Here is a 72089-nt window from a genome sequence, read left to right as displayed (position 1 = left end):
ACTCTGACAATAACCAGGTGAAAGAAATAAAGGCCAGCGAAAGATCACAGATTTGATCTATATGCTCGCAGATGTACGGATTAGTCAGCCATCTTGAAGCATCCTTCTTGAGAGAGGTGCTCGTTCCAAGCGTTGATTTGAGTGTCAGCCAATATTTTAAAATGAAAAATGTAAACCTTGTGATAGCCAGGTGTCAGACTGATAGATCAGAGGTTTAACAGGCCTTATTGTGTGAGGTCTGGCGACAGACTCCTAATGAAGATGTCCAGGGATGAGTCCACTGAGACAGAGGCTGTAGAGAAGACATTGATCAAAGCCACCAGACTGAAGAGACAGAGGCTGGGAAAGGTAAAGGGGAGAGAATGGAGGAATGTAATCGGACGGTTCAGTCCAATGACTTCATTCAGTTTGTACAATATCTGTGTGTGTGATCTGTCCCTCCCTTCTCTGTCTGGGTGTGTGCATGTGTGTGTGTGTGTGTGGCAGGAAGGAGGAGGTTATCCTTAAACTTATTAGAGCAGGTGCAGTGCATTGAAAATCCATTCAGTGTTGCTGTCACAGCGATTCTCTTCCATTGAATTAAGAGGGGTCAATCCTACAAATCAAGAGATTACGCTGCAAGGAGATAGAGGACTAGCTGCTCAGTGATGTACATACAACACACACACGCGCGCACGCACACACACACACACACACACACACACACAATGATGCAGGTTTACATGTGTTCAAGGCATAGACATAAATGAATCCTTTGTCAGTATCCAAATAATTTGGTTAATGATCCTTTTATATATATTAAATAGGGAAGACATTTTCAAAAGATACTTGCCTCACTACTTGGTCACACATTCACCCTCATTCTTACACACTAACACACACACACACACACACACACACACACACACTGACACACACACACACAGCCAGTAAACCCTGTCTTGCATGACCGTGCGGTGGCTGCTCGGTAGTTGTGCTGGCAGGAGCAGGAGGAGGAGGACTGCTGCTTGTGATTGTGCTGAGTGGAACAATCTTGAGTTTGGGGACCTTGGCATTCATCACACACTCACACATATACACTGCAGTAGCCCTGCGGCTCAGCCCGCTTTAATTATTACACGGCCAGCTAATCAATAGCAAAGAGGCTAATCCTATTTCATCCCTTCATATTCATTTATGCCCGTGTCAGATTTAAACTACCTGCGCTGTGATTCCATCATATTGTGTATGTGTACGACTGTGTGTGTGTGTATGGGAGTGTGTTTTTGTTTGTGCATATTGCACGTATGCTGCTGCTGCTTTGTAATCAGAATTAAGCAAATTAAATGTTTTTGTTGAACCACTTCATTTTAATATCCATATTTCACCAGTATAAACACTTGAATTCCTCTTTATTAATTGTATAGATTACACAGTTGTAGCCTTTTAACATATAAATACATATTTTAGATCAATATGAGTTGTAGTAGTATGTATGTATTATATTTATGAGACATATTTATCATATATATTTGTAACACCATTATAAGTCCCCTCTCTCCTGTTTAGTAAATGATCTGAATACAATTATGCTTTATAACATTGATGCTCATTACTTAATTTTAAAATGGTCAATGGAAAAGTCATACATAGACCAGAGCGGCATCTTTATGCAAATGAGAGTGACTGAGGCATCCTGGGTAATTTAGGGGCAGTGCCCGGGATCCCTCCATTGAAAAGTTCAGCCTAACTGGCTTAACAAACTAACTAACAAAAAGTTGGCTAGTAACAGGCTATTTACAGACAACACTTAGCCAAAACCTACCTGCTGACTCAACCAAATGCGTGTAGATGTCCGGGTAAGACATTTCTGGCCACTGTGTGGGGTCATTGATCATTGTGGGAGGCTAAATGGGCATATACCGGTAGATTAATTGTAGTTTTTCAAGATAGCATGAACGGTGGGTTTCAAGGAGGGTGTCAAAATAATTATGAGACATAGTGCTACAAAAGAAACAAAAAATAAAACATTAAAATTGATTGTTAGTTAGTTGACGCTCCATCAAAACACAAAAAGCTACTGAGCGCAATTTAAAAATGCCGGGCGCTGCCCCTAAATTACCCAGGATGCCTCAGTCATTCTCATTTGCATAGAGATGCCGCTCTGGTCTATATAAATACTGAGCATTACTTCATTCTTAAAATATCATTATGTAATATTATAATGTTGAATAGGGGACTTACATTCAAGTGGAACCACAGTATTTATTTATACATTATTTATACAGATTCCCAACTGTCTATTGATGAAAGCCATGAGATACAGCTTAAAGCTCAGGGAAGTATACTTTGAGTTAACAGTATTATCCACAGTCTGTTTGATGTTCTGATCATTTCTGTTGTTTTGATGTTTGTTCTGGCTTCATACTGTGTGTTGTCGGGCTGTTTATTTGTTGTCACCGCAAACAACCGTTGACTTTCATGTGGCCATATTATCGGACAAATTAGACTCTTAAAACACTGCCTTGACAGCTTGGGCAAAATAAGCATATTTCCTTCGTATTTATTTAGTCAGACGCCATTGTTTTTTCCGTGTTGATAGATATACACTGTGTGACAAGGATAAGGAGATTTGGATAATATCCACTTTTGGAAATGGCTTTGTCGATTAAAAAACAAATTCAGTTCAATTTGAACACACATCATTCATCATCAATTATCTGCTGGAATAATTGCGGTGAATGCCTCAGTTAATTTTGATTGGCTGATAAAGGCTCTACTTCTGTCACATTGTGAATTTAACACTTGTCTCGAATAAACTGGAATAAGATGAACATTTCTGGGAATTAAACCTTCCCTTTACATAAGTCAAGGACAATTAAACCTGAAGCACAGCATGTCTGTTATTAACAGTTACTCAAGGGTTAACAGTTAACATTGCATGCATAGTAATACCACTTACTGATAGGAAAAGTCAGTAAACATTTTAGAGTTTCCATGGTAAAGTGTATCATTAACTTTATGTGTATGGGTTAGTGGAAGGTGAAGTCAGTGTTGTGTTTTAGTAGCATGTATTTGATTGCTATTAATTTGCCTATATAATCTCGAGATGACCCATCTGCAGATAAGATACAATTATTTATGCTTTGTTATTAAGTATATGGCACATAATAATAATTGATAACTATTAATAGTTCATTATGCTAATTAATTATTGAAGATTTAAGATTAGGCTGCAGCCTGCAGGACAGCTTATAGTGTATGATGGGGGAACTTTAGCTAACTGCACACTGGCTCCTGTGCGGTAGTAGGCCCTGATGTACTGTACATGCTGTATTATATCCTGTCTCCTCCCTCACACCCCCTCAGTTCACTCTGTAATTGAACTCAATTACAGAATGCAGCCGCTCTTCCAGGCTGCAGCATCTCTGAGGACTTCAGCGCTGTCTGCCTCGGCACCACCACGCTTCCCACAATATTCCTGGAGCTACGTCTGATGCAGTCAGGCTTTGCTGCTCACTGTACAGCTCTGACCCCACCACTATACCTGTAATGAAATACAGTGCTCAGCTGTCAACACTGAAATTTTAATCTCATGTATTGTTAGGTAGATTCTCTCTGTGGGTTTTTGGTGTGAAGGCAGGGTGCCAACTACAGAGGGGATAATGAATGTTTATAATATCCTCTTCCCTCCCTCAAAGTATTTATTATCTATATAATGTGATAATAGTGCAATGAAACTATTTCTGAATTTGCAGACCACCTCTGACCCCACTTTCTGAGTGTGCTTATATATTTAATCCTCAGCCTGCTCTCCCTCATAAGTCTGCAAATTCATATTTAGGCTGGTCATGAGTCCCCGCACAGGGACGTCATACTTTGGGATGGCTTGATTAGAAGAACAGACACCATGCCAAACATTCCTGTCCCATGGGGTCTCATTTCTCAGTGGCTTGTCATTTATTACCATGCAGAAATTCATAATAAAGGATCCCATGTTTCTGATATTGGACAAGTTTTGTTTGTGTCAGCTGTGCCAAATTCTTTTCAATAAAACATGTGCGTCACAACATGCATGGCAACGGCATCTGTCACTTCTTCTACAGGAGCGTGTGCACGGGAGACCACATGCTGGTCTTTCCTATCAAAAGACTGATTGAGGAAATGCACCATATCATTTGACCTGCAGTGGAATTGCAAGCAACAGTGTCTTTTCTTGTATTACACACTGTCATACGCTCACACCTCTACACCTTACATGAATTAACTTTCAGAGCGAGTAAACCAGGGAATAACCATACCTTTTGAAAAATGGAGATTGTTCTCTTGTACAAAATAATGTATGAAGACAAGTGAGGCTATAGGCCGTATGTCTAGCAAGTTACGTTATTGGTGGTGACATCCACGATCTTGGTGACATCCACTGTGGTCGTAGTAGATATGACAGGGGCAAAGGGAAAATTGTGGTGACGCAATGTAAAGAGCACCAAAGTCTATGCAGAATGTTGCGGTAGCTGGACACTGTAATGTGACAGAGTATCCACAAGTTTCCGAACGTGATCCCGGAAGCTGGTTTTGGTGGAATTGTATGTTACGCTTCCATGGTTTTCAGTCGTTGTCATAGTTGCGGTAAACGCATGGATCTATTAACACTGGCTTTTAACATGGATGTCAATTTGTGTGATATCTTTTGTTAAAAGCTGGTGTGATGATCCATGTGTTTTACAGATTTTCATTGAAGAAAAAAAAAAATCCATGCATTTACCGCGACTACCAAACCATGGAAACGTAAACATAAAATTCCACCGGAAGAGCAAAACCGGCTTACGTTTTTGACGTTCGGAAAAAGGTGGATACTGTAGCAGAGTGCGATTCCCAGTGAAAATAGCAGTTCATGTTGTTTCTATAATCCATCACCATTCAACAAGTTAACCACATTGTTATTATTGTAACCATGATCATCTTATTTAGATTTTTTATAATACATTTGCAAACAAATCATGATACATTTTTTTATCATCCTATAGGCTACATTCTGTGTGTTCATGATTATAACCATGACAACCAAATTCCACAGGTGTGGGCTATTTGAAGAGACACCCCTATTGGTCAACTCAGACACCAACGTCAGTCAGGTGCCACCTGCGATCAGTGATTAAATCATTAAATCATGTCTGTAACAACATCTATTGCACGTCTGTCCATCCTGGGTGAGGGATCCCTCCTCTGTTGCTGCTATGGTCAAATTTAAATAGCTTCAAATGTACAAAAGAAAAATCGAGAGGTTTTTGCGTGTGTGTGTGTGTGTGTGTGTGTGTGTGTGTGTGTGAGAGAGAGAGAGAGAGAGAGAGAGAGACCTACTTTAGTGTACATTTGTTTGGTGAAACACTCTTCATTTCTCTGCATAGACTTACCTCATTTGCCTGGTGAAGATTGAGGTTTCTTTTTCTGTGATAAACTCGCAACCTATGACACTGAGGATGATTTAGCGGCTGTGAGGAAAGTTATGAAGCCCCATTCACAAATTTACAGAAACCAAATAGATAATGGAGGAGAGTGGGACTGATGAGGGAGTGATGTGGACCACAGCCAAATGGTCTGACTCTTTAAGTGTTTCCAAGATTAGAAACCAGCAACTCAGACTACTCAGTCTCTTCTGGTTCATTTCCCTGTCATCACACACACACACACACACACACCATGCAGTCATATATGTGTGTGTATGTAGGCACCGCCCCTCCTTGTTACCTTGTTGCCACACAATATTAACTGTACACAGAAATCTAGCTAAGACAAACTACTCATTGTCCCTCGAAGACATGCAGATGATTTCACTGTAATTGCTTCTGGGTGCACTTTGCAAATCATGTGAAATATTGAAAACCAAAACGTCTGCTTTGCTGTGATTTATGGAGCCAAACACAGAGGGGCAGTAAATAACGGCTCAGAAAGGCCTTGAATGACTCACTTTGTCTCTTCGTGTGCTTTACAGCAATGCTCCATGCCAAAACACACTTGTTAAATACTTTGTTGAAGACAAAGGGCAGGGGACTAGAGTATATGTAGATTATGTAGACGTTTGTTTGTCTAAAGAGAGCTTCTTCTCTGCTCAGTGGTTCATGGGTAGGTGGAGCGACAGGGAGAGCTGTGGTAGGGGGTGATGACTTTGTCTTTAGAGAAACACTGACAAAAATGAAATCACACAAACAAAGAGAGTAACTCACCAATGCCAGGTTTGTATGTGGCATCTTGACTTTGTCTTTGTCTGTGTGACCTGTTGTCACCTGGTGGTGTGCAGAGCAGATAACGGCCCCAATCGCAGGTTGAGGAATTAAAGATAGTGTCCGACCCTGAGGGCCTTTAAATAGACCACACTCATCACTGACCGTATCTCCACTGGCCTCTTTACACAGCATGACCCCCAGTCTGTAAAATTCAACCCCACACCCAGGCACCCACCATCTTCCTCTTTGTCCACGAGGTGATAAGTGGAGACTGGAGGCTGTGAGTATACCATTAAATACTATGTATTTTATAGCAGAGGTTATTCAACTTTTCAGCCCATGACCCAAATAAGAAAATTATTGTCTGGCCCTAGGTCTCAAGCTCATTAAAATATATTGGTTTTCGTGACATCGAGGGACCGACTGCCAGCTATGGGCCTGTGACCTGTTTTGGTTCCTGATGTAAAGTTTCAGAAATTAAGTTTAACAAGATACTCAACTGGCTATTATTACAGTATATGGAACATTATCATCCTATAGATTTAATTGAACCATCAGCTCAGATCAGAATGAGAATGAAGCACATTAGTCGCTCACAACTGTGTTTTACAGATAGATGTTAGATGTTACTGTTAATGGGGTTTGAAGGGAATAGCAATGATTTTAAGCATGCAGTGGTATAGGTTGAACATCTCTCTTCCCAGCAACATTTTCCATCTCCTCCTGGGGGAACTTGAGGCGTTCCAGATGCTCCCTCCAACATATATTGGGCCTGACCCATCTTCAACCAGTTGAATGACCCCAGAGCACCTTCACTTGAGGGAGGCCAAGAAGCATCAGATGCCAGAACCAACTGGTTCCTTTTGACATTAGGGAGCAGTGGCATTACTTTGAGCTCCTCACACTGTCTGTCAGGCTCATTCTTAACCCCCTACATGGGACACTCATTAGAGTTGTCTTGTGATCAACCGAAAGTACAATACAGTGGAAAACAAAGCAGCACCAAACACCTTTGTCCTGCAAGTTTTTAAAAGGTTCAGGAAGGTAACGGGTCATTAAGTTCTTGTAATGGAAAAGCTGCTGTAAGCTGGAAGTTTTGATTCCCAAGGAAGGGTTTTTTTTGCCACCCTCTAAAATGTACAGCTAACCAAAATCCAGTTGTGGTATTCTCTACACTGCCACCATAAGGCCATGATGTCCTCTTTGGGTATTTTGTCTGGGTCACAGCAGTAGAAAGATATAAAAAATATTTCTTCTGTCTGCAGATGCAGCAGACCAAGGTGCTTTCCAAAGATCCTGTGAACAGGAAGTGCATAAAGTTGTTCCGCAGTGACTTTGAGAATAATGTACTGGCATCATTAGCTTGGTGCTACTACAGAGGGGGCCGGTGCCGAGCTATTGAGCGCTGCATAATTTATTAGATTTCATGAGGGTGATTATTTCAGATTAAAATAGATGTGATCCTGAATTGTTCTGCTCTGTTGCTCGGTGTGAAATGAGTAATGAGTCTGCGGATTGCGGGGTGGAGCAAGCTGGACAGACGGACCATAGACATAAAGCCAATGAGCAATAACAGAGGGAGACACTGGTGCGTTGAATATGTGCGTTAACTTGGCATCAAAAGTGCTGAAAAGTGTGATACTGTCAAGGAAGTTTTCAATCACAAATCGACTTTTGCACAGGCCCATGCTAAATGACTAAACAGCAAGGCGCTCTCAACCCTCAAAATAAAAAGGTTATTGAGAAGGGTCGTGCTTGGAGGTATTTACATTTACAGGCTTTAGTCAGGTCAGATGGAAACTACAACAAAAAGTAAAAAAGTAGAAAAGGTCTTCATCCTCGAGGGTGTACATTTGCTGCATGTGCAAACACACTCTGTAAATGAGTGGATGTGAAACAGGCGGACATGCTGCCTGCTACCGCAGACTTGTCACAGACACACAGGGAGAAGGAGAAAGGGAAACAGGTAAAGTAATGGGCACAGATTCTTCAATTCAACTCCCTATCAATTTCTCTTGTCTCCACCTCACTGGTGTCCCGGACCCTCGGCTGCAACAGACAGCACACAAGCTTTAGCATCGGGACAAAGGAATTAGCAAGAGACAGAAAGTCTGCGTCAGGCAGTGTCTGACTTCAACCTCTTCCACTGGCTAGTGTTTGCACCATACAATAATAAGTTCAAATACCTAAACATTTATTTAAATTCCACATCATGTATAGATATAGTGTCATTTATTCATGTCTCTAACACTAAGTAGCACAAAAATATGCAGTTTAGGGACTTGGTATTGTAGGGATTGCAGGGCTAATTGGCAAGCTCACCATTAACATACTACCATGGTGAGATGCTAATACTTCCCCAGCCTTTTTGTACTGTAACAAAGCAGATATACTGATTATTGCTTGCTAACAGGCTGATACTGTATGTAGTATGTACCAATGACTTTTGACTCATAACAGTCTACAAGCCATCGTCTTTCGTGCAGTTTATGCTCTGAAGGATTGATCTGGAAAAAATACTTCAAGTTCTTACTGATTGTGTTTGTTGTGTTAGCTCACTCTCCACATTTTCTATTAGCCTTTGCATCCAGAACTTTTACAATTATGTTGTATGTGGGGACTCAAACCCTCACTGATTTTGTCCCATAACCAACAAGATTCATTCAAACAAAATGACCATGTCCTAAACATATACTACTAAGAATGGAAGAAGGAAGAAAAGAAGAAAATAGCATAGTACAGTTTATAGTTGATTTTCTGACAGCAGCCAGTTGGGAAATCAAATGGTGGAACTGCTCAAACTGCAAGACAGCTGACCAAAATGTTTGACATGCCAGAAACTGAATCGATTCTCTGACTATCAGATTGCTGATCATGCAGATAATTAATCAGACATCAAACTACACGTCTAATGACAACTGACCTGGCAGAAATTCCAAAAAGAGTCAGAAATAACTAAAAAATTAAAAAGAAAAAGGATGATGCGATAATTATCTGTGATAAATGATTCCATTTTTACTTTTCTGCTCTCTCAAAGGTCAGCACAGAAGTTTGTGTTGATCCACTTCATGAATGTATATGCTGATTGTGGTGGCTCCACTGAGATTCATATGTGGACTGAGAAACACAGAGAAGAGTAAAGTCTCCCTCTCAGATGTGTTGCCAGGTTTGTAGACTGGACATCTCCCTCTGTGTCTTTGTGTTGTGATGCCAGGCCGATTCCTCAAGTGCTGCTGTGGGACAGGTGTTTGGGAAACAGAAGCCACGGTGGGACGTCTTGGCATTGTCCAGCAGACTCACCCTGGGAGCTGGCATCGGGCAAAGACTCATCAAGCTGCACAGCAACATTCTGCCAACAGTGGAATACCTCGTGATCCTTTTTCATTTTGCTCCACCTTGTGCTCTCTAACTCCGTCTATCAGTCACTTTACTTTCACTCTGCGCCAAAGCGAGGTTTGTTAATGTCTGTCCACCTTCTTCTGATGTACTCAAGAATGTACAGCAGTAGTAATTAAGGATGGGTAAAACACTCCATCCTTTTTGTCTTGATAAATAACCATTAGTGTGATATATCTGCAATTTAAAGTCAAAGGTCTGTAACCATTTACAGGCACAAAGTAAGTGTCGCAAATGTCGCAATCATAATACCATCAATTTTGGTGGGGCAGAAAGCCATTCTTGGCACTTGCACCAGTTTGATTACTTCAAAGCTGTGGAGTTGCAGTGTATGGAGTGGTGCAGCTGAAGATCAGGCAGTGTAAAGCAGCTTTAGATTTATACTGCGTGACAGGAACAAACCAAATTTTAATGGTATACAATTACGAAACATAAAGAAACACATTCTCTGAATTACTTGACATTCAGACTGAAAGTAGCAAGAGCGAAACATTCACTCTAGCAGACGTAGACGACGTAGATGAAGCAGAGAGCTGCCAAGTTTATTTTGAAAACTTGGTCTTGCAAGCTGCAAAGCAAATGTTATATTACTCAGTATCTCTGTGCCAATTAAAAACAAGCAGATTTTACATTAACCACATGGTAGCCAAAAAATCATACAGGATAGCAATGTTAGCAACACCTTTTTCTGTATGCTCTGGAGTTAGCATTTTTAGTTGCTCCTATTTTCACAAAGAATAGGCTTAACTTAAACAACAAACTCACCTAGAACACCAACAATTTAATCTACTAACCCCATTTGTGTTGAGGGTAGTTCTGCTCTTTTCAAAATGAAGCAGTAGTCTTTATACCTTGACACTCTCTCAGTCTCGACCACTTCCCACCATCCTCATTGAGGCTTTGCCCACCAATCAGCTCTGTTAATTGCAGTGCAGCAGTTAAGGACCCCGGATGGGTCACATTATCTTTATTTACCGGCCTAATTGTCACACTGATGGCAGCCTTGAATGGAGCTATGCAGCACTGAAGACTGATCACTCACTCAGCTGAAACACTAGACACCAGGGACACACTAATGTATAGAAGGATGTAAAAGAGACAGCATAAAGGAAAAAGGAAAGTGGGAAGAATTATAACGGTAAAGGTTTAATGACTAAGATTAAGAGTTAAGTGAGATGATTTTAAAGAAAATGGAGCAGAAGAAGAGGAAACAAAAGAAAAAGATGGTGGTGACTTTGCTAATGATGCAGTAAAAAAAAAAGAGAAAAAAAAGCTGGAGTCAGTCAGTACAGATGGAGATGTGGTGAGACAGTAAAGCAAACACGAGAAGAAAAAGGAGCGATGGAAAATGAGAGTGGGAGCAGCAGACTGTGAGGGACAGGCAGCTGGCAGCCACCACTAAAGGCTGAAGTATTCATCTTCCCCAGCAGGAGTAGTGAGGTGGCATATGCATATTAGTTGTGTGAAGAGCTGCACCACATGCTTCACATGTCCCTATAGCCCCACATAGACAAACACAAGTTGTTAGACATACAATAAGTACACACTCATGCAGGGTAAGTACCATTGATTCCCATTCTTCTTCCTACTGCTAATTTCGAGACGCTTTGTCCTCCTCTGTGTGTGAGTGTCACTGCATTGGCTAACTTTGAGGACAAATTTAGGACTAAAGACCACAGGATCGCTTGTCCAATGGGGAACAAAAGTTGTGTCCCAAAAAGTGACAGTGTGTATGCATGTATCTGTAGGTCACTGTCAGGCTGAACATACCCAGTTTTTTCTTCAGCATTACCCTTGAACCCTCTGATCTATGTACTGTAGTAGTATGTGTGAATGGTTGTTGCACTTTATGTCTCAAATAATGACATCTCCCATGAGTTGGGCAATGGGGTTGGGTGCGGTCTCCTACTGAAACTGACCTTCACAGCCATGCATTTGTCTCAATTCATTTACACAACAACAAAGATGGTTCTTGCTACTTTGCATTTGTGTTTCCTTCCTCCTCTGCCTCCGTCTCCAATGAGCTCTTATTTCATACACCGGTATATAATGTATACATCTCACCATAAAAATTCATCAGCTAAATTCGTCCCCCTAGCCTTCGAACAATAGACAGCCCCAGAAAGCTCGGTGACGTATGATCACTCAGTGGGCTAATTACTGGAGTGCTGCTGTGGAGCTAAACACTAACACAGCTAGAGCCAATACAATACGAGCCCACACAGTCGCAATAGCTCTCCTGCTGCTAACAGGACAATCGTTTAACACAGCTAATTCAGGATTGCCTCTAAGTCCATTTTTATTTTTTGTAGCATTGACTTTGGTGTCAGAAATATCTAAATCAAGCCGCTTCTGTGGGGCTGCTTATGAAATAAAAGTTGGTGTAACAAAACTGACGAGCCATGACGAGCAAGGCCTTCACAAAGAAACCGGCAACGGGGGAAGAAATAAGCATGTCACATCATTTTTGTTAAATACTTGGTACAGTGCCGCCCAGAATTGTACTGTGCTGAATACAGCCAAAATGGGAGGGTCATGGTCAGCAACCTCCAAATGTGGTGAGGTGTATCTCAGGGTGTTGTTGAGGTAGGATGGGGGAGTGGGGGACTGAAAGATTGATTGTCAGGTAGATCAGTGCAGCATCAGTGATCATGTGGCCGCTGCTGTGCTGTGGCGAAGAGGGAGCTGAGCTGGGAGGCAAAGCTCCCTCTTAAGTTTTTTGGATTTACAGAACTTTGAATGTTGTGTGTTTTTCTGTATTAGATTGTGTTTTTTACAGTATTTTGCTATTGATAGATATTGTAATGTTGTGGTTCGAGACCGGTCTTGAGACCACGTTTTCAAGGTCTTGGTCTTGCCTCGGAATCGACTATGTTTTTCTCGGTCTCGTCAGTCTTGGTCGAGCTGGACTAAATTTTTCTGATGCAGTGACATCATTTTTTTAACTGCAAATGTCTCACTCTGTCACTTACTCATTTTGGTTTATGTAATGAAAATTCAATAACTTTAAGATAATTCAATTTGTATTACAAAAGTATAATCAACTGAAAAACTGTAAAAAAAAAACAAAAAAAAACTGTGTTGCACCAGGGTCAAAAGTTGGAATCTTCGCTAGGTTCTCTGCGGTGTTGGACTTGGTTTCGCCAACCCCCCTGGTCTTGGGTTTGTGGATAATTTCACATGCAGACTCACATCTCTAACTCCACAGTTATGTCACTTGCTCTCTCTCTCTGTCCCCCTCTCTCTCTCTCTCCCTCTCCCTCTCTCTCTCTCTCTGTCCCCCTCTCTCTCTCTCTCTCTCTCTCTCTCTCTCTCCAGCTACCTTCCTTAGTTGTCTCTTTGTATTTCAGTCTGTCCTGTAACAAGCTGCATGAGCGACTGAGCAGCCATTACTCTGCTAACAGCCTCCTCAGAAGCCCAGCGCAGCAGACACATGCTGGTAGTTTATACCACTCTGCCACCTGCGCGCCTGTGTGTTTGAGAGTGTGTGTGTATGTGTGTGTTTGTGTGAAGATGTGTTATTGCAACCTGACTGAAAGGCTGGTGCGCTGTTGTGACACTACCAACTCTCCCCTGTGCCCCACTATCACCCTCTTTACCTGCAAAAAAAAGAAAAAAAAAGATTGCTTTGCGGTTCTCCACCTCCACTTCTCTGCTCTCCTCTCCTTTCCTCTCTTCTCCCCTCCTCTCCTCTCCTCTCCTCTCCTCTCCTCTCCTCTCCTCTCCTCTCCTCTCCTCTCCTCTCCTCTCCTCTCCTCTCCTCTCCTCTCGTCTCCTCTCCGTCCTCCATGTCCTTGCTAAATGCACCTATGAGCATTACTGTTGTTGTGGGTTTCTTGAAGGTGGATGTTTTCTTTTGGTTGAGTGTCAGAAACAGTGACAACCACTCTGGGGGTTTTCACACTTATGAAAAGACACACACACACACACTATCTCCCACATACACACAGACACTCGCGCACATCAGAGTGTGTGACGGAGCTGTCTGCTCCCTCCTGTCGCCTCATTTGTTTCTGCATCAGGCTGCTCTCAGAGGAGGCCTCGCTTCTGCCCTTGTCAGCAAACATCAGCTCGCTCTTTCTACTCCTCTCACTCTCTCCTCCTCCTCCTCTCGCTTTCACTTTCTTCTCCTCCGCTTCTCTTTTCCCCGGCTCTCCATCTTTCTGCCCGTCGTCGTTTATTTCCCCCTATCTCCCCTCACATCCTCCCTGCTCCCTTCAGTCCATCTTACCGCTGTTCCAATACGGTAAATCTCCTCTTTATTAATCTCTTTGCTCTCACTATCTCCTCTCCTCTTCCTGTCTCTGTGTTTGAGGGTGTCGGACTCGGTGACAGACCAAAGATACAAGCAAACCTTGAGTGTGTCTCAGGGCGTCAGAGCTGCAGACACAGTGATGCATCAAAGATTTTTCTTTCTGAGTAAATGACAGAAACACACTGCTGGTTATGTTTCTGTTTGAGAGGCTGGGCTGTGTGTTTTGTCAGTGTGTGTTGTTTGTGTATGTTTGAATGAGTGCCATAGGTTCTTTTTTTCCACAGCAGAGCAGTTGAAGTGTGAAGGAGGGTCAAGTCGGAGCAGAGCAGCTAGTCAGGTACGACAATATGTGTGTGTGTTTGCGCGTGTGTTTGTGTGTGTGGTGTGTGTTTAGGATGGGGCGATTGCTGGGGGAAACATACAGGCAAGAAGGAGAAGTGAAATTTACCGCTTCATCAAGTCGTTCAGTCTACACACCTCGTGCAATCACTCACACACACACACACACACATACACATACACACACATACACTCACAGGGCACATACACTACCTGCCCTAACTATCCATCTAAGTACTTTATTTTATAGCTTTTACCAAGAGAACTGCTCCTACACATTCCCAGCCCTCCCTAGTTTCCTGCTCTGCCATGCACTGAGTGGAAAGACAGGTCAGCCATATCTCTTCTCCTCAAAGTCGTTCATCATCGTTATTATATTTCAAAGTTGATGTATCGGCATGGCTCACTTTTTTTCATCTTTATTTTTTGGAATGATGTAGTAATCCATACTGAAGCAGAAGAAGCTGGTGATCTCTGTTTAGTTTTTAAGGATTAGTAAGATGTGAGTGTGTTGGCCTGACACACATCTGCACAGGTGGTGGTGTGGAAGCAGCGTGTTAGCAGAGCATCAGGAGCTGCAGCTTCAGGTTTCCACTTGGGTCTACACAGAATGCATTCAGGCACGGTATTGATTGTAGGCCACCCGCATTCTGGCAGTGCCCTCAGTCCACGTAAAGATGCAAAAAAAAATAAACTTGAGGTATATGTGCATTTTCATGCATGAAGGAGTTACACCACTAGTGTAGACAGCTGGATTCATTCAAATAAAAGTGCATCATGAGTTAGACGGACCACGGAAAACACACAAACATTACTTCCACCTTAAAACCACAATCTTAATCTTACCACGCAAATGAGGGCAGCAGCTGATTTATTGGAACATATTATAATTCATTGTCCAATCATCTCATTCTTTCCTATGCAGACATTGTTTTCTGCATCGTCTCTGGAGCTCTGGCAACAGCAACATGTCCATGCACCAATCAGGAGACAGGAGGCTCTATGCCTCTCCTGTGATTGGCTTATCGTTTTCTGAGGGATCAAACAAAAGTATAACAGATTTCAGGTAAACCCCCAGAGATTTCAAATCCTGCAAAGCGGGCTGGGGGCTCTGGGTGGGTTGAATTTGATGAATGACAGAGGGCAGTGACTGTAAACTTGTGACATCACAAAGTCCTGACAGCTCGTTTTAGGGCTCAGTTTCTGAACACATTGCTGTTTGCTTTTCTCTCAACTGAGCACGCTGATACTTTCAAAACATTACTGTAACATATATATGCTTCACAAAAACATCAAAACAAATAAAAAAAAGTGACATGGAAATCTCACGTCATTCAATATGGGACCTTTAAGTTAATGAAATCCCTGCAACCATCTAAAGGCAGCAGGACTTATATGTTCATCAACTATGTTTGAGAAGTGACATCATGCAGGACTGCCCACCGCAAATAATGCAGGTGAAACTGCACAGTGACTCCATGCTTATTTGCCATATCCCTCTGAATTCCCACACTGAGGGAAAGGTGAGTGAAATATACCACAACCAGTCACTCCAGTATTTTTGCTCAGTGGTCATTAGTAGATAAGCAAAGTTTGTGAAAAAACGACTCAGCAAACTTCACCTGGTTGAAGTCTGTGCACTGGGGTGTATGTAAGCAGCACAGAGTGGGAGCAGAGGGTGAAGAGGAGCTACAGTACAGTATGAGATTTTCCCTGGAGCTAGAGTTGTCTTTTTAGTAGGTTGGAGTTTTAACCAGCTTTACTGCTGATTTGCTGTTTTTGCTGTACTTGTATGAATTGGATCATGTTTTGCACCTCCAACCAGTGGTGATGTTCACTGGATTAAAATGTATGACACATCACATGACAATTAATGCTTGTGGACACACAAATAAGACTGTATCAGTCCCTTTACTTACTACTTACAGTAGGCTTTATGTGGGCACCGCAGGCAGTCCTGCCTGCAGCACTGGATCTGAACAAAGATGAACTCCGGATTTATGAATGAACTGAAGCTGGAGGAGAGACATGAGCGTTTTATAAAAAGAAGTTTCCCTGAAGCAATATACAGCATAGCCCAGTGTGTGTGTGTGTGTGTGTGTGTGTCTATCACACTGCCAGCTGTCTTGATGTCTGCTCCCAGCATTTTTAGTTAAGTATCAGACTGATCTTCTCATGTCATAAAGTGACTCCTGAAGCGATTCAGCAACTCCAGTAACAGCTTGTGAAATTCTCCCTGTTTGTGACAACTTCTTTTTTTCCTTGCTTGAAGGTGGCACTTTTGTTTAGTGATGCAAATTCTGTTATGGTATAAAAAAAACACATCTGACTGACAAAAGTTCCCATGTATATGGTAAGATATATAAACTGGAGTGTCCCTGTCTGTCTGTCTGTCTGTCTGTCTGTCTGTCTGTCTGTCTGTCTGTCTGTCTGTCTGTATGACTGATTGTATTTCCACCACTGCTCAGCTGAAAGCATGATTTGCAGACAGGTTTCTCATAGAAGTAGATCACTATGCAGTTAGCAGCAATAGCTAATCAAGGATTAGCTATTTATTTCTTTATTTACGTTTTGTCTCAACTGTTTTCATGAAATCACATATATTTCTGGTTGCTTAGTAGACTTGAAATTACGAAGAAAGGCCTCGTCACGGAACAAATGGGAGTAGACTAAAGTTAAGAAATGGGAGTGAGACAAAAGTTGAAAAAAAAGTAGCATTTTTTTCTGCAGCTCCTATTGAAAAGGCAGCCAACTAGTGCCCCTTGAGGCAGAAGTGTGCAGTTATGCAATTAAGCACAATTAAAATAGTAGAGTGGTGTAGACAATGTAATGTAATCAGTGCAGGGCACGGGACTTTTTTTATTTTCCTAAATGTTCATTCTAGTAAAGACATTAAAAACTTTTTAACTTTAAAATACAAAGTATAAAGAACAATAAATAACTTGATAAACTTCACCATTGTCCCACTGTAAACACCCCACATCCCCTTCAAGAAGGTTCCCTACTGAGTGGTGATTACCATCTTCCTCTGACTTTTATCTCTGATTCAACCATCATCCCTGTCATCACCAGCCCGTCCACTCCCACCATCATCCCCTCTTTTCTTACCATATATGATTGTGGTATTATTTTGATACATATTAATCACTAGCAGAGATGACACCTGCCATTCCAGATTTCCCCCGCGTCCCGTTTCCCTGCCGCGCGCCGGGTGGAAGTGCTGAGGTGCTGAGCGGCCAGGACTCAGAGCTGTCTGAAGGTCACAGTCTGGATATATGGATGGATGTCAGGGCCAGTGCAGCAGACGGTCAGCGAGTTCAGCTCCATATGTATGTGAATGTGTGTGGGTAAGCGAGAAATAAAGAGGATGGAGATAAGGGGGAAGGGGGAGAGAGAGAGATAGAACAAAAATGAAGGAGAAAGAGAGTAGGGATGGAGGGGGGGTCTTCCTATAATGCTACATTATAGTACTGTATAGGCTCTCTCTCTTCCTCTTTCTGCCTGGCTCTTTCAGTGACTCTCCCTCTCCAGGATAGATAGAGGGCATTCATTATCTGCCGGCCCACTGGGACTTCCCTCCTCTTTAGGATGCATCCAGCAGTTTAAACCAGGCCAATCAGAGCAGTGGGGGAGGATAAGGTTAGAGGAGCAGGAAGAGGAGGAGGAGGAGGAAGAGGAGGTGTATGTGTGCAGTATGTGCGCAGAGAGGGTGGGGGTGTGGGGGGGGGGGGGTCGAGGAAGTGGGGGGTGGGCCTCACACATTTAACCTGCCATCCAGTCCATCTACTGTAACCATGGCGATCCACTCACATGATGGGATGGCACAGTGGTGCACTGTATTTAGGGTAGGTTTCTGCCTCCGTGCGTCATGGACGCATTGCAGAGGGAAGACGAGCAGGAGCAACGCATCAAAGCCAGTTCATGGACAGTTGGTGGATGTTGTTTTTTTATAGCTCACCTACAGTAAACACAGGGCCTGCTGTTCTTCAGCACCTTCACTTTCAGCTCATCTAAACATAAAATAATAAAACTCTTTATATTCTACAAATCTGTTAATAAAGTGGAATCCTCAAACTCCACTGAAGTACTACAAACATGAATCCTTCATTTGGTGCATGGTGCTGCTGCAGAGTAATGTCTAACACACTGATCCAAATGCTTGCACAGGTGCTCAGTGGGTTAAGATTTGGCTTCCATGAAGGCTGTAGAATATGATTCACATCTTTTATACATTCATCAACCCATTCAGTGGCCCCCTGTGCCAACTGCAGGAGCAGGGATCTGAATTTACTGTAGTGTGTATGTGTGTGTGAGGGCATACACGTGGTTGGGAATGATCATGCCTACATGTATAGTTCATGTACTGTGTAAATGTATATACTGTATATGTGGTATGCTGACTGGAAACAAATCTCTAACTGGGACGAGCTCAAGTCTCTCTTCTGATTGGCTCTCTAGTGATAAAGTAAAGCAGATTTCAGGTAAACACTCAGAGATACTGTATCTTGCCAGGTTTACTGATGTCTTTATGGGCGGGGTGACTGGTTCATTGTGACATCACAAAGTTATGAAAGTCTTGATGGCTCATTTTTAGGTTCAGTTTCTGACCACAGGCTGTGTGCATTCCTCTTTGAACTGAGTCTTTGACACTTTCACAACATTGATATAGAAGTTAGATCTGATTTAAAGGGATAGTTCAACATTTTGGAAAATTGGTCCATTGCCATAATCGCTATTGTGGTATTATTTTATTCATAGTCATAGCAGTAGGTTCGTTACCTTTAATTGTCGGTGTAAGCTATTTTTAGAACGGCGGAGCGGAGCGGCAGGCTGCTCAGAGCTACGCTACGGAGGCTAATGGGATTTCTTGGTTTCCCTCATCAAACTCATCAAATACACAATCCAAAAACTCCAAAACACTTTCATGGACAAGTTCCAAGCTCAGCCGTTCTAAAAATAGCTTACACCGACAATTACTGCTATGACTATAGCGATTATGGCAATGGGCCAATTTACCAAAATGTTGAACTATCCATTTAAAGTAAAGCAGCCTAAAAGACATGGAAATCTCACTTAATATAATACAGGACGTATAAGAGCAGAGACAGCCCTGTACTGAGACTTAACTACTTCTGATTATAAGAGTGATTAATGTGGTTTGTCTATTGAAGGTGGAGTCCTGACGTTTAGTGAGTGCGAAATTTAAATTCAAGTGCGGTCGTGGCTGCACCCTGTTGAATGAGACATCGACAGAGACTCTCCCTTGCCAGATGCATCCTACGTAATTGTGTCTCTGTGCACATACGCTCACTGTAGATGTGCGCCTGTTCACTCACGATGTCGCATTAATGTTAACAACACATTCATTCTGATTGTACACGGTAATGACTGATTAATTATTCCCAGCTCCAATTATCATTCCATTACTGCTGCACGCGCACACACACATACACACACACAAATGTAGAAAACATTGGCATGTGGTGAGGAATAAGTGCCAGCAGTGGTTCTGTGCCACTTTGTGAGGCTAATTGAGGTTAATGAATGTAACTGGTAAGTAAAAACACATTAACGAGAATAATTAAGAGTACCAATGGTGTGAGCATAAGTTCGTTGGAAACACCGCAGGAAATTACACAACCTATCAAACATGATTTCCCCCCTCTTCTGTCGGAGGCTGAATTATGTGTCTTGATTGAGAATTTATATGACGCCATAAAAATGAAGAAGCTCTCAGTTTATCTATTTGTTCTAGCTCCTGACAGATAATGATGGTTAATCTTGTGAGTGAATGAGAATAAAGAGATGATAGAAACACAAAACAGGGAAGGACAAGAGAGGGAACCATTTAGAAAGTTAGATAAACAACAAGGGGACAGGTGAGACACAGGTTAGTCAGGGGAAATCCTGCACATCATCCTGCAGATGGAATCCCAAACTTGGCACCGACACACACATGCACACACACACACGCTTAGCCCTGAGACAGACAGAAAGAGATAGATAGAGGAGGCTGACATCACATCCATTCAGATAAGAGAGCGCTGGGGGAGATAATAAGCTAGGCCGGTGAGATAGACTCAACTCCTCAGATCAACGCGATCCACCTCTGAGGAGGGGGAGAGGAGGATGTGTATACAATAAGATGTTTTTTCTGTATCAAATCAAGCTTAATTTAAATTGCTCGCAAAGAATCTGACGTGTGAATGGAAAGAGACAAGTTTGACGTTAAAATAAATTCTTGTTGGACAAAATGAATCACTATCTGTCCTGTTGCGAAAAGGGCACGTGTGTGTGTCCTGTCATCACTTTTAAAATACATATTTCTTTCCCAGACTACCGGAGTGAAGCTGCTGTAAGTAACCCTCCATTGACTCAGCTTCATCCTAATATAAAGGGTAGTGCTGTAAATTTGAATTCAATTCTAATTAAAGGAGATACTGTAATGTAGCTGTACTATGCTCACTATATTACTGTATGTCACATGACTTTGCCATTTGGGTGACATATGATGTAAGTTTAATAAGCCTACTGCCAAATGTAACAAAGAAAATATGTGTTGTATAAAAGTAAATGTTATTTTTGTTTTTTTGCTTTTTTTTCTTGAAACCTGAACAAACCTGGTCATTATTTTCTCAACCCTCTGATAAAAACCTATAGTGTCTCCTGAAATCCCATACCAGATGTCGTTGTTATGGTTACAATAATAAACAACATGCAGGACGGTCATTGCGTGGTAAGGTTAAGTTAAAAATGAGCACTTACCCAACAGTGATGTCGTCTTAGTAAGCACCAAAGGCCCAAAGATGACTCTCAATTTGACTGTTGTATGTCAGTGTATGAAAGCTGTACCTAGAATTGAAAAGTGTCTTTTAACTTGCACTAATAATCACCAATATGTTTTATTAATTTCTGTGAGCACCAGGTACCAGCAGAACCAGCACAGCGGTGTTGAACCCGCATCTTTTTGAAGCTCCACAAGTCAGATTTTCCATCCATTCCTCAATCATTTATATGCCTTTAATCCGTAGGAACAACAGAAACAGCTTCTCATGAAAAGAATTCCCTGTCATAAACACTGTCACGACCACACTACCGTGTCACTACACTACGTGTCATAATTACCTGCTGCACCTAAGGGTTCAGTCTCATTAATTTATCTAATTGTGAGGGAACACAGAAATACTATCTCACATTAGATCAGACTTTATTTTAAAAAAAAGAAGAAAGAAAGAGAAAGGCCCATGGTAAGAGGTGTGGATAGGAGGAAGTGAAGGATAAGGTGTCTTCATTCTGGCCTTAGGAATTGATCTCACTGGGATTCCTCTGTATCTGGGAGCTGATTGATCCCCTGTTCTCCTGGAAGCTTTTCCTCAGCTCTCTGTGCACAGCTGCCAGGAGGACTGGTCTGTGTTTATCATCTGATCATTGATGAAATCTGTGAGGATTCATCCATATATATAGTAGACAAAATGGATTACACCTAAACTACCTTACGGATATGCATCGTTCTTAAAGGGATAGTTCACCCAAAATTCAAATTTCACTCATTATCTACTCACCCTCATGTCGACTAAGGGCTGGGAGAAGTTTCAGAGTCCTCCGTGCCTTCTCTGAGTTACAGCGGGGCTCCGTGCAGCACTGCATGTCCATATGTAGGTTGCGAACGGAGCTCACTTTTCTTCGTCCATCCAAATACCTCCATACTGCTCGTCTGTGATGTCCCTCTTGTATTGAAGCCCCAACATGAGAAATAGTTCCAAAAAAAATTAAATAAGTCTATGTTTTAAGCTTGTTTGTAGCATTAGCTCCTAGTGTCTGTTGTCCGGCTCTTCCGCTGCCAGCGCGCATGCGCAAGGTTCTGGCTCGTACAAATACGGCTCAGCAAAGAAATGCAGCTCGTCCTCGACATCAAAATCTTCAGCCATGGCTAAAATATGTTTTAAGAGGCCAAAATTGCGCGAAAAAGTGTTGTCCCGGTGCAAGGCAGGCTATTACGGACTGCTTCTAGTCCTTCGCCGGGGTAAACAAGGAAGCGAGTCGGTCTCAGTGCGAACCTTGCGCATGCGCGCTGCAGCGGAAGAGCGACAACAGACACTAGAGTAGACAAACACGGTCGCGCACATCCAGTTCAAAAGGTGCTGGCCTCAAAATTGAAGACAGGAAAGGCAAGAAAAGGAGACCGCACACATCAGCTCCCTTATGTGCAGATTTATTAGCACATCAATAGTAACGTTTCGAGCTCATTGCTCTTCATCAGACAGCTTCCGCTACAAAACAAGCTTAAAACATAGACTTATTTAATTTTTTCGGAACAATTTCTCATGTTGGGGCTTCAATACAAGAGGGACATTACAGACGAGCAGTATGGAGGTATTTGGATGTTTTTTGGTGAGTCTTTTTGGACGAAGAAAAGTGAGCTCCGTTTGCAACCGTCATATGGATATGCAGTGCTGCGCCGAGCCCTGCTGTAACTCAGAGAAGGCACGGAAATTTGAATTTTGGGTGAACTATCCCTTTAAGGATATACTGTATACAAACTGTTCTATGATGTACATGTCATGGAGATGTAGAGTGTAAACAACACTGTGTGGGTCAGCGGCCTGTACTGAAACCATCCTGTATCCAACACATCTATCCTCTCCAGGCATGTTAGCATGTCTCTGTATTTGTGCATCTGTGTGTTTGTTGTGGTGTGTGTGTGGGGGAGACCTTCCGGCTGCTCCTCCATTGACTTTCACTTTGGCTGATACAGGATGTCAGTTTATCAGTCGATTCAATATCTACCAGCCCTTTATTTATGACACACTGGATGAAGTGTTGCTACTTGCTTTTCCTTCTTCTCTGAAGAGATATGAGGAGAGACAAGTTTGTGTGTTTCTCTATGTGTGTGTGTGTGTGTGTGTGTGTGCGCGTGCGGTTGTAGGGAGGGATCAATACATTTTTACTGAAAGCCCTTGTGTAGCAGGAACAGAGGCAGGAAGGAGGAAGGAGGGAAGACAGAAAGAGAAAGGACGAGAAGAGAAAGGGAAGAAGTCAGAGAGGAAGGAGGAAGCAGAGAGCTGTTTTTCTTGTCTTGCCTGTCACTCGTCTCTCCGCTGCCTGTTCGGGAATACACTGTGCTGATGTCTGTATGCACTGCAGTGGTTAGAGCTCATGTAGGGAAAGGCTTACACTGCAAAACACAAAAAAATAAAAACAATAAAAAATAAAACACTTTTAATTAGATTTGTCTCTCCAACAACTTCACTCTTGTTTCAGGTCAGTTTTGCTCATCAATATCCTATTGTGGGAATAATAATAATAAAAGGGCACAAATTTGGCACAAATATTCATCAGATCTCAAAGATGAACTGATTTGATTGTGGTGATGACAGCTCAAAGGTCAAGAGTGCAGTGACCTCATAAATCACACGGCTGTGGCCTTATCAATGCAACACCCCATACTTTGAGAAAACAAAGCACAAACTATGGGGCACAGAGATGAACTGATTGGAATCTAATGGCTCAAGGTCAAAGGTCACTCAGTTCAAATGAATATAAGGATAAAATGAATGTACGTAAGCAAAACAGGGTTATTCCTTTGCATAAGCGCATGTAGGAGTTCATACAGACTGTCTAAGTTCATCTGGACAAGGTTTCAGTGTGTGTCTGTGTGCTGCACAATGCTGCTGCACCTTGAGGTGTTGCTCGAGTGTAAAAAACTATTAGATTCACCTCATTAAAATTCAGATGGAATTCAGATGTTGACACGTCTTGTCCTACAGCATAATGCATGGTGTCTGTTGGCTCATGCAAGGATTCCTCTGCTATTCTTGAGCAGTCAGTAATTTGGCACGGTGGGCGTTTTGCTCGTACCGGAGGGTTTGCTCAGAGGATCTCGTTCCAAGACAGTTGTGCCCAGACACACACGCACACACACACACACACACACACACACACACACAAACACACACACACGCATGAACACATGTACACACTGAACGCACATTTGGCCTGATGCTTCTTCCAGTATATCAGACCAAACTACTTTACTGAATTCTCTTCTATTATTGAATGAAAACATATTACTGTCATTTTTCATTTACGGGGGAACGAAATTCCACAGTAAAAAGTTCCTCACCCATTAATTTCCCTTTCCAGAATCTGCTCCTCGCCCCCCTGAGAAATGGGGAAATAAGGCCAATAAAACAATTTAGACAGATGCTCCATCAGAGCAAAGCCGAGGAAGTCCCACTCCTTATTCAGATCAGCTTTGTACTTGCAACAAGATGGGTACGGGAGGCACGTGATGATCGGACGATGTGTACGTGCTCCTGAGCCACCAGGAGGCGCCTTACTGGAGGGGGGCGGGGGGCTGACTGAAGGTCAAGAAGTGACATACTGCTTGCAGGAAGTGTACTGGAGTTACTTTAATAGCTTTTAATGTATACACATTTCAATGTTTAATATTGGTGATTTGCATTAACTGTTCCATTGACCCACAACAGTATCGACATTGTGTTATAAAATGACTTACAAATGGAAACTATATAGCAATCCACACACATACAATCACGAAGGGGACAAAGAGCAAAACTGTGCAGCATCACTGACATCGTACAGATCAGAGTCACACTGTTAGAAGGCAATGCACACCAGTAACTAAGTTTCTCTCCTCACTGAAGCCTCTGTGAACATGTGAAAGGTTTCAGGGGGCTGGATCTACAGTAGCCTACTCCTGATCCACCTGGGGCTCCAGCAATAAGAGGGCAAAATGAGGAGATACTAGATAATGTGTAGGGGAGACCAGTCCAATTTCAGTTCACATGACTTGCTCGGTACATGCTCATTTCAAAAGGAAAAAAAAAAAAAATATATATATTTTTTTTTTACAAAAGCTGCTGTTATTTGCACATTATGTTTTTTAAAAAAAATAAAGTAAATGTTGAATACAAATCTTTTACTGTCAAGTTTTTGGCATAATCCTTAGTTACATTTTACCCCAGAATGTATTCAAACTAACCTGAACTAGTGTATAGGGTGACTTTAAACTATTCCTATTCTGTTTGTGTCAGAGAGATAACACATACAGAAGCAGACATGTGTAACAAGAAAGAAAGAAAGAAAGAAAGAAAGAAAGAAAGAAAGAAAGAAAGAAAGAAAGAAAGAAAGAAAGAAAGAAAGAAAGAAAGAAAGAAAGAGGTCAAGTTGAGAAATCCTGTGCCCACCAGTTACATTTGTGAATGATTATGTGCAAATAATCGAGAGAAAATGAAATTTCTAAATATTTTAAATTATTTATCTATTGTTGTCAGTGAACAACCCCCATATGAATGAGGGGAAAGAGGGATATGATGCACAGGATGAAAGACTGTGACTGAAGGGTGATAAAGAAAAAAGGAAAGAATGAAGAGAAAATCCAAAAGAGGTCAAAGTCAGAAGTCAAGAGTGGAAGATACCAGAGTGAAAGAAGGAAAGAAGAGGAGAGTCAGAGGCTGAAAGTTGAGAAAATGAGCCCTCCCTTCTTTAAGGAGCCATGTCATCCACTGCTGATGAATGTGGTCAAACATCAATACAGTGTGAATGATGAGGCCTGGCACCACGCTGTTACACACACACACACAGACACAGACACACACACATGCAGGGCTACAGTACATTCAGTCGTCTGCACTCACACAGCACTTTGCAAAAGTACCCCCTCCTTTCCCGATCCCTTTAACCTCCATTTCAATTTCTATATTAAAATGTCTCCCATTGTTTTATGTGACTTGGCACATTGCTCCTTGCTCTCCAATGTCAGCGGGCTGATAAATAAATCGATGTACAGTAAAGGGCAGCGTTATCATATGCCATGATGGGCCGGTGTACTCTGCAGCGGCTCAGTCATCTCTCACTCGGAGCCTCAGACAGACCCCCGTGCCCCCCTCGGTGTAAAGCTCACTTCCTGCCAGTGAGTCATGTGACATGTGTTCTGATATGACCTTTTGTCTTTGGGGGCAATATTTAGAACATGTCTAAATGAAGCCACGACTGTGTAGATTATAGTTCTTGAGCTCCTTCAAAACAAAACAACACTTATATGTCATTATCATAACCAACTAAATCTGACAATTTATTCTTTATTTCTGTGTATAAATAATCAAAGAATTTGGGAAGACAACTTAACACTTTTTATTTCTTAGAGTCTCCCTTTTACACAAAACCTTTTTCATTTGAGATCAGACAAATCCTTACTTTGCCCACAATGTGCCACACTTTTCATTATATTTGTCTATTAAATTACAAAATGCGCTGCATGTTTTCAATCTGTCTCTCAGCTAAATGCACCCTTCAAATGTAGGGCAATTATTCATTGCATCAGTCCAAACATATTTATCTGAGTCCTTCAAAATCTATTTTAGAAGAACTTTATCAGTACAGTACAAATATTTAATTTCTTAAACTTGTACTTGTTTTGCTTTAATGCTTTTGATATCTTGTATCCTCACTGTTTATTCTAATGAACCAAAACACTAAACAAAGTTCATCATATGAGAAAATGTATTCAGTAACACATGGCAAAGAAATAATTCTACCTTTTCTTAAAACAATATTCCTGTTCACACGCTGTATTAGATTAGATTAGATTAGATTGTACTTTATTTAGTATACTGGATGTATGCAGTGGAGAAACCTTCAGGCCAGCATCTTGGAAAAGTTGTGTCCTTTCTTTGTCTCTGATGTATTTCAGAGGACTGCTGTTGTGTTTCTGTGATGTGTCCCTGGTTCACAGGTTGAGGAGCGAGTTCTTGACAGATCACTTCTGCCCTTTTTCTTGTTTTTGTTTTTCTTCGCTTGCTTCGAAACACGGAGAAGATGTAACGCCACCGACTTTCAATAATCCCACAGATTTAACGGGTTGTAAACACACCAAGGTTTAATCAAAACCGCTGTCGGTTTGTTTGTTTATTTGCAAGTTTATTTGTAACGTGTATGTTCTGCTTGATTTCTCCATTTCTGCGGCAGCGCCCTCCGCCTTGACAAGCACTGCTTCATCCCAGTGTAATTGCATACACACCCCGCCCGTCCTATAATTACTCACTTGCTCATCACACCCAGGACATGAAAAACAGAAAATGACCACATCCACCATTTCCAGCAGTCTGTGTCATCTTCATCCTGTCGCCCTCCCTCCCTCTACCTCCTCAGCCTCTGAAATGCCTTCTCTCCCATTCGTTAGCATAGCGTCTCCCCTCCGCTCAGCCTCAGCCTCCCATCTATCACGGCGGACCAAGGCAAATGGAGCTTTCAGCTGAGTGGTGATAAGGAATCGCAGCCACATTAAAACATCTGTCACACCTCCGGAGCTACGCACAGTGGCCGATACAGCGGCTTGGGAAGGATGAGGTGGAGGAGAGAAGGAGGAAGGGGAGAAGAAAGCCAGAATCTTAAGATTCAAGTGGGAAGAAGAAAGACAGGACGTGAGGTCCAGCCCCTGTGTGAAAGTATACAAGTGGACACATCGGTTTGGGAATGCTGAAATTTCTGTTTCAACTCCTCTTTTTCCTATTGGAATACTTATCCTCTTCAGTTTCCCATCTCTGTCTTCTTTTACCCCCCTTCCACCCACACATATCCTCCACTTATACACTTAGAATCTCTGGAGGGGAGGGTTAATGGGTTAATGGGTTAATGGGTCAACTTAGCCCAATATCCCAGAGTACAAAACCACCAAGGGATTGTTTGGTACTGTTACGTTTGTGTGTTTTTTTAAAATTATACAGCAGGTCTAGATTCTATATTGACAATGAGAAGGCATGGAAGCACAGATTAGAAACTCAGCATTAAAATGAGCTGTTGTAACTTATGTAACTTTGTGATGTCACAAAAGTCATTCCCCAAGCCCCGCCCATCTGGACCCACCATCAGGCTTTGCAGGATTTGTTTAACTGAAGTCTGATCTATTTTGATTTGATTTGATTTGTGTCTGATACTGGGTGAACATAATCCTAATCCAAAATTAATGTAAAAATGACTTGACAACAAGCAGCGATAACAGGGTGCAAACATCTGAAGCAGATCAGAACTTTTGGATACACGACACTAACACTGGCTGAAAACCACTGATACCAGAAGAAGTTTACAACACAAAACATCAGCACCTTGAGTTTTAACCCAATGATTTTTAGAGTGCACTTCCTGCCTCCCTCCATTCCCCCCGCCCACCATCAGCACAACATTATACGTTTACCACCCCTCCAGTAAGACCACACTTTAAAGCAAAGACCACTTCAGCAGTTTATATGAACTTCATGATGAGGCTTTATTGATCAGACATGTGCATTAGGAGGCAAAGGCACACACATACATGCCTGCACACTTATATACACACACACACACCCACACACCCCAGTGCTTTTCTTACACAGCATTTTTCATCAGTAGCTCTTCAACCGTACCCTATTTCCCACGAAACACACAAAATGCAATTCAAAAAAACCAACAATGAACAATGAAAAAGTCTCAAAAGAACAGTGCAATTATAGCACAACACAAAAAAAAACACAAAAACAAAAATCATTCATCAGATACAGTATCTATAATTACTTACCTTGCGTGTTTTATTCAGCTTTAGCAAATTACTTCAGTGTCTTTTGGGTAAAGTGTGTGATAGAGATAATTCCACACAGTGGATGCATGCAGTGTGTTTTACCCACGGATGAGTTTTTGTGTCTCAGTCCGAATGAAACTTAATGTTGCTTCAGTTTGAGAATTTAATGCAGTTTTCCCAGCGAGTCTGTTCGAGTGTTTCCGTCCAGTTTGTTTGTCCCTCTGCACACGTGTGTGGGTTCGGAGTGATCAATGCACAGCTACAGCTGGTTGAAGGGGACCAAATCCATTGAACAGTTGATTTGGTTCCATTTTACCAGCTTTAGCAAAGCATTTTACAGAAGAGTCGGGTCCGAGAGGTGACAGAGAGGAAGAGGAGGAGGACGAGGAAGAGGAGAAGGAGGAGGGGAAAGAGGTGAAGAGACAAGTCTGGATGGAGACCTGAAAGAAACAGAGTGAGAAGGAGGAAATGATAAGAAAAAAAGACGTCTCCGCAGATAGAGCATTATCATTTGTATAAACACGCACAAAACACACATGCACACATGGATACGCAGACACATGTTAAGCAAACAGTCATTGATTATGGTTGGAGGAGGCGTCACCCTTGAAAGACTGTGTGTCAGTGATGAGAGGAGGCAACATTATACAAAAAAAGGAAGAAGGGAGAAAAAAAGATGAAGACAGGCAGGAGAGAGCGTGTGAGAGAGAATGAGAGATGCAGAAAAGAGGAGGGTAACCCGTGTGGGTGATGAAAAAGGGATGAGAGGAGGAGCGGGCAGGGCCCTAAGAGATAAGAGAGGAGCGCATATAAACGATGGTTGCAGACAAACTTGAGAAAACAATGAATTCATCACCTAACTGCCAATACTGCTAATGAAGCCAGCGGATAGGACAGCAGGAAAATTAACTCTCATTGACCTCCAGCACTATGTGTAACATCTCTCTCTCACTCTCATACACAGACTAACTCTCTCACACACACACACACACACTCCCTCTCTCTCTTACACACTCTCTCCTCTTTCTCTTGCTGTTGTTCGTTTTCTATTCCTTATATATATATTATTTATTTATTTATTTTTCTTTGCCGTGCGGCTGTTCAGCCATGCTGCCTCGCTGAGCGCGGTGGCACAGAGATGATGCACTCAGCAGTCTTCCTGCTAGCTGCACAGCTCTGCTCGTCCTTGGAGCAACTTACTCATTTCCTGGTTCAATTAGCCAAGCTAATCATTTAATCATTAGGAAATAAACTGTTTAAGCAGAGTCTTGGCCCTGGAATCCCAGCTATTGATGTTTTCTCTCTGAATATGTTTTTCCACGACTGACTGATAATTTCTTTCTTTTCTTCGCATGTTTAATCCAACATGGTGTCATCCCCCTACAATCGACTGTACTATATTCAATATGTTTTATATTAACAGTGGATCTAATGTGGCCCACAGCGTCACTTGTGATTCACCATCATTGTTTTCAGCAGGATAAGCTCTGATGAACCCTCAATGCACCACACACCCAATGTCAGACAGCCCACCAACAGAGTTATATCACTAGCATGTCGGCAAATGAAGGCAACTTGAGAATGAATGGATGAATGGAAGTGAATTTATCATAGAAAGAAAGAAACTTAAAATGAATGATGATGCTGAACAGTACCCTCTTAATGTGTAAGTAAACATCAGTCAGCCAGCATGCCAGCAATGTTTGCCATTTCAACTACTTAATGTGATTATATATCTACTGTATAATGCGTTTATAGATTGTTCATGCTGCTGGCAAGCATCTAATTCTATATGTTTTGTAATTGTCAACAAATCCCATAAAAAAAAACAAAAAAACAACACAAAGTCAAAGCCTGATACATGTTATTCTGAAGCACCACTGGTGCGTAAAAGACTATTTAAAAAAAACACACAGGAGTGAGCCACACTGTTGGACTGGGAACCATGTTCTTTCATTACTATGAACACACACTGTGGTTTCCCTTTATCCCAAAACACACAATGTCTCACTGCTAGAAATACTCACTAGTGCACCAGTTGTGTATTCATCCAAGGCTGAAAATGGTCCCCGACAAATGCATATATAAGAGCAAATGGGCTTAACGGCTGACTGAGTGTTGAGAGACAGGCTAATGATCTTTCTACAGGATTTGTTAACAGCAAAATATATAGAATAATTACAGTTTTGTCTTTAATATCACAAAATATGAGATTATCCCACTGCCGTCAATGACTGGGTTGAGTGTGTGTGTGTGTGTGTGAAAGAGAGAGAGAGAGAGAGAGATTACACTGTCAGTCCTGTATCAAAGCTGTCCACCCCTCTCCAAATAACAAATACACTGGCCTCACTGCACACGAATCACATTAAGAAAAAAAATAAACACTTAAATACTGCCAGTGCATGTAAAACGCTAAGGAGCAAGACAGGGCCTGTTCACTCTTTTTTCCTCTCTCCTTCCATCTCTCCCTCCCTCTCTTGTGTTTAATAAACTTGTCACCCAGGAGACCGGCAAATTGATGAGAGGGATGCATCCTTGACTGAGGAAAAAAAGAAAAATTACTGGGAAGAAAAAAAAGAAGGAAGGGAGGGAGAACAGCAGGAAGGAGGAAGAAAGCGGGAAGTAGCACATGGAGAGGGAGAGGACGAGCTCGCATGGCCTGAATTCCCTACCTGTCCCAGAGCTGCTGTTGTTCTGCCTCTGCAACATGCAGCACTGCAGTGTGTGTGTGTGTGTGTGTGTGTGTGTTCGGTGCTTCCAAGCATATAACCTGTATGGATGTCCAGGCCCATTTTTGATTGACTTCATTTTTGTGGACAATGAGACAGTAATCAGGCAGAGTGTGTCCGTGTGTGTGTGTGTGTGTTCTGAGTTATGCTCTGTGTGTGCTCAAGTGCGAATATCAACTTCAGAGGAGAAAGCGCTACACATGAAATCCTTTTTCATAGCGGGATTTTCAGTAGATTAGGGAGAGAATCCCTCCGCCACGCCGTCTGCGCTTTATTCCGGCGATCCGCGGCCCACACGCGCTCATCAAACGGTGCAGCCCTCCTTCACCCTGAGCACCTCCACTCAGATCCCACATCAAACAGAATCATTACACCCGTAGCGTTTTATCATTAACCTCGCTCAGATGCCTGCTGAAAGCTTCACCGGTGAGCGCTCTTTCAACATTAAACTGCGAGGCAGCTCCATCAAGATCAAAACTATACAATAAGTAAAAGGTGTGGTGCATGGGTAAGTTTTCACAGCAGCTCCACTAGGCTACAGCTGTGTGGAAGTGGACGGTATGTAGGTCGTGTGGCTGCATGCGTGCACAAGCTCTTGTCTTGCTACTGTAGGTGCCCTCTATCAGGCTGACTGCATGGCTGGAGATAGGCTGGCTACTTGTCTATTCTGGGACCGTGCTGTCCGCTGCATTCCTGCCCTTATATTGGAGACACAGAGGTGGTGGTGGTGGCGGTGGGGAAGGGGAAGGAGGGGGATATGAGGGTTAGGGACAGCTGGACGCCCCGGTAGAGAGGGAGGGGAGGGAGAGACGTAGTGGTAAAGACAGTCAGGGAATCATAGTGGGAAGGTCAGTGGGGGTGTGAGGCGTCCCGGGGGACACTTATACAGTTGGTGTTACAGAGCAGCTGCCAGCCCACCACCACTCGGCACGGCCGGCGCAGGAGGAGTGACACTTTGAAACCAGTCCCGCAGCGGACTCTGTCACTCTCGCTCACCGTGATATTTTCATTTCAGATGTATGACCTGACACCATGGGAGGGGGGGGACTGCATGGTTACAACCTGCCGTACGCCGCCGCTCCCATCACTCACTCGGCCCCCTTTTCGCTCGCTGACCGTGTCGCATGCTCCGTGTCTCGCTCTCTCACTGTCTGCTGCTAACCCCCCCTCTCCCTCTCTCCTTATCAGGACAAGTGGCTCACAGCGACTGACTGACTGACTGACTGATGACTCCCCATCCTGTGAGAGGGCGAGCCCCGGAAACCTGAGAGCATCACTTCCTGTCGCGCCACCACGCCACGCTGACTCCAGTGATGCCGCTGTTACGGTATAACCATTAAAATCGACTTTAAAACTGTAATAATTTTATGTAATGCTGCGTTTTAAAGAAACAGTCCTTTAGTGAAGGCCTCTGTGCGTTTCTGATGAAGATTACTTATTTTATTTTACCTTTATTTTACCAGGCAGATTGCTTGAGATAAAAAAAATCTCTTTTCCAAGCAAGGCCTGGTCAAGAAAGCAGCAACAAGATATACACACAAAGATGAAGGGACAGACATGAGAGAGAGAGAAAAAATAAATAATAAATGACGTCCAGAGCCCTATGTTCTACAGTCCAAAGTTCATTAAAATCTACTTTAAAACTGCAATAATTATGCTGTGTTTTAAAGAAACAGAGCTATAATGAAGGCCGCGCGTTTCTGATGAAGATGTTTGCAGCTTGCTAATTAGCTTAATGCATGTCTCACTGTAGTCATGAAACAAGTTGACCTGCGGTGGGGCTGTAAACTTTTATCTTCTGTGTCTGGCTGTATTTATTCCTGCTAATGACCCAGTGGCTGCTACATTTAAGGTGGATCTAACATCTGTCAGGCTGTGATGTGCACTGCTGAGGTGGCGTAAAGTAAAAGTCCATCACAGAAGAGACTAACTCCAGACTTACACAGTAGCCTAGTGCTCATCATGGGCTGGCAGCCCCCCCGCTCCCAGGCGAGGGCCCCCCTTGTCATGAGGTTAGCAGTGCTAATGCTGCTGCAGTCCACTGCAGACACCGGCTGGCTGGCTCCTCTTCCCCCCACCCCATCACCACCACCAACACCACCACCACCACCCATCCCTCCTCCTCGTCCTCCTCCCCCTCCCCCCGCTGCATTCGGACGTGAGCAGCACCCAGCGGCTGACTCAGCGCTATCCCCGCGCCTGATTGGTTGATCAGAGCAGGAGACAGGAGTGTAACAGGACCCTTTATCCTCTCTGCTCAGCCACTTCCTCGCTCCCTTTACTCTCTCTCTCTGAAGATAAAACACGTCTGTTGGATAAAAAAACCCGCTTCCTGACCTTGTGCGGCTTGCTCGGCTCAGGCGACGGCGAGCGGCTGCCGTGCCGTACGCCTGTGAACTGAACTCTTTCTTTATCAGCTGGCAGAACCTCTCAGGGGTTACTGTGGGCTGGAGGTGATGGTATCTCTAAAAAGCTACGTACACACTGTAGTTCATAATGTGGGGCAACTTTGACAGTATCTCTGCCGACTTAAGTGGGGGAGGGGTGGGGGCACCTGCTTGACCTTGTGCCCATATTTCATCCAACTTAAAACTGTTTTGAGGCGATGTGTTTGAATGCCAAGAGCAGTTTTGAGTACTTGAACGTCTCTTGACGGGGATCTTAAATGTCTCCATAGGACGTCATTAAGCGAGTCTGCAGCGCTCATACTTTGTGATTATGTGTTTATCTCCTGCTGCTCTTGATTTTACCTCACAATGATTTAATCCTCAAAGCGGTTTTATTCTTTAACCTTTTAATCTAACGGCAACACCCTTAAGACGATCAATACCTATTTAGATGATATATTTAATTATATCCCTTCCTCTTCCACTCGCTCCCTTCCCTTCCTTTCTCTCTAAACCTCCACAACATGTAAAGGCTCTGACTGTTAAAGTCTTGTCTGGCTTTAACAAAAAAAAAGGACTAAAGCCTGTCTCTTCCATTACGACAACCTTACAGGACTCTTGGGGACTTTGTCTTTCCATACACTGTGCAGAGGTGAAATTCTTCACATTAATGTAAGAAGGATGACACCGTAAGTGTCATTAATGAGCCACTCTGTTCAGTAATTTCACCAAATATATATCCAGAGAGTCTGCAAGGCAGAACCCCCGTCCAGCGAGCAGACCGCCTCCTGCTACATGTGTATGAGTTGTCTAACCAGCCTTAACTGCCTCTCAGACCTGTCCTCAGCACAGTAACACGCCATCAATAACTGTAATGAGATTTAAAAAAAAAAAAAAGAAAAAGAAAAAAAAAAACATGGCAACAGCAAAGATCTCACCCGAGCCAGAGTTTATACTGTGTGTGGTTTTTATGTGCTGGAAAATGCTGAGATGCAGCTTCAAATATTAAATGGAAGTAGTGTCTAAAGACGCCGGGGTACAGCCAATATTGCTAATTATCTGCTCATAAACTCACATAAGGGTATAAAAATGCCAACCGCTGAGTCCGGCACACAGGCCTGGCTGTCGCTAAACTTTCTGGCAGAGTAGAACAAAGGGAGATAAACGGAGACAGCTCGGATAGAAAGAAATGATGGGAAAAGCTCCGGTTGCTCAAGAGGAAGGAGATCAGATTAAGAGAGTGAAGGGCACCGCGGAAGTTAAATGAAACAATTTAACATGTGCATGTTCTTCATTTTTAAAAGAACTCTTTGGATGATATCAAAGCGGCGAAGACGCCGTCTCGTTTTGTCGGGGAATGATGTCATGATCCATATGCAGCGGCTGCCAAACCGCAGCAGACCTGCCTTCTGTCTTCACCTTTCTTTCTCCCCCTCTCTCTCCACCTATGCAGGCTGATTGTCATTCTCAGCACGCTGTAATACCCCCCCACCCACCCCCCCCCCACACACCTCATCCCAACCCCTCCCTCATCTTTTTACCCCGCTCCCTCCATCCCCTCCCTTAACGAACCACGGCCACTTAGGTATTTTAGCCATGCATTCATTACAGGCCGCAGCAGGTCCACAAAGGAGCGCTTGATATACACTCTGTCGTGAAACAAAAAAAACCCCAATGCAGTTTAAGTAAGAAAGGAGCTCGGGCATAAAGATAGCTCCGGCTGACACGCGCTCCATTGTGAGGGAGAGGGACAGCCGCTCTTTCTAAGTCTGAAAAGCACGAGCAAGAGTGTGAGAGGCTTCATTACAACGGCTCTGTTTTAACTCGGCACAATGGGGACTGAAAGAGGCCCAAGCTCGTTAGAGCTTTCCAGATTAGAATCTGCGGCAGATCAGCATCTCAGTCGGTTGGCTGGAGATGTATGTGCTGGGACGGCTAAGTGTGATTAAAGTGAGTCAACAAAGCTTTTGGCTTAAAGGCGAAATACAGTTTTACTATGGATGAAGACAAAGAAGTTGGATGGAGCCAGTTTCTCAAATGTTGAAAAGTAATTGAGTGCCTTTACTTTAAGGCCCTGCATTGTATGGAATAGATTTCCATAAAGCAAGTCTATAGGTTCTATATTAATACTGTTAAGGTATCAAAGCCTCGGGCCACAGAAGAATTAACAGCCTGTATTTAGAAATTGAGCCCCAAAACAAGCCATCAGGACTTCTGTAACTTTGTGACATCACAACAAAGCAGTGAACACCCTCAGCCATCATCCTAACATGCAGCGTTTGGGGTCTTCTGAATTATACTGTATTTCTATTTGATCAATCGTAGAAGATTAAAAGGATCTGACCCTCATACAAAGAGACAGAGTCAGCAACGAGCTGGTGAGCAAAGCAAATAACGACTAGACAGCCAGATATTCTGTATACCCTCAGGAGTTGGTGGAGACCAAACCAGAGCTAACAGGAGCATGAATTATTTGACACAGAACAGATTTCACACCAGTACTGGATGTGAAGCAGCAGAAATAAGTTCCACCTGCTAAAAAAAAAACACACACACATACACTGTTTTCACCACAGTGCTCTCCAAACTTTCCAAAAGCATATTCTTTGAATGTTCGATTCATTTCTTTTATATATCTCCCCTGTTTTTCTTTCCACATCCTCCTCTCCTCCATCAGGGACCTTGTGGCCGGACCAGAATGCCCTGCTGGCCTGCAGCCTTATTGTTCCCATAACAAACCGCAACGAGTCCAGGAGTCTCTCTTTCTTTTTCCTCTATCAGTGCCTCTCCCTCCCTCTCTCCCTGCCACCACTTGACCCGGCCTCATGGCGCTGAGAGTACTCCTCTCAGCTGTGTCCAGCCACAGACTGACCACTGGAGACACATGAGAGGATCTCAGTTCCGACACACACACACAGCACCGTAATGCAACATGAATGCATGTGACACACAGCTTCCTGGTTAATGCAAGCATCTTTTACCGCAAACGACTCAGCCTCGGAGCTATACGGTTTTCATGCACCCCCTCCTCCTCTCCCCTCCACCTCTCTGCTGTCTCTGCACCATCACTACAGCCTCTTCAGGCCACACGCAAAACTGAGAAGGCTGAAGTCAATGTCTTCACATAGAAAAGACTTTTTTTTTTTTCCCGTTACATACACTATTAAATTACTTTGCTGAACTCTTTTGGTTAAATGCATCATTACACTGATCTCAGCACTGAAACTACAACAGCTATTTTTAGTTTAAGTACAATTGTAGTCATTACACCATCAGTGTATACACATTGCACCACTTCTATTCACACACTGTTCTCTGCAGTGTGTGTGTGTGTGTGTGTGTGTGTGTGAGAGAGAGAGAGCTGTTGGGAACAAAATGTGACCTCTTGTTGATCAGTGGTATAAAGCAACTAATAAAAAAAATAAAAGAATAAAAATATGTTTATGTTCATGAATTTTAAAATACCATGTTATGACTTTATCATTGCCAGAGTGAATGCACTTTATTATTAAGTACACTCTCAGTTTCACAGCGTAATGATTTATGTCAGCCCACTGTGCTGCACAAATGCTTTTGTACCCATAAATAGTTCTACTGGTCTATATTTTTCTCATTGTCAACAAATCCAATGAAAAGACCCCGGCCAACAATGAATGTTTCACATAAACGAGTACTAGTGGTGTGTGTGTGTTTACCATACAGCTCCACTGGTAAAAACACACCAGTGAGCCACACGGTTGCACTGGGTGATGTGTTCCTTTATTATCATGAACACACACTCACACACTGTCAATTATTTGGACTGAACCCCAGTTAATTGATGTAGCCGGTTCTGTAAACACTTGCTGGTGCACCACATGTGCATTAATGAGGCTGAAAATAGCCAGTAATAAACTCACAGTTTCTTCCTGCTATAACTCCAGTACACCACCCAGCTGTTTAAGTTTTTTTCCCCCTTTAAAATGAATCTAATATATTCAAGACTTATTTAAAAAAAAAAAAAAGATTTATATCTTCAGTAAGAGCCAATGGGCTTGGAGGGAAGCCAGAAAGACACATACAGTACAATGCAGAATATAGCCCACTAAATGTATGATGACCTCACCGGTTTAGAAGATTGGGCACTCTCATTTTAAAAACATAAAAGTTAAAATAAAATAAAATGTATAAATCTACTGTATAATCACCAGGCTGATTGTGAAGAGTCACTCAGTCTCAGTGCTGGTTGCCAGCAGGATCTGATCCCATCCAGGTGACTGTGAGGAATTCCACAAAGGGAGACCATAACTACTGCGATAGCCTCGGGCCGATACACGACCCGCTCATGCTGTTCGCTAAACCTATAGTTTCTACAGTGGTCCTGCTGCTGATACAGCACTACTGCTGCTGTGTAAAGCCCACTGTTACAGATGGTAATCCGGCTATCATATACCGTAATAGTCTCTGTGCAACAAAATGGAAGCAATTATCTCAAAGCACACAACGATCGGTGGAACAGATCACAACGCATAACTCTTTATGGGTTTGGGAGATTTACTTTCTGCCTGACTCTCTCTCTCTCTCTCTCTCGCTCTCTGTGTAATTCATGTTCATTACGATCCCACTCTCTTTCTCTTAGCTCCTCTTTTACATTTGTTCCTTGCCTTCCTTGTCACCCCTGCATATGCGTTCTGGAGTTCTACAGTAGCCTCCATGCCGCCACCACTTCCTTCTTCCTTTCACTATTACTTATGTCCTTTAACTCCAACCTCTATTTCTGTCTCGCTCCTTCCTCAATAACACAAGTTCTGAGCAGAGAGGCCGATGACTGAAGAATGCTAACTAGCCTTGTCCTGCGTAGGTACCTCCTCTCTGCTTAGATGTATATGTGCACTTACAGGAGGGGCAGAGGGGGCGGTGATCACAGCCCCATCCCTGCCTGACTCGCTTGCTCTGCTTTTTGACTGACAGACTCCATGACTGACTGACTGGCTCGTTTTACTGGCTGACAGGCCACGACTGATTCATCGCCTTTGCTGCGTTGCTGGCTGCGCTGCTCCTCCTCCTCCTCCTCCTCCTCCTCTGTTGTCCTGTATCACTGCCTGTATAGCAGACTGACTCCCTGACACCCTGCACTTCAGCACGCTGCTCCCAATTACACCCCTTCTCTGCTGGACCAAAGGGAGATGTATGCATGAGGCCCCACACAGACAAGACGTGTTAGCAAAGGCAGGTGGATGGAGGAGCTCACATTCTTGTTCTTGCACTCCCATATCAATGTTGGATGCTCATACACCAGATCAGCAGGAAGCATGTTTAGTCTTGTTGACTAAATGCTCCAAACATATCCAGCATATGATGCATCAGCCTTATACAAATGTATATGTTTTACATTTTTTCAACAATGTATTGTTATAAATTGGCCTTTAGAAAGTGGCACGGTGGAGCAGTGGTTAGCACTGCCTCCAAGAAGGGTCTGGGTTTGATCTCCAAGCCTTTGGTCTTTCTGTTTTTGAGTTTTCATGTTGTCTCTGTGCCGGTGTGGGTTCTCCTCCTACAGTCCAGAGACATGGACGCTATAGATCCTGTGATGGATTGACAAGGTGTACCTTTCCAGGTGTATCCTGCCCTCGCTCTGTGTCAGCTGGGATTGGCTCCAGCCCCCCGTAGCCCTGCATGAATAATGGCTATAAATAATGGATGGATTTTTTCAAACAACAAAGCAACAGGAGGTGTCAGTGCTTTGAGATAAATGACAAATCCAGCATGCTAATGAATTCATTTTGTTATCAGCAAAGTTTTTACAGTTCATCCTAAGAGGGTCGTAAATATATTTTATCAAGTTTCACTGAATTATTAAAAACTACAAATGGGGTCTTCATGGTGGTGCTAGAGAAAATGTCAATGGAGTCACCAAACTCTAGTGTTCTAGCATCTAACCTGTTCAGTAGTTGTTGAGGTGTCTAGACCTACAGACTGCTTATTCCTTTTTTTCAGTCTTTTTACTATTTGTGATAGCCAAACAAAATATCCTGCCAACTTTACAACAGTTTTGCTTATTCCATAAGGGATATTTTGCATATGTGCTTATTCGACTGATTTAAAATGTGTCAAGCACTGTTTTAAAAATACGTGATGTACTGTATGGGTGGCTGTGACTCAGGAGGTAAAGCAGGTCGGAACAGTCAGTGCTTTGATCCCCGACTCCAGTCTGCACGCCGCAGTTGTCCTTAGGCAAGATTGTCCATCAGCGAGTGTGTGTATGGATATGCGGATAAGAGGAGTCTATTTACCATTTAGCACCAATCAGAATTTAGCAACATTTTAATCCAAATGTGACCAAGAGTCAATCAGATCTGATCAATACACGAGTGCACTATCCAGAAGCAGCTACTGTTCAATTCTAAATCTAAATACGAGAGCCTGTTTTCACTTTTCAGCTCCTCCTGTTCTGCTTCAGGAGATGATTTTCCAAAAACTGAATCGACAGTCCGTGCGACCGCTCCCTCACGCAGCCGTTCGCCATTCTCATAACCTGTAATGGAAATAACAATGTGCCTAGGAATGCATTATATCCCAAGTTATACCTTCTTATGAGATATATCATTGAAACTCCTGCTTTATATTTTCCCTGAGATGACTCTTGTGGCAATATATTTTAGAAACACTGCAGGAGAGGGATGCATGTGCTCTGCGGCGGGGCCTGCATTATAAAAAGCCCTGGGACAGATAGTGTATATCCTAAGAGTAAAGTAAGTTTGAACTAAAAATGTATTTTAAAAAGCAGGGAGTGTTTATTCCAGGGCGAGTGATAGCGCACAATGTGTGTTGTCCTCAGAAGAAACAATTAGAGGAGAAAATGCCTTTTTCTCATTTTTTGGTCAACTGACAATTACTGTGTCGTAAAATTGTAAATGTTATGACCTTATAAACGCAGACAGAGTGTAATTAGAATATTAGGATGACTGTAAACCCTGGCAGTAATTATGAGGGTGTCAATGTGAGGGGGAACCTGCGTGTGGGAATGCGTATGTGTGTGTGTTTGTGTAATCTCCAGCGAGCAGGGGGAGGAAACAGTATCAGTGGGGGACGTTGAGGAGGGGGATGCGGCCCACCACCATCACAGTGCCCTTGTTCCTTTAATTACTTCCCTCTGCTTCACAGCTTCACTGCATAACAATTATCCTGCGTGTTCATTTGAAGGGAGCCGACCCTCTCTCCTCATATTGTACAGCGACGGACAGGTTCTGGTGTCAGCAACATCACTTGATGTACAGAGAACACTAGTGGGAACCATTAAATTAGACTTGGGCTAATACAACTGTCTTTACCTCTTTTTTTCCCTTTCTTTCCCCTCCCTCCTCTGCATCATAAACAATAAACAAGTGCTCGAGCTTCCCGGTGGCGCAGCTCCATCCAGATGTGAAGTTTCTCCTTTCTCCGGAAAACGCTTCACATTATCGGAGCTTAACGTTTTCAGCACAATGCGTAATAGGAGAGAAATGAGGGGGAAATAAACTGCAAAGTGATGTAATAATTTACGCATCCAGCTGGTGTCCTACAACTGTTATCATCAATTACGCACTGCTGGAATGTGAGATTCTTCACCTTTTAGCTATTTGTTTGTGGCTGCACAAAAAAACAGACACACGCACCCACACACGCATGCACACACATGCACGCAGGGGCGGACGGGAAGGGGTTGGGCCTTTTTCAGTCTATTGGAGTCTAATTCAAGCAGATGTCTGTTTAATTGATCGAAACAAATTACCTCAACATTGATCCCTGTCCCGGCGTAGGGACTGATCGGCTTTTTGGAGCCGCACTCTGTATGTGTATGCGTTGTTGTGTGTGTGTGTGTGTGTCTCCAGCGGGATGAGTCGGCTCTGATCCACTCACAGAAAATGCATAACTCAATCGCTAAGTGATAAATCGTAATTTGGTTTCTGATTATGCCATGTGTTTTCTCTATCGATTCCCAGTTTCCCTTTGAACTGATGCGCCATCGTTCTCACATTAAAACGCTGGGCCAATTAACTAATTGACTTTTAAGGCTCATAATTATGAGTAATTCATTAGGTTTCTGAAGTCATTTATTATCAGCGCCTTATCTTTTTTTTCTTTCTTTCATCTGTTGTCTTTTTTTTCTTTTTGTTGAGAGTGTAATTTGTCTGCCGTGATTTTCAGTGACACTTCTACTGTACAGCACATGTTCTACCTCTAATAAGCTCGGCGGTGTCTGTTTTATCACGCCTCTGTAATGACTGAGTGCATGAGCAGTTTGCCTGTGTAAACTGTGAAATTACACATTTGCTTTGGCTGCAGCTCGCCGGCTGATGCTACAAATAAAAGCGGCGTCTACAGTAGGAGAAACAAATCAGTGGGCTGCTCCTCTCAGGCGCAGATACATTATATCCATGTAATGTGTACATATTACAAAAAAAACCCAACAAAAACAGCATAAACAGCAGGATAAATCAATACTGTGGCTGGCACCGCTGCCGCATGTGTGTCTGTCTAAACATTTAATTTACATTACAACGGCCACATGTGACGGACTCTGTATGTGTCTGTTGTTTGAGGAATGACTTTGGGTGGGTGCATGGGGGGTACACCCGCTTCACCACCACCCCTGAGATTCACTTTAGAGACATAAACATAGAAGCAGATATAATAGGCTGTGTCTGTGTCCTTGTAACAGGGCGAGACGACATATACATTACCACTCCACCGCATCTGGTTCAACTTCCATTACTCTTTACCCCTATTATATTCCGCAGATTGCTGCCCATGCACACTTACTATAAACATGATTAAAAGAGAGAAAAAAAAACTGGCAATAAACTCTGACACTTAATATAAAAAGCCTTACTTTACAATCTCGTCCCTCCTTTCTGCACACGCATGTTTTCCCGCGCTCATTTCCTCTCGTTTCTGTCACGCACATACAGAAGGTAGACAGGTAGACGCACGGACACAAACTAATCCACGATATGGTTTGTGTTTTGTGCAAACACAACAAAAACTGTCCCGACCGAAGGCCATTAAAACAGTAAAGGCCTCATTTTTCCACCACTTTCCTTTTCCATTACTCCTCATCATCTCCGAACTGAACAAGCAGATTTTCTGGTTTTGTATTTGTTTGAATTCATCAGCTACGCAGGCAAAATCTGCACATTAAAGGTCTCATAGTGTATAAAGCGAGGTTTCCCTGTGTGTGTTTATTTTGATTACAAAGCAGGCTGTAGGTTCTGTATTAATACTGTGAACATATCAAAGTGTTGAGTCTACAGAGAAATGCTCATCCTGTATTTAGGAACTGACACCTAAAACGAGCCACCAGTGCATCTGTGAATTTGTGATGTCACAGCCAAGCAGTGGGACATTCCCAGTTACTGAACCAACCTTAAAGGATTTGATTTCTCTGCATGTTTAACTGAAATCTGCCGTATTCTAGTTTGATCACCCAGAAACACAGACAGTTGGTGATTGCCTGACCAACCTGTTGTTTTTGTCTGTTCCGTCAAACCCACTTCTATTTATTTCACACTCTCTTCAGGTCTTCTTATCTGTATCAGGGGAGTGAAGACAAACACAAAAGCATATATACTATATATCCCACAACAGACTGCTGTCTATAATTTGTGTGAGAACGTGAGCAGTGAAAATGTAAGAGATGAGTGATGAAATCTGAAAAATAATAATAATAAATCCAATCAAACATGCACGCATAAACTTAACTAGTCTCGGTCATATGACCAGCATGAGCGAAACCATTCATTACCTTTTCCACATTTAGGGATGAGATACCACTGCTGCAGTTTTCACATGATCATTAAAAAAGATTTTGCTATAAACAGCCACGGCTATCTAACATAAGGACAGATGCGTCTGGCCCTTTGCTGCATGATGCAACAAAAATTTGCAGTGAAATTGTGTTTCCTCTTTCCATCGTGAGGCCTAATGCGCGGCGGAGCGGGGCGGAAGTATCTAAGTGTAAACATATGATTAAGGCTGTATCTACATCCATTTATGCCTGATCTGTGGAAGTGGAAATTAGGCAGATTGATAGCGGGCCAGAGATTGAGATTTATATAAAAAAAATAAAATAAAACAGGCCTGCATACAACGCAGTTTTAGAGGACGAGAGAGTTTTAGAGTTTTATGCCTTCACAGCCTCTGCTGCTCTGAATCTAATATCATTCATAAACTCAGTGAGCTTGATTGACTATTGAGCTTTATCAGTAGGGGACAGATTCATGTTCACATATGTACAGTCAGCTGTACTGTAGATTTTTGCATTAAATTTGCTCGGTCGTTACAGTCAATGTTCCACATGACTGATCTGTATGTAACTACCGCTAATCCCTCACTGGGCCCATGGATTACTAGCTTTGCCTTTGCCCTTGTGTGGACTCCCCAGATGGTGGAACCAGTCAACCCGCCAGGCGGCCGGCCGGTCAGTCAGTCAGTCAGTCAGTCAGTCAGTCAGTCAGTCAGTCAGCTGGTAATCAGTCAGCCCTATAGCAGCCAGGGCTACCCAGCCAGTCAGCCAAGAAGAGCAGCTAGAGAGAGGGTCGGGGCAGCCCTGAGAAGAAGCTCAGAGGTCTTGGGGCATGTGTGTGTGTGAGTGTGCATGTGTGTGTGTGTGCGTGTGTGGATGGATGGTTGTCAAGCGCTGAACGAGGCAAAGCGGTGCCGCTGGTTTACTTTTAGTGGGGCCCCCCAGTCGTCCGGCTTTGGCTGTCTCAGCACGGTGCCGCAGTCAGCATTGTTGCATATTTAATGTCCTGATGAGAGCTTCCACCTGCTGACACAGGCAAAGTGACAGAACAATACCCGCCCACCCCCCTCGCACCCCCACCCCGAACACACACACACACACACACGCACGCACACACACACGCGAGCCCCGAACACCATCATCAATCCAGTCCCCCTCTCTCTCTCTCTCTCTCTGCCTCTTTCGCCTCGCCTCATCTCACACGCTCACTCGCCACAACTCCCTCCGCTCCGATCCCACTTCAGTCTACACCGCTCTCTCGTTTCCCTTTTGTCACCCGCCCGCCCGCCTGCCCACCGCCCGCCCACCTCCCCCTCTATCTCTCCCCGCCACCTCTCTCACCCTCAGCGCTGTGCCCTTCTATCTCTGAATTCTCCCACAGTACAACGACCTTTCCTTCTGGTTCTTACAAATCACTGCAATAAATCCCTCCAACATAAACACACACACATACACATACACAGACACACTCATTACACACTTGTTCTTTGCTCACAAACACACACTTAATGATTGCGGGTGGGGGCTTTATGAATATGTCCCCCGCTGAAGTGTGCTTCATGCATTTTTGGACCCAGTTTATCTCAATGGCCTCTTCATCTGCGGCCGTTTAAGATTAGAACTGTCTCTCATATTGATGGTTAATTAGCTTTGAAACACACTGGCTGCCGTGTTAAACAATTCGTCTTGGCACAGAGCACTTCTTCTTCTTTATGGTCCCCTGTTAGCATTTTTTTTCTTTTTTCACCTCATACAATAAGATTGGCAGGAAGTGTAATCCAGCTGCAGATCCCTGTCAGTCCAGCAGCTCCCACACAGGCACAAACGCCCCGGGGTGTAGACCTGATCAGGCCCAAATTACCACACTGGAACTGGCCCAAATAACACCTAAACAGGGACAGGTAAACCCTAACTAGGCCACATACAGTATTTATATACAAAGTAGGCCAAAATACATACACTAAACCCTGACACGATTGTTATACCTGCTCCCAAACCGCTCCCGGATTAGTCATTGTTCTAGCACACATGTGCATGTTTAATCAGCGCTGAGCATTAACACACCAGAGTTTTTTCTTTAATAAATAAAGAAAGAAAGAAAAGAAAATGAAGTGACACCTCTGCATTGTGCTGGCTCAGCAGGCTGAGACAGATATCACATAGCCTGACATTGTGGGTTGGACTCAACAACCGTCGTCATTAGTCATTTTTCTCATTCTTTTTCCTGCCATCAAGCAAACGCCACAACATGTGATCTTTCCCCAGACGCCCTGCTCTCAAGTGTCGAGGTGAAACAACACGCAGAGCGGCATCTCATCACAAATTGGAAAAGGTGATAAATAAAAATGTTTTTTTTTTCTTTCTTTGACTTCACATTTGACTGCAGTTTTAATCAATGAAGCTTCAACAAGTTAATCCCAGAGCCTAGACTGCGTGACTGCAGACAGGCGTCTGAGTCTTGAGTCCTACAGCCAGTCTCTGCCTCTTCCTCCTTCTGACCATCCTCTCGGACCATGCTATCCATTAGCAAGCATTTAATCACTGCACCATTTACTGGAAACTGCTGTCGGTCTGTGGTGTGTGTCTGTGTGTGTGTGAGTGTCGTGTGTGCATTATTAAATTCACACTAGTCAATCACAAAATCTGATAAAAGACAAAAAAAAAGCGTTTCCAGAAGAAAGCAGAAGGTGTTCTTGAAATCGTTAGAGAAGCAGAAAATATATACATCCGCTTTTTTTTTTTCCCCGCATAGAAACTCAAAAAGAAGCGAGTGAAAGAGATATCCAAAAAATCTATTGCGGGCAGGTGGAAAGTGCTGACTGGAGTTGCAGCTGCATCTACACTTTTCTACTGTATGCATCTCTCTGCAGCACCAAGCTGACTGGACTCAACTGGGCCACATCAGGGCAGAGGAAGTGTGTGTGCACACAATATGACACATCTACGTGAGCCGCTGGATCTGGATCATCATGGAGTAAAAAAAAAAAAAAAAACACACACATCTTTTCCCACTGAGTTTCTGCTTAAGAGTTTGCGCTTAAATGTCTGAGTTTCGTTCTGATGCGGCGCTGAAATTTTTCCCAACCTGGGATACATACTTCTTTACATTCCATAGTTGCTCTTGTTCATATGGGCATATAAAGAAGTATGTCCCCCAAGCAGGCCACTGTCCTTGGTGGCGCATCAGGCCCCTTCTCCCCTCCCCACCACCACCAACCACCTCCCGCTCCACCCAGGCTTCTCCTCCACCTCCAACTAACACTCAACGCTGAGGAATAAATGTTGAATCAGGATTCACACAAACCCCTGACTGCACATAACCTCCCTCTGATCCCTCTTAGACATCAGTGACTCAAACAGAAGATGAAGTTCACACACACACAAACGCACACATTCAAAAGAGAGGAAAATAAAACTTGAAAATCTGTTATTTCAGTTATTTTTCATGCTGTTCGCCTTCAAAGCTTGTTACACCACAAAGAAAAAAGCATCTAAACATTAAAAACTGGATTTAAAAAGATAAAATAAAATTCCACCACATCCCAGAATAAAAAAAAAGACATCACAGAGTAATTTACACCACGTCACCAACAGGAAGCACCACTTTTAAAAGTCATATTTCACTCACAACATTCACACTGCTCCCCCCCCTCCCACCCCCACCCCTGTGAAAGAACACACATCTGCAATACAACAGCCTAACTACACTGTCTGGTGACCATGTGTCCGCTCTGCCTTGACATACTGTACATTATGAAGCAGTTTCTCACACACACACACACACACACACACACACACAGACACGCGGCACGCGATTCACCTTGAGTGTCACGCTCAGAGGTTCAGCTGCAGCGGTGGAGTGAGGAGGAGGAAGAGGAGGAGGAGGAGGAGGGGTGAGGTGGGAATGGGGTGCAGCAGGGGTTGCTGGGTGGGGTAGGTGGTGTAGGTGGGGGGTGGGAGGGGGTTGGATGAAGGGAAATGAGGGAGATGTTGCACTTACCTATGGGCAGATGTTGGCTCGAGATCCCCTCCCACCACCACCACCACCACCTCTGACTCCCCCCCATCGTCCTCCTCCTCCTCCTCCTCCTCCTCCTCCTCCTCCTCCTCCTCCTCCTCCTCCCCTGCTTCAGCTGGGCCGATGCACCAAAGAGAGAAGCAATAAAGCGAGAGCAGAGAAGAAAAGGAGACTGGGAAGAAGAAGAAGTGCTTTGCTCTCTCTTCTCTCAGTCTGTGTCCCAGGTGCTGCCTCTGCAGTCTTTCTCTCTCTCTCTCTTTTTCTCTCTCTCTCTTTCTCCCTCTCTCTCTAACATCCTCACTCTGATCCTCTCTCTCCTCTCCTCCCCTTAATCTCTCTCTCTTCCTCACACTGAAAACTTTTAGTCCGGCACACAGCCGCTGGTCCCACCGGTCCTCCACCACTGAGAGCAATTTCTCTTTTTTTCCTCCCCTCTCCTTTCATCTCGTGCTCTCTCTCTCTCTTTCTCACACACTCTGTCCCATGCAGTCTATAGGCTGCAGTCTCCTCTTGACTGCCCACTCCCCTCTATATAGCATGTGCTCTTATTGTCTCTCCCCTTCTCTCTCTCTCTTCCTCTCTCTCTCTCTTTCTCTCCTGCCGGCTCACACACACACACACACACACACACACACACACTCTCTCGCCCTCCTGCCTCTCTTTCAGTCAAACTACAGTAGCGTTACAGTTCCACGCTGAGCGCACGGTGCTGATGATGAGAGTGAATGGCACATGTGGCGTGGCACAGGGACAGCCAGAGCAGACTAAAGGAATGTCAATATGTGTGTGTGTGTGTGTGTGTGTGTGTGTGTGTGTGTGTGTGAGAGTACACATGTGTGACTTACTGTGCATATCTGTCAGTCTGTAAATGTATGCCAGCGTGCATGGTGTGTGTGTGTGTGTGTGTGTGAGTGTTTATGTGTGTCTCCAATTGCCCTTGTTGCTTGAGTGAACCCCATTCATCTGAGACCCCCTGCCCCCTCCCATTACCCTCAGTCCCTGATCCACAAGCCAACTTACACACACACACACACATTGACACACACCTCCCACCTTCCTCTGCTGTCTACCATCCTCCCCTCCCTCCCCCCTCCACTCCCACCCACCCACCCTGTCCTCTCAAAGATCAATACCAATTTATAGGCAAATGCACAAAGGCTGAGTCGTGCTTTTAATGAATTGAACCATTGCTAACGTCAGGCATCTAATGAAGGCTCTGAGAGAGGCGTTAAGAAAACCTATGGCGGGAGCAGCAGGAAGCATATAAGGGTTATTGGGAGTGTGTTGTGTCTTTGTGCCGCTGTGTGTGTAAGAGTTTCAGTAACAGATGTTACTGTGTCGCAATTTTTCCAACTGGGCTTCCCCTTTAAATATGTGATACAATTAATACAAGGCCGGTTATGATATAGAGGATAAACAGAGGGTGGTGTGTGTGTGTGTGTGTGTGTGGGGGGGGGTGGGAGAGGCATGAGTGCTTTCTGCCATCCCAGGATGCACTGCTCCCTGAAAGCATTGCCAAACTGCAAGATCAGGAAGTCTTTCTTTCGTCTTTGGCCGTCGTCGACCTTTCACCTTGAGTGACGGCTACGCCTCGTCAGATCTCCACGACGGCTCTTGTTGGAGCCGCGCTGTCGACACGGCAACATCGTCTCACCGCAGCTAGTCATGATGATCTATTTTCTTATATGCAGCGGACAAAAGGCACAGTTTTCTGTGTGTATGAGTGCAGTTCCACAGTGAGGTGGAAAATGGTTATTTTGTAAAAAAAAGCAGCTTTGTTGTTTGTGCGTATCCACTTAAGTCCACTGCACAGGTCCTGTTTATTGCTTTTCCATGCTATATAATTTAACTCTAGTGTTTGAGTGTATAACTGCAAAACCTATGTGAATATCCCGTCCTCTATAGCCCCCCCTTCCAATAGCCCCCCTGTGTGTTCCAACCACTGTGTAACCAGTGCCATGGGGGCTGCGCACATCAGCCCTGCCCGCCCAGTAATTAAACTAAAAGTCTCTTCCATAAATCACACTCGTCTTCTCCTCTCTCTCTTTCTCTCTCGTTCCTCCTCTCTTTTCTCTCCCAGCGATAGAACGAAGGTTTTGTAAATCACCGGCCGGGGCTGGTAAACGAGGTGAGGGGGTGTGGGGGCGGGGGCGGGGGCGGCTTTGCACACATGTGCACACATGCGGACCACAGATACACTCAAGCCGCGGCACTAGACGCAGACACATTGCGAAGAATTAAGCCGCCTATCCACTCCGGCCTCCGCTCCGCCGTCTTCACAGTATTCCTGGCAGGAATTACAATTCTCCAGAGGGAAATAGACAACTGCGGTAGATTGCAAGATAAGGGCAGTGTGTAATATGCACCCGCATTGCACTGAGATAACTGGCTTGGCAGGAAATGGATGGAATTTGCCCACGTACGGCATGACTCCCGTAAACCTTTCAAAAGGCATTTTAGATTTCAATAAACCAGTCGTACAGTGAAGACAATAGAAATCTTGCTCAGTCTTTTCTGTATATTCTCAACATTTGCGTTGGATTCAAGCGTACGCTGTACAAAGCAAAGTCTCACACCCACTGGGAGACAGGCTGCCAGACAGGACGGACAGATTCTCTTCAAACAGCTGCGCGTCTGCTATAGCCGCTACAACTAAATGCAGGCTGTCTCCTGCAGGGCCGGGCCGGGACACCCAACACCTCGCCACCTCCAGCAAATCACCATGAAGCCTGTCAGGGCTCCGGACACTTGACAGACAGCTGACCACCACTGATCTCTCTGGTATCTGCTAACTGGGTAAAATTAGCCTGGACAGCAAGAGAGAGAGAGAGAGGGAAGCAGAGATAGAGGGATGGCAGCATATGCACGACACTTTTAGAAGCTTGCTTCCACTTTAAACCTCTCCCTCTTTCTTCCTCTCTCTCTCTCTGGAGAGTGACACATGTGTGTGTCCCGTCTATAGATAGACAGAACTGAGGCCCCGCTGGGATGGGTGGCCGCATGGACGCTAAGCTTAACGCTGGGGCACATTAGAACACACTCATGTAGCGTTTCCACAGATGAACCTCACCTGTCCTGCATTCAAATATAGCAGCCTGAGTGAGACTGTGCTGGTGCAACGCCACGTGCATTTACACCATGTTCTCCACTTGTCATACGCTAAGATATTTGATTGGATAAATGATTAAAAATATATATATCATTAAATCTGATTATGAAAAGAAATTATGTTTCATAATGATATACAAATGACAGAGTAAATTGAATACATAGGAAGTTGGCAACAACTGAAGTGTGTTGCTGTATTTCCGCTCAACCACAGTGTAAATTCATCCTGCAGTTTCCCTTGAGCCACTTAACATTTTTATTCAAAATAATTTCAGCTGATGATAAAACACTCCAGAGTAACACCGCAGAGATAACCTTTGACCTTTTAACCTCATGTGAGCGTGTGTGTTTGTGAGTGGAGATGGATCTGTGTGGGATATGTGAATAACGCACAGATGTTATCAAGCTTTCTCTAACAAGAAAGAGGTGATAAATAAATAAGAAGACTGTTTCCAGCTCTCTGACTCAAATTCCATCTGTTTTCCAGAAGACAAACAACAACAAAAAAAAAAAGAAAAACTGTAGTGTGTGTGTTTGTGTGTGTGCGTGTGTGTGTGAATAAAAGAAATGTGTCTGGGACAAAGCACACTGACACACAAACACAAACACATTTGCTAATATATGCAGTGATTAAGCACAAAACACTCATTTCACAAAAATACTAAACACACAGAGTCACTTACCGTAGTAGAGATGGTCCAGATAGGGATGGTGGCCCATGCAGAGTGAAGCCAGTCGCTGCAGGCTGAGTCTCTCCTCCCTGGAAGCTGAATCAGCGATGGAGAGTTTAAGGATGCGGAGAGGAAAAGAGGAGGAGGAGGAGGGAGGGAGGAGGGAGAGGGAGGGAGAGGGAAAAGAGTGGAGAGAAAAGAAAAGGGTCACGGGACATGCAATGCCTCTGTTTCTTGCTGGATGGGGTGATAGAGGAGTAAGGGAAAACCAGCTGACCAAAAAACGCTAAAATAAAATGAAATTAAGGTAGGACCCAGTGCAGGTAGAAAAGAGCAAAAAATAGTGGCCATAGAAAAATAAGAAAAAAACGATTTGTTTAAGAGGATTCGATTTTGAAGTGATGACTGGGCAATGAAATGCGTCAGCCGGCAGCTGCCCGTCCTCTCCACACCACACCAGGCCATGTAAAGTTAGAAGGAAGACAGCTGATCGGACTGCCAGAGAAGGAGATGGAGTGAGATAGTGAGTGCTGACAGAGCTGAAGGACAAATCAGGAAGAGGGACGCAGGGAGGGAGGGAGGGGGTGGAGGGAATGGAATAAAGAGTGAGGAGAGAAAGAGGATGAGGAAAACAAGATAAATAAAGTAGATTAAAGAATAAAATCAAATAGATGGAATTACGGAAGAGAAGGGGAATGAAGAGAATAAAAAACAGGGAGGAGACTAAAGAGGAAAGAAATTATATGTATGGGAAATTGGAAGGTAAGAAAAAATGAAAAAGGAAGGATAAAAAAAGGGTGGTTCAAAGTTTGGATATGACAAAAAGGACGGAGAAATTACAGATAGGGGAGTTACAACAATCTCTCAAAGTAAACGCAATGACATCTTACTTTTTTGTGTCTTTCTTGTCCTTTAACCACCATATTCCACTTTCCTCAGAAGTTGTCCAGCAGTTGGTGAAAACAATTCCTCCCCAGAAAAATCAGCAATTAGACATCAAATTGTTGGCACCAGAAAGAAAAAAGGTCAAGTGACACCGCACACAGGCAACATTTGTACACTGTTTTTTGTTTTGTTTTTTTCAATTCGACTGTTAAAAATAAATGAAAGCCAGCTCGAACGAAAGCACTGTGTGGGGGTCGGAGAGGGGGCAAGAGAGAGGTTCAGCATGATCAGAGGAAACCCCCACCATCCCAGGGTTTTTATACCAAGGTAAGAGCCCGAGCTGCGCACCCTTCCACCAGCCCGCCTGCGCAGCCATGCTCCACGGCCTTATTTAGTGAAGCATGGCAAAAAATAGCCTCCCAAGTGTTGCTGGGTGGGGGGTGTCTTAGTTCAAGTGGGTGGGTGGGAAAGTGGGAGGAACAGGGCGGGGAAGACTGAGAGGTGAGGCAGAGGGGTGTCGAGGAAGGCTGGGGGTGCTGGTGGCGGGGCTGACGGTGATGCAGTCGCTTTTAATCATTCTCTCTGCCAATTGACTGGTCTGGTCTGAGCTTGATTTACCTCCTGTTCTCGTGTATCTATTTTTTTCTGAGTGTCACATTACAGTCCTAGACCCTCCTCTGCTTGTGATACTGAACCTATCTGCGCCACCCTGCCTTTGCTAGGCTCAGCTTGTGAAAAATTAGACTTTTTGATGCATATGTTGAGACAATATATGGAAATAAAATCTAAATATTACCATAAAGCAAAAAAATCCTGCAGTTTGCAATGCATATTTTGGAAAGTGCAATGCAAAACTTTACTTAACCTTGGGGGGATCCTAACACGACAATGGGTCCCCAAAAGATGTTCTCGCAAGGGTGAATTTTATCGGGGGGCAACCGCCATTCCGACATCCCACCAGTCCGACATAGGCCTCTAATTGTCTAAATGGCAACACTTAGTTTTCTATCAAATGTCACATCATTCCGACAATTTTTGCTTCCTATGGTCGGAATGATGGTATTTTTTTCGTTGAGTAACGCACAGAGACAGCCCTCCTCAAAATTACCAACGACCTTCTCCTCTCCTCAGACTCCGGACACCTCAACATCCTCATCCTTCTTGACCTCACAGAAGCCTTTGATACCATCAACCACTCCATCTGAGCCTGACAAGCCAGACTATCCACTTTTTTCCGAACGTCAAAAACGTAAGCCTGTTTTGCCGGTTTTGCTCTTCGGGTGGAATTTTATGTTTATGTTTCCATGGTTTCAGTAGTCGCGGTAAATGCATGGATTTTTTTTTGTTTTTCCCCCAATGAAAATCTGTAAAACGCATGGATCATCAAACCAGCTTTTAACAGTGGATATCACACAAATTGACATCCGTGTTAAAAGCCATCGTTAATAGATCCATGCGTTTACCGCAACTATGACAACGACTGAAAACCATAGGCGGCGCTAGGGCAGAAGGAATGGGGAAGCTACGGGACAAAAAAAAAAAAGAAAAAGAAAAAAAAGTCTTTACCCAGGCAGATATATAAGATGTATATAGTTTTGATGTTCATCAAACTGAGATGCAGCAGAATGATTCCTTTCATTCTCTACTTGTTTTTTTTTTTGCTGTTTTTTTTTTTTGCTGTTGTAGTGGCCCATAATTAACCTAATCAATGTTCTTACCCTAAGCAGCACGCCACGGGGCGTTTGTGTCATATTTTTCAACTATTTCTTCAGGTTTAAATCCTCTTAGTTGTCGCTCTCGATGTACAGAAGCAACAGAGTTGACAGTATCTGCTGTGCCATTGTCCTCATCCAGTTGCGCAACTGCTGTGAGAATGTGCGCTCACACAGGTGTCCAGAGGTAGGCCGGTGACTGGAGGAGGGAGGCAGCAGGTGTCCGGGCGGTCGGGGCTGCTGTCTGGACGTAACTTAGGCCAGTGACTGGAGGAGGGTGTGCGCAGGTGTTCGGGGGGGCGCGGCTGTCCGGAGGTAGACCGGTGACTCGCGGGCAGTGGCCGGTATCCGGGGGGGGCAGCCGGTGTCATCATGGAGGCCAGTGGCAGGAGAGAAGGCGGCAGCCGGTCGTGGAAGCATCGTGGTCGGCTTCATTGCTGCTGCTTCATGGGACTCTCGGACTCGTCAATTTTGATATTCAAAAACCTTCTAATGTCCGTTTTACCGGGCTTTTTTCTTTTAATTTCGCTGGACTGTCAGTGACTAGCATAGCGAGGCAAAGGGGTAAGCTTCTACGCTGCGCGTTGTAGCTACGCCGTGTGTAGGCTACGTAATGACGCAGGTAACCAGTCAAATACCACTGAAATAAAAAATAAATAAACCATCGACATAGATAATACTTTAAAAATGTGTGTTTTAATGTATTTCCCACCTCTTTCTAAAATATAATTTAAAAACAACAACGAAAAAAAAAACATTATTTTATTTTTTCATTTTATTATTTGTGATGATTTTATTTTATTTTCTGTGACAATCTAGGGGAAGCTAAGCTTCCCTTAGCCTATTGATAGCGCCGCCTATGCTGAAAACCATGGAAACGTAAACGTACAATTCCACCAAACCGGCAAAACTGACTTCCGGTTTTGTCCATAGATGCGTCGGAAACTTGTGGATATCATTAAAATGTATAGTATAGCAACGACTGGTAGACCTCGGCTCAATCCAGGGGGCGGGATGAAGGCTGTCTGTCAAACTGCCTCTGCACGCAATAGGGTAGCGCTACGACTAATCAGAGCAAAGAGCAGGATGACGTTAGCCTGACAAGCCAATTAAAATGTATGTCGTCATCGCGTTAAGCCCGCCCAACGACTCTCTAAACAGATAGAGCGCTGTGATTGGTGAACACAAACGGTGTTCGAGACTCAAAAAGTTTGTATGGCTCGTTTCTAGACCCACCTACGGAGCAAATATATTTGTTGCCGCTAGGGTGCGTCTAGATTTCTAGGCTAACTCCATCCTGCTCTCCTGACTGAAATCTTCAGCTCACATCACTGGCACAGCACTCTCCTGGTTTCACTCCTACCTCACCAACCGTCACCAGTTCATCAGCATCAACAACTGCACCTCCACCACCGCTCCTCTGTCACAAGGTGTCCCCCAGGGATTGGTGCTTGGTCCCCTCCTCTTCATCCTCTACATGCTCCCCCTTGGCAAAATCATCCATCATTACGGACTCTAGTTTCACTGTTATGCCGATGACATCCAACTATACATCTCCACCAAAGCCATCACCAACACCACCCACTCCACACTCAGCAACCGTCTCACTGAAATTAAAAAAAATGGATGCAAAGAAACTATCTCCAACTGAACAGTGACAAATCAGACATCATCATCATTGGTCCCACATCCCACACCAGAACCACCCAAAACCCACCCCACCCAGGATCACCTTCAACAACTGCACTCTGTCCTCCTCCCCTCACATCCAGAACCTTGGAGTTATTTTTGACAGGCAACTCAAGTTTGACCACCACATTAACCACATGTGACAGTTGAGGGTCCTGTCACTATGCCTCCAATTGATCATGCGCCCTGGCTACTTGGCCAAGGGGATGTCCCTTTGGCTAAGTGTTTAGCGCGCCGCGCATGACTGTTACCCGTGAGTCTGGGGTTCCAAACCCGCCCGGGCCCTCTTCACCTTGCCACACACATCACCAGGACCGCCTTCTTTCACCTCAAGAACATCGCCCGTCTCCGCCCCTCACTCACCTTCTGCCGCCGAAAACCCTGATCCATGCTTTCATAATATCCAGACTAGACTACTGTAACAGCATCCTATACGGCTCATCAACAACTCTTCCATAAACTCCAATACATCCAGAACTCTGCTGCCCGCCTGCTCACTCACACCCGCTCCCAAGAACACATCAACCCTGTCCTCCAAAACCTGCACTGGCTCCCCATCTCACAATTCAAAATCCTCCTGCTCACCTACAAATCACTCAACAACCTGGCCCCCACCTACCTCGTCTGCTCCACCACCACTACACCCCCCCCTCGTGCCCTCCGATCCTCAGACGAAAATCTCCTCGCCCTACCCCCTCGGACCAAGCACCGAACTTGGGGGGACAGAGCCTTCTCCGTTGTCGCCCCCACCCTCTGGAATTCACTCTCCCAACCCTACTGTAGTGTATTGTGTATGTATGTATTACAAGTACAGAGCAGCTGATACAACGCCACTTGCCCAAGACAAATTTCCCTTCCAGGACAAATAAAGTTTATTTGATTTGATTAGATTTTTGATCAGAGACTGTACAGACCCCCACATCTTCAAATCACTCCTAAAAACACACCTTTTTAAACTATCTTATAATCTGTAAACTGTTCATTTTTCTTTTCTTTATTTTTTTTTAAACCTTCCACATTGTTTATGTATCTTAATTGTGAGTTATTCCACATTGTTTTATATTTTATTGTGTTCTGTAAGCATCTTTGAATAAATAAAATGTAGGCTATTATTTCCTTATATTGAAAGCCTTGTCGGAATGATGGGACGTTCATGTCGGAATAGCGGTATGTCGGAGTGACAGCATGTGACCATTTTATCTGTTATAGTTAACCACCATCATGTTGAAATTTGTTTTCATGCCAGCCTCAGCTCTACAACAGGATAAGCACCACTTTGCAAATGTTAGCATGCTAACGCACTAAGATAGTGAACAATCATGTAATATTCGCACATTAGTCAGGTCGAAGAAGACTATGCATAGGATAGGCTACATATTTTTACACAGCTTCACAGAGAGGCATGTATTACGGTAGAGTTGTAACCTGGTTAACATATCACGCAAAGTCTGAAAATTCAACCACCACAGGGAGCAACTTAAGGAAAAACTGGTGAATTTGTAGCTCTGCCGTTCACTAAAATGTGTCTGACAGAGAAAGTCTCTGGTTTTCATACACAATAGCAGTAACACTTTTGTTTGGCTGTTGGAAAACATAAAATCAGACCTGTCACCTTAGTGCTGGCCCAGTGTTTCTTATTCAGAGCTAGGAAGGCTGTTAAAAGAATAGTTTGACATTGAAGAAAAGAGTGTTAAACAGATGAAAGAGCTTGGAGACACCTCTGACCAAAGGTAAATCGTACAATATCTCATCTGTTCAACCTGTACATAAACCAAAGTGACGAGCTGTGGTTTAAACTCTACAGTCAGTAGCTGTGTTTTTTGGTCATTTTCTCCAAAACTACTGGCCCGATTTCAACCAAACCTTCTGCGTTGGACTCCCCTCGGCCCCCCAGATTATATATTAAGAGTTTGGAGAAATTTCAATTTTGGTCCAAAATGTCAATTTTCTACATCCCCAGGGGTTAGAAGTTTTGAAACACACAGCTCCACCAAACTCCTTTGTATGGTTCTATGGTTCTGTCATGGTAACACCGCTCTGAGAGGCTCAAAGTCTGTCTAGAAACACTTTGCTTTGTTTCAAAGCTCAGCAGCAGATCCTTAGGAGCCTGTTGGACACAAAATTATTTAACACAAACGTGAATACATGAGTAGTTTAAGTGTCATCATTGGTACGAAAAGACAACTGAATAAATACAACACATAGCAACACAAAACATACACACAGAAATAGTAATGTTTCTTCAATCATTTCAGATTTGTCTAAACGGTGATAGGGTGTTAAAATATGATATATATAGCTAAACTCTCGTTCGTTACTACTGTTCTCATTCAAATTACGTGCTGGTGTTTTGGTCAATAATAGAAAATTATTCTTCCACTGGAGGGAAATTAATTAATGCCTATAAATGGCATTGTGCATCTTGATGGCAGCAGGAATAAGGATTTAATTCTATATTGCAGGCCAGGGAGATGAGCCTGTTACTGTGGCTGCTCCTCCGACCAGAGAGAGACCTGTGTAGAGGGTGTTTGGGGTCACCCAGGATGGCCTTCAGCTTACACCCCATCCTCCACTTAACCACAGCCTCCACCAGCTCCGCTCCCCCTCCCATCACAGAGCTATTTCTTCATGAGCTTGACTAGTCTGTTCCTGTCCCATGTATCGCTGGTAGAAAGCAGTGAAGGTTCCATGTGCCATCATTACTTCTTCAATGTTAATGTTAATGTTGCATCTTTATAAAATATCTAAGTGCTTTGTTGTTTAGAAGTACCTTACCTTATTCCTCTGCAGCAACGCAACAGCATTAGAAAGCGTACTTTTCAATCAGCCTGGCCTGACATGCCGCGAGCAATATCGCTCCGTCCAGCGATGCCGCGCAACCCTGAAGAAATCGCTCGTTCTGTCACTAGCTGGACGACATTTCGCGGCAGTGTTCCGCCCCTAAAAACTTCTTATTGGTTGAAAAGTACACGCTGCTTCCCGTTGATAAGCTAGTTAGCAAGAGAAGAGAATATGAGAGAAATAAATTAATAGAAAATACTCCAAAATGGTTTGATTCTGAACCAATAGAATATACTCAGGACAAAATCGTCACGCTGCATATCAGGACACCTTTGCGCGAAGGATGGGGTGTAAACATAAAGAACTATTGAAAATCTACGGACATAATGAATTCCATCGAGCTAGTTCTTGTCATTGATTTTTGTCATTGATATATATATATTCATCAGGGCTGTCAGTTGATTAAAATATTTGATTGCGATTAATCACAATATTTCCTTCAATTTTGAATGTTGTTTTGCTTAATAATCCACTGTGTTTATATATGTGACTTCATGAAAATAAAGTTTACCGTTCTGTGTAATTCCACCTTACACAAAGTTTTGCCCTTCAGAGCTGTTAAGCTTAAAAAATCTGAAAGTGTAGTTGAAGCCTGCTTAAGCCTGAACACCCCCAGGCTCATAAACTGTTGCCGCTCCCCCCTGCTGAATCTCCCCACTGTATTTTTAGCCCTGCCAAATAAAGAGGTCCAAGGCCATCCTCTGCCAAACACCAGGCCCACACACCCCAGGACTGCACCCGAGACTGCATCACAGGTGGTGCTGTGTATGTATGGGCACCACTGACGGACAGCAAGAGGAGGGTCCCTCATGCAGAGAAGTGGGTCGAGTGATGTTCAACGCGTGTGTCTCCAAGCTGATGAAGAGTCTCAGGTGGGGTGGATGTATCTGCGGAGAAGGAGGCCGAGAGACCCTGGGAGATGGAGAGAGAGAGAGGACGCGGGAATTGAGAGGACAGCAGGAAGGGAGGAGAGATGGGGAAAGAAAGGATATTGATTTCCACCTTAAAGAGGCAATCTCCGCTTCTCAGGGAGCTCCAGGGACTAAAGTGTGTCTCCACTTGTGTGTGTCTGTGTGTGCGCGTGTGTCTTGTGTGTGTGATCTGTCCTGGGACCGCAGCAGAGACTGGTGACACTGGTGCAGACATCAAGCACACATACACACACACACACACACACACACACAGTTTTGGATTGCTAATGATGTTCAAAAAAGTATAACAGAGTAGTGCAAAAGACAAAATCACACCTTTAAACTATTCACTTTTCTGCTCTGGCTCCCTCACAGACGTCCCACTGCTCCAATTAGTCCTTTTACCCTTAATCTTTTCCTCTTTTTTCCCCACTTCTTTATTTTATTCATGGCTTTTCTTCTCACACCTTTTTATCAGCTGCTTTGCTTACACCAAAGATTTGCATTCCTCTCAACTGCTGTGGATTAAACCAAGACAACATCATTATATTTTAACTGTAGTGCAGATGAAGACAAAGATGAAGAAACATACAAATGTGTAGTATTCATAAATCCACAGAAATGTAATGAATGACAAATGTCCTTATATCAAGAGTGATGTTGCCATATATGTCACCTATCAGTTTTCACATAGGCTATATAAAATACACATAAAAATGACAGTTATGATATGTTTTTATATTCTAGTATATTGTAGATGTTGCAAACTTCATCTTCACACTGCAGCTTTGAGTTTATAAAAACATATAAAACACAGAATGTTATACTTGTTACTCTCTCATTAATTTTAAACATGTCTATCTTCTCATTCTGGTAATGTGGTCCAAGATCTTTGGAACCCACTATGGAGGGTCCCTTCAGTCCTAAGTGTCCTTGGCAAGATACTAAACTGCTAATTGCCTCTGATGTATTGTTGTGTGACTGTGTGTGAACACCCTAACCACGACCCAGGAATTAAACCCTAACTCTTGTCCTGTAAAGCACTTCAAGAGGTTGAGAAGGCAGAAGAATCTAGTCCAGTTTTTTTGTTTGTTGTAAATAAGTGGTATTGGTAACTGGGTGACATTTGTACAAACTAATAAAACACATTGTTATTTTGAAGGAGCTTTTCCTGTTTTCAGTGAGGTGAAGTGTTTCTCCACTGTGGGGTACTTGTCATTGTGATTGGGTCAGTGTGGAGTCAGATTACATCTTTAATTTCCGAATACACAAATGCTCGGTGAAGCGTTTGCGCAGTGTGTGCGTTTCTAATTCATGCTTGACTTTGTGTGTGTGTGTATCTAGGCATCCCTGCCTTTCTGTCCGCCTCTTCCCAGTCATACCTGCAGTGTTGCGTGTGTGTGTGTGTTTGCTGTTGTGAGACCCACAATGTTGTCAACAGGCACTTTAGAGTCACTCATCTGATCCAGCTCAGTGAGCAGACAGAATAATAAGGTTGTGATGCAGGACAAAAAAAACAACAACACAAAAAACAATAAGCTCCTTCCAACTCTCTGTGGCGTCAGAGACAAACTGCAACCACAAACACCAAATACCAAAATATTTCCTTCTTTTTTCCCTCCAGCCCAAACCCCCCACCTCCCTCCCTATGATGCAGTTAAAGTTCCCGGGGGACCATTACTTTAGCTGGCGTGTGAAATGGCCTCGGAGATGAATGCTTTTTCTGCATTACCTGGTGGCGGGGGAGAAGCAATGGATACAGTGCACAGATCCTGCAGACACTTTTTAATCTGGGAGAGAGAGCTCTCTGATCCAAGCCAGTGGCGGGACAAAAAAAAAAAAAAAAGAAAGAAAGAAAGAAAAAAAAGGTGAATGTGAAAAGAGAAACGGGAGGGGGGCTCGGAAGACAAAGACAAGGAAGCAACAAAAACAAAGAAAGACGAAGGGCGACAGAAAGAGTGAGAAATGTGATTGTATTTTTAATTAGTACCACTGGAGGGGGAAGTTAAATATATGACTTTGGGTAAAAGCTTAACCACAGGACAAGGTTTTCAGTCTAATGAAAAGACTTTAACGTTCGATTTGGCTTGAGCACTAATTGTGCCTGGACCTGCTGGACCAGCCGACTGTCCCCGTGCACCTTCTGAACAAGGGGACCAAAGCGTGGATAGGCAGCAGGAGCCAGTAGAAGCAGGTGCTCTCAAAGGTCACTGAGCAATTCAATTGGTTAAATAGCAAGATGCAAATAAAAAACACCAAAAAACTACAAAAACAGACTAATAGATCCAGGGATGTCATCCTTTGTAGCAACAGAAGAGCAGACGGTGACCTTGTGTGTTTTAAGGTTGAAGCTAAATAACACTTTGGTTTATTACCCCTTCAAAGTAGATGTCCCTTTAGCTTTCACGCCAGTGAGGGTGCAGGCCAGAATGTCTAATTAATATTCAGTGTTCAGAGATGCAGCATCAGCAAACATGCTCTATTGTAAAGTTAAAGACAGCTTCTTTGAATTGGAGCTATCCATTCTCGCTTTGTCACACCATTCAATACACTGGAGGTTGTCGGCTTCTTTATAATTTATTAGTGAGGCTCTGTACAGATGTGTGGCATCTGGAAGTCAGTTTCAGTCATCATATGCCTACAATCATGATGACTCAGAAGTACTACAGTAGGCTACCTGCTAAAAGTAACAACAAGGTATGTTAAGAAAAGTTAAAGGAAAAAATAAAGGAATGATTATGTGTCATGTTTTTCTGCATTTTTGTTCAGCTCCCCTGATGCCTCTAGTTGGAAATCTCTGTAAGACTTGTGTCATCACTGCTGCTCCTTTTCAGGAAACCAATCAATATTCTTTGATAAGAGTGGAACCAGAGACTGCAAATAAACATGAACGTAGCCTTATTGACGCTACCCAGAGTTTTGTGAGGAGCGGTCATGAAGCTCAGAATGGGCTGCTCTACCGTCGCCATCTCGGCGGTGGCTGACTCTAAAGAACTCTCAGCAAATCCCCAAATCTGCAAAAGGGTGAGGTGTGTGAGGCGCTGAGACTTTGGTGAATGGCGGTTTGTTGCAAACATACACCCATCCAGCCGTCACTTGAAGTGGCCACACCTTCAATTATGATTTTATTTATTTGCACAGTTCAAAATTACACAAGTAAAAGTAACAATTTAACAAATTATAGTGCAGGGTGTGTGTCATAGGAGGAAATAAGCCATAGAGACCAAAACCTTTTTTGTATCATAAGCATTAGGGGTTTAACAATTCATCTACTACATCGATGCATCAATTTATATTCCTACGATCCAACTCCATCGATCTGTGCTCGGCAAGTTGGTCTTCCAGGCGACATATATCGATCTAAAATTGTTTTAAATGGTAAACTATCGATCGTATCAATACTAGGGAATTGCCCATTGGATTTAAGCACTGAAAACTTTACATGGATGTCATTGTTTAGCACTTTTATGAAATGAAATGAAATGCGAGAGTAATGTAAGAGTGGACAAACTGCCCGACTTTGGTGTCTCGCCTATTTTTCAGGCATGACGCTTGTGGGTGCTTCCAAAAACAGAGGAAAGACCTGATTGTCATGCTGACAACATATCAGCAACAGTATGACATTTCTGTCAAAAATGAATGAGAAATGAATTAATAAAAAATCAAAGTAAATGCAACATAGCTTGCAAGCTACACAAAGAAAGGCAGAGTAAGCAGCAGCAGCAGCATCTATGCAGCAGGCATGAACATGTAACGCAGGCAGTGTCTTCCTGACATAAAACTGTTGACAGCACTGGTCAGCAGCAGCAGCAGCAGGGGCCACTCTCAGTGTTCTCACTCTCTTTCAACATCAGTCTCCACTGTCCCAAGGTTGTGGTACGATGTCACTGATGTGATGGTTTTCTATCACACAGCTGATGTACCACAGGAAACCGAATGACAAATTAAGTTAATTTGTATTATTTAATGGCAACAAAGTCCATAAAACCTTAACAAAAATAATCTTCCATCCAAGAAACCAGCATAGACAGTCCAAGGGAGAAAAAGAATATTTTCATTATCTGTACCATTTGGAATGAGTTTTAGTTGTGGTACATTAAATACTGAATAACGACCTTAATAAATTGATCCATCCTTTCTGCGCCGCAAACAAATGCAAAAGTGAATCAGGTGTGAAAAGCTCAACTCCTTCTGTTCTCTGTGCTTTCTATACACTCAGGGTAGCATGACTTGTCCCTGTGATCCAGAGGTTTATGTCTGATATATTGTATGGAATGCTACCCATCTGCTCCCATATCAGTTTTATGTTTATGGGCCTCTTTGATGAACCTACTATAAAAGTTCAGTTGAATCTGCCATTAGGGTGAGGGCTTGGTGAGCTGTGAATGGACAGTACATACTGTCGCAGCTTTCAGCTTAAATGCTAATAAGTCTAAAGTGCTATTCGCTGGGGAGTGGCAGTCCACAGTAAATGTAGAGTGCAGAGCCATAGAATCTGTGTTCTACAGGACCAAATGTACCTGATGTGCATAATTGATTTTTAAGAAGAGAGTCTATCTGAAAGTGACACAAGGAGGCAGATCTGATTCAAACCCCCCAAAATACAAGATGGTTGCCAATCTGTGGCTGGTTTCCCGATAACATTCTTTCTTCTTAGACTATTATGTCTTACCAAATTGTTTACTTTTCTACGCCTGTTTCCCAAACTGGTTCTCAGGAGCTTCATCAAGAAAGACTTTGCTACGCATAATTGACAGCGTGTGTGTTCGGATGCTTCATCTTATTGAATAAATCTTCAAGTTCTATTGGCTGCACAATATCAGTTTCATGCGCAACACTGTGTTGTGTGTGGCAATGTGAGTTTGGTCATATACAGTAGCCTAAGAATAGTCAAAGAGAGCTCCAGACCAACCTTACCAAGATTTTTTACAGGGAAGATATTCTTAGCAAAGAATGCTTTGGGAAACCAGCCCCTTGTCTTCTCAGCTCATGACATGATTTGGACCTGGTCCTGCCAAGCAGCGACTTCCGAGGCTGGAAAATGAAGCCAACTTGGAAGCACCAACAACTGCCTTTCATAAATGGCTGCTTAAGGCTGGCTGCAAAAGGTAATCCATCCCCATAGACTGACATATAAAAACGTCTAAATTTACTATAGAAATAAACATCTTTACAGCTTATTGCAAAAATGGTTTGGGTCTATAATTTCCTCCTTTTCCTCCTTTTTTAAACTCACTTGTTTAAAGGGATAGTTTAACATTTTGGCAAATTGGCCCATTGCCATAATTGCTATAGTCATAGCAGTAGGTTTGTTACCTTTAATTGTCGGTGTAAGCTATTTTTAGAACGGCGGAGCAGAGCCACAAGCTGCTCAGAGCTACGCTATGGAGGTTAGTGGGATTTCTTGGTGAATGTGCAGGTCACAACTTGTCCACGAGAGTGTTTTGGAGTTGTTGGATTGTGTATTTGATGAGTTTGATGAGGGAAACCAATAAATCCCATTAGCCTCCGTAGCGTAGCTCTGAGCAGCTCGCGGCTGCACTCCGCCATTCTAACGAACCTACCGCTATGACTATAGCGATTATGGCAATGGGCCAATTTGCCAAAATGTTGAACTATCCCTTTAACTTTTATTAGGGATTACGTAATGCATAATTGAGGGTGTGGCCATTTTGAAATACAGGTCGGTAAATGTATACTTTCCACTAATCAGCATTAGTCTTTGCTTTGCGGCACGCACACTCTTCCTCTTTGGCCGTATTCAAATTCGGTGGAGTCAGCTGCCAAGATATGGACTACAGAACAGCCCACTCTGAGCTTCAAACCCCTCTTCAGAAACTTATGGGAGCTGTCATGAAGACGACTTCTAAAGGTCCTACTGGGTCTTTGAGTCAAGAACTGAATAGAACCGACACCTCAAATTGATATTATGTAAATTACTTGTTGCCCTTGAACTTTACAACACATTAACACTGCAACTCTGAATTTTCGATGTGTTTGACCAGTAAGATAATTTTTTAATCAGAGTTTGTGACATATTAATAGTGTCCTCACCCCGGCTGAAAAGGACATGAACCCCACTGCAAACGTAGAGAGAGTAGAGTGCCAAAGCCATGGTTTCATATTGAGGCTCATCTAACTTTCTCAAAAAAAGTGACAATGTGTTTCTACTGCTTAATTTTCATATTCAGAGACAAAATCCCATCCAAGTTATGACGACTTAAGTTTAACTGGGCGATGATATCTGTGCCATACACGACAATCCAGCTAATGCTCTCACATTCATTAAAAGCTGAAAACGTTAAGCTGCTTGCGGAAGTCCATGATCAACAAAGTTAAATGACATCATCAATCTCTGTGTAAAAGTCCCATCTCAACAAGATACAACATGAATAGCCTACACCTTAAGGCCTCATTTATAGATCCAGACGATGACACAGTACAGATAATGTATACAGAACACGTCTTATCCCCGCCCTCTCATTTATGAATAGCACTTCACCTTCATCCAGGTGACATCACTTTAGTTTTTTATGTTAAGAGAGTATTAAACGCACCTTAAGTAGCTGAAATAAACCATTCAGAATCATTCACGGGCCTGTTCCTGTTCTCTAGTGCCGTTTCCCCCGCTGTATGATTTAGTGGCAGCAGGATTTGGCCAATCTCAGTGGCATAGGCTGAGTTATGGGCAGCAGACAGCCCCAGTGTAGTGTGTCAGCTGCAAATCGATGAACACATCTAAATATAAACTTGTCTCATGTAACGCTGACAAAATCATCCCCATTTTATTTTTCAATAAAAATCCAGCCATCGGATGGTGGTGTCTGGTGTGTGTGTGTGTGTGTGTGTGTGTGTGTGTGTGTGTGTGTGTGTGTGTGTTGGAGACGAGGCGAGAGTGAGGCTGTTGAGGATACAATGAGTGTTCATGATGTTACTGCACTGCTGGGTTTTGACTGAGCCATCACTCAAAGGTAGAGATAAAGGGAATCTCCCTCCCTCCACACACACACACACACACACACACACACACACACACACACACACACACACATAGCCACCCACAAACCAGTTGAGGGCGGGGTAAGGTGAGAGTAAATTCTAGCAGAAGAAAGGTAGGAGGTCCATGGCTTTGGGCCACGCTGCTTTTTTTTAAATATGTCTACATGGACTTCTTCCTTAGGCTGAGAATAGCATTGACTCGCCCTTTGTTTCACACAGATATATAACTGTCTCAATGGCAAGGTCATGTGACAGTTTCTCTCTCTCTCTCTCTATCTCTCCTTTTCTCTGTTTCGCTCCTCACTTGATCTCGGAGATGGCGTTGCATTACAGCAGGACAACAACCAATGAGAACAATGTTAAATCAAGGCGAGTTTCAATTATCCTTATTGTCAGCGAAAGCGTGCCTTGTCTCGCCGCTGGTCTCCGCCATGCTAATGTATCACTGGTCGGTGGGCCGGAGGAGGCCAGGGGAGGGAGGTGGGGAGAGGTGGGGAGAGAGAGGGGGGGTGGCCCTTGGAGGGGACTTGGGGAACAAGCTGGTGACACATTGATGGATCTGAGTCCTGCTTCGCATAATCATTCTCCTGGCCACTCGAGTACAGAGGGAGAGAGAGGAAGAGATACAGAGGAGAGGAGGCAGAGACAAAGAGAAAGAGAAGAGGAGAAGCAAGTGAAGGTATAGACGAGGGGGGAAAAGGGAGAGTTGGAGAGTGAAAACTGTGAGAGAGGAGAAGCAGAATGCCAAGCGGTGCAATATTGTATGGAAGGGGAAGAGAGCGCTGAGCGATGTAAAGCACTTGGATGGAGAAATGGGAAGAGAGGGAGAGGTGTAAGTGGGAGGGAAAGAGGGAGAGTGAGGGAAGATAGAGTAAGAGGGTGAGGGAGTGTGAGGGAGGGGGTGTAAAGGAGGGCTGAGGGAGCTGAGCATGTTGAGGGCTGGGACAGATCAGAGCTGCAGCTGTGGCTGGCGATAGCAGTGTGTGTGTATGTGTGTTAACATGCTACCTCCCCACCACCACCTACACCTCCACCCCCCTCTTCCGTACATCTGTTCATTCATTCCCCTTCGCTCTGAGCCGGGCGCCGCCAGGTGATCATTTTCTCTGTGAATTAGGACTCCCGGCAGAGTACAGTCCATTAGGGCGGATCGCTGTGTATCAGTGTCTCACGCAACCAATTGAGCATGAGAGAGCAAGCACACACAAGTAGCGGCTGTCGCCAAGAGCTGGCGCAGCATTGTCCAAATGTGACACTTGTTTTATCATGTGCTGTTGCTTTAGTGCAACTGCAGTTGTTTTTTTTTTTTGTGATTTAAAATCTGCACGCCACAAATTCTTTCAGAGTTTTGTTTATAATGTACTTTGTGCCTCAGTTTATGTTAGTCCTGGGTTCGCACTTAAATGTTGTCACTTAACATGAACCTCTCTGAAGCAAATGGACACTGAAGAATTAACAACACAAAGCCTTTTTTCCCTGCCTGAATCGCATATTTATCTCATCTTGAGCTGTCACAAAATATGAAAGCAAGGGGTGTAAGAAAAAAAAGGTTCACACTTGAAGAATAATTCAACACTAAATCCATATCTTTGTTATTAAATAAAATGTAGAAACAGTGACTGCACTGGTGTGAAGCAGCGACAGCAAGAGTCTCAAAAAGTTCAGAGAAACCAAGGCATGGTGCGTTACACTAGTTGACTACTAATCTTTACTTTCTCAAGATTTCTTTTTTTAAAATCACTGAGTGCTCTGGATGGATCTGATGAACGAACCTTTAGAGTGGTGATGTGTCTGCAGCCAGTGTGTTCTGGTGGCAATTTTATACTGTACAACAACCTTTAATTTAAAAAGGAAAAACAAAAACAATGAAAAACTGGAAAAATGAGCTGAACACTTTCCATGTTCTATGGTGATTATATTCATATCTGCTCTGATGCCTGCTGTTGTAACCAGTCTATCAAGAGCATGAGATAAGGCTACCTGACTCATCTTCCATGCTGTACAGTTCATACTTATCCATCACCTAGTCCACCCTGCACCCTCCTGTCCAAATATTTTCTAACTGTTAACTTTAAAGGGATACTTCACCTGGAGAACTTTCGGACGCTTTTGGAGTTCCAGGGGGGGTCCGGCTGGCAATGGATTTTCATATAATGGCGGCGGATAGTGCTCACTTTTGAATCGTCCAGTACACAAACTATGAAACATCCAAATACCTCCATACTGCTCGTCCGGATCCAAGTGTCCTGAAGCTGCAACATGAAAAGGTTGTTAGAAAAAAAAAGATTTGATCTTTAATTTGATGTTTAAGCCTTGTTGTAGCAGCTGCCAGTGGCTGCGCGAGATTTGCTGCAAGATGTTCTTCCGTGTTTACATCATACATCCAATGGTTTACAACGACGAACGAACATCTCCAGCAAATCTCGTGCAGCCACTGGGAGCTACTACTAGCTACAACAAGGCAAAAAACTGAGATCAAATACATTTTTTCCGAACAAATGTGGCGGCTTCAGGACACTTGGGTCAGTACGGACAAGCAGTATGGAGGTATTTGGATGTTTCATAGTGTGTGTTTTGGACGATTCAAAAGTGAGCTCTATCCGCCGCCATTATATGAAAATCTGTTGCCAGCTGGACACCCCCTGGAGCTCCAAACATGTTTTGATAACTCAGAAAGTTCTCCAAATCCTTCCTATGACGATGAGTAGAAAATTGGTGAATTATCAATTTTGGGTGAAGTAACCCTTTAATTGCAGCCTTGCAAAATTAAGCCAAGCATTGCATTGTGGAAAAGTAGATTTTAGAATAAATTACTAAATAAAATGTTTAGAGATCTGTTTAAAAGAAGTTCACAACTTAACATTTTACTTTATTTTCTAATATCCAGCTGCTGTATAAATCACTTTGCCACCAGTTTGTCACATTCACAGTGCATAGTGACAGAAGTCCTGTATGTAATTTATCTTAGTGGTCAGATGTTTTACACTGTGCTCTGTGTTTATATGGTAGTATCGGGTCGTTAGTTAATAATATAGTTAATACATTCATTCCTTATGTGGCTTCTAGGTGTTCATGAGTGCAGACTTGTGGCCTGGATTTCTGGTTCCTCAGTGGTATCACAGTATAAGGCAAATTGCTGTTGAGCCAAAGTGTGTCCTTTAATTCAAATGTGGTTAATAAAACAGGCAGTGGGAGAGGCAGCACAAGACTAATTACATACATGTTCCTGTGTGTTGGGGTGGGAAAGAGAAAGAGAGAGGGAGAGACAAAGAAAGAGAAAGAGAGATGAATAAAAGTAGAGCGCTAATCCAGTGATGAATCTGTGTGTATTTTGGTGCTGGCAGCTCTGATTTATCACCAACACTTTATTCAAGGTCCTGAAATTAGTAAGTCGCTCCACAAGATGGAAACCCCCGACTTCAGAGATGGTGACAAACTGGGTGTCTGCAGCTCTGTGCGTGTGTGCGCGTGTGTACATGCCTCTCTTCACGTGTGTGCATTTAATGTGTCCACCTGCACGGTTCGCTCTTGTGATATTGTGAAGGTCTGTGTTTTTTATTTCGTTTGTTGTTTTTTTGGTGTCTGTCTGTTTGTTTCTGACGTCGGTGGGTTTAGCTCGCAGGCTAACAGTGCTGTCGGAGCAGCCAGCAGCCGGGCCTCGAGGAGCCCTAATAGAAACACTTTTACTTCTGGGACAAAAGTTTTTTCAAGGTGCACACATCCACCTTCCAGAAGATGAACAAAATATTAACTGAATGACAGAGCGAAGCCAACTGAGGCTATTATAAGAGAGGAAGGTGGGGGATGGTGTGAGGAGGGGGTGGGGGTGGGGCGCTCCTGAGGACATTATGAGGAGCGGTACGCTGGCTGATGATGAAAAGGCTGCAGGGTCTGGCTGAGAGAATTTGTTGAGATATAGGGACGATACAGCGGGCCCCGGGCTCAGCCAAGATGCTGCCGGGGCTGAGGCGCTGAGATAATATAAAGTGCCTTTCTACAACCTTAACTCCTCCCTCCCTCCTGTCTCTCACTGTCTCTCTCACCTGTTGGACAAAGAAGCTGCAGCGCTCCCCCTCTCCCTCCTCCCTGAGCTTATTCCTCTTCTAATAGTCCTTTGTCCAGTTCTAATGGAGGCATGTTTCTCATTAAAAAAAAATCTATACAAATCATTTGTTCAGCAAACAAGCCCTCGCAAAGGCCGCAGCCATGGTTTTGCTTGTTTAAGTCGAGTTTACCATGAAATACATTACTTTACATCACAACAAACACTGTAACCTGGGCCGTTAAATTCTAGGTACATGCACATGAAATAAAATGTTGTAATTACATGAACGTTCCTTTATTTATATGACAGAACCTGCATTTGTTCGTGATAATAATGTAGCTCCCACAGCTCTTAAAGGGACAACGAGGAGTTTTGGAAAGCGAAATGTTCTCACACTACATTTACCATGGCCGCGCGCACAGTGACATTCTTGGATCGGCACAAGACGGACGTCTTGCCAAGAATGTTTTCATTCATCAAGAATGAAAGTCAGAGGTTCAAAGACGATCACATATTGTCGTAGTTCCGACCATAAACGGCGATTCGGCTGCGTTATTCCCATGACCCGCCGGGCAGCGTCCGGGAAACCGAAAGTAATAAGGAAACGCTAGTCTCGCCCAGCATTTCCACCATTAATTATAATAACAAAATAACGAGACAAAACGATATATTGATCGAAAATTGAGCCATTAACAAGTGTGGGTAATGTAGATTCATCCACATTAATGTGAGACTTTTTTATAACCGAATACAAACTCCTCGTTGTCCATTTAAGGTTAAAGCAGAAATAAGTGATATATTTGTGTTAATATAAGTCTTAAATAGTTCTATCTTCCGACAGCAATCACTTACATAGAGTGTTTGGTCTGAAACACGGGTCTGTCAGTCACTCTGCTCTGCTCTGAGCCGAGGAGAAAACATTTATCGTATCCTACAGTTTTTATCCAATGAGGAGAGAGAACGGCATGCAGGGCTGTGTGTGCAGCCAAGGAACGCCGTGAATGTGGCGACGTAGGGACGAGGACTGTTATGGTGCATTCAAGGAAACTCGTATTTTTCCGACCGTGGTACCAGTTCGATCTGGTACGAGTTCACCGGTCGGAAGTTACGAGTGGCCGTTATAGTGACTTTCACCGGTAAAACAGGTCGGAAAAACACGAGTGGGTTGCCTGAAACGCTACAAAGTCGTAAGTTGTGACTTGAAGCTGTAATTTACGATTTCAAAAGCCTGCCTGGAACGCAGCATTAGCGAAAACGACCGGACCACTTACTTCTGCTTTAAGTTTAGAGAAAGGTCTCGGACTGCTTTAAAGAGGAACTAAGCAGGATTTCTCCCGTGGCTATGCTACATTTTTACCTTAATTAAAAAGCTCCGGAGTAATTGTTATCGTTAACTACATGACTTGTGACTTGTTACAGTGAGAATGGAGGCTCTCTGCCTTCCACCTGGCATCTCATGGATGAAAACCAACCTTGCAACGTCAGTGTAGTTACTCGGTCGCCGCCCCGGTGTCCCAGCTCCTGTCTCTGCTGCACCGCGACACAAACACACTCCGTAACCAG

General features: G+C 43.5%; 1 long non-coding RNA gene across 1 annotated transcript; it reads right to left on the bottom strand.

The window, feature by feature from the left end:
• Positions 1 to 28443: 28443 nt before the first annotated feature.
• Positions 28444 to 52690, bottom strand: LOC146984151 (uncharacterized). The gene is made up of 3 exons (XR_015036137.1): positions 52335 to 52690; positions 51457 to 51540; positions 28444 to 29208 (listed from the first exon to the last, which is right to left on the bottom strand). It is a non-coding gene; the product is annotated as an uncharacterized LOC146984151 (long non-coding RNA).
• Between the last annotated feature and the right edge of the window lie 19399 nt (positions 52691 to 72089).

The sequence above is a fragment of the Trachurus japonicus genome, chromosome 7 (assembly GCF_045865225.1).
Source record: "Trachurus japonicus isolate A0001 chromosome 7, Traja_1.0".
Taxonomy (NCBI): domain Eukaryota; kingdom Metazoa; phylum Chordata; class Actinopteri; order Carangiformes; family Carangidae; genus Trachurus; species Trachurus japonicus.
Note: the sequence above shows the minus strand (reverse complement) of the source record. Positions and strands in the feature narration are given on the sequence as shown.